This window comes from Corylus avellana, chromosome ca3 (assembly GCF_901000735.1).
Source record: "Corylus avellana chromosome ca3, CavTom2PMs-1.0".
NCBI classification, from domain to species: Eukaryota; Viridiplantae; Streptophyta; class Magnoliopsida; order Fagales; family Betulaceae; genus Corylus; species Corylus avellana.
The window spans coordinates 23,861,816-23,929,301 of NC_081543.1; the positions used below are offsets into that span (position 1 = coordinate 23,861,816).

The following is a 67,486-nucleotide window of genomic DNA, read 5'->3' on the forward strand; positions in this document are numbered from 1 at the left end:
AAGGGCATAATCTTATGGCTAAGGAGCATCTGAGAATCACAAGCACTAACAACATATGTCAATTTAATAGAATGGGTTGAAAGAATGGCTTTTTTTTTTTTTTTTTTCCTCCCAACTCAACTTTGTTTCAGCCATTCTCTTCTTGAAATTGTAAGAAAATGGAGAGAGGAAGGAGTTGGTCTGTAGAGGCGAAGGAATTTGAATTGGTAATGAAGGCAAGGGCTTCGAGGGTGAGGATCTTCGAGAAAAGCAAAGGGAAGCAAAGGTCCATTTTCATTCAGAAGGATGAGCTAGAGTGGTTAATTCGCGAAGTAGAGGTTATAGTGGCAGTGGAGGATTCAGAGCTGTTCTGGGATCAATCAAGAGCAGGTTATCTGCGGTTTATTGCGCAGCGACGATCCAATAGGCATGGGTGCTTCTTGACGCTTGAGGAATTTGATGGGAGGAGAAGGTGTGGTTCGGTCCTCATCCCAGAAGGGTGCTTTAGGCAAGGATGGAAGCGCTTCATCTCAGAAGTGCGTTTAGCCAACTCGTCTCTTTGTGGTGCCAAGGAAGAGAAGAAAGTATAGGAGGGGAAGGTTAGGAGGAGTTATGCCGATGTCTTGGCTCAGTCAATTAATCCGGTAGAGGAGCGTTTTGGTCCATATTCAAGGCGTATGGCTCAGTGCCCAGATGGTTAAAGGATTCTTCTACAAATTTGGACACACAGGTACTACGCACAGATAAACTAGGATTGAAGCCAAGGTTGGTAAACCAGAATCTGGCGAGGCCACCCAGCGGTTAGGAGGGCGAGAGACTGCGACAACTGGAGGTGAAGAAAATCACGGGGAAAGAAGTGCAAGCAGCTAGGATTCTGACGAGTTACCTTCAAACGCGGGTGAGAGCACCTGCAACGAGTGATGGTACTGGGCAAGAACTGATGGGACGGAAGATATCTGAGTGTCAGACATAGACCTATACTGGAGTAGGTATGGAGCTTCGTCACTGTAGGGAGACGTTAAGATGGTTGACAGGGAAGATTGGCGTGGGTCTTCAGAGATTGGAAATGGCTCTAATAAGGGTGGAGGAGAGTGGGCTTAGGCAGGAAATCCAGCCTAGTCCAATTTGTCAGGCCAGAACATGAGTTGGTGGGGAAGGATGGGGCGGCTGAGTAAGGTCCACGGCCCACAGAAGGCCTTGAGTTAGATCCAGGTGCTAAGGAGAGAAGTGGTCAAAAGGGTATGGAGTGGGCTGGGAGGATAGACCCACGGTCCATAAGAGGCTTTAAGGCAAAGAGGAAGTTGGCGATTCATAAGTTGAAATCTGTGATGGGCTCCGGTATGGGCCAGGGCTACCGTGGTTCTTCGGGACCCAATGGGTTGAGCATGCATCTTTCTCACCCGAAACATACATGGGAGTCTTCGATGGAATGGCGGGTGGGTTGGACTGGAGATCCAAGGGCATCGCCTTCGAAAGGTGGCGTCGGTGATCCAGGGGCATCCCCGACAGTCATGGAAGCCCTCGTCACCATCCCTGTATCTCTCGTCGACTCACCTGGAGCTATTCCTGGTAGTGGGGTCTCATTAGGTGGTGCCGGAGATCCTTAGAGTTCACCGGGGTTTACGCTGTTGGCAAGGGGTACTCAGACTTCGACGGAAAAGCCATCGCTAGTAGCTACTATGGTCGATCTAGTTGTAGCCGTGACTAGGAAAGATTTTCACGGGATGGGATCGCGATTGAAGGCCGACGAGTCCCTTTTTTCGTCGGAGGTTGTGTCACCGTGCAGTGGGGAGGAGGTCGTGCATCAGACAAATTCGAAATTTCCATCTCCAGTGATTGAGGTCAGTGATTTGGTGCCTTGGTCTCCTGTTGTTGGGTTTCAGGGAGACATTCAGGGTAGTGAGGGCCTGGGCATTCCTCAGGAACAAAGGTTTTTTGTTGGGTATCCTAGTTACTCTCACCCATTAGATGGGGACCATATGAGTTTAGGACTCGGGTGTTCAGAAGTGGTGAAGTTGGCCAGTCTGGTGGAGAGCATGACAGGGTGGCTAGACTCGGGTGTTCAAGAGTGGTGAAGCTGGCCAGTCTGGTGGTGAGAATGACAGGGCGGCTGAGACACGAGATGATGCCCAGGTACTTTGCGAGGTCGATGTGCCTCCTTCTTTGAATATGTACAGTCTTACTGCATGCAGGGGGTGCGTCGGGTTATTTAGATTGGGTTATTCAATGTGCTAATGAGATTTATCCGATTGTGGGAATTTCATACACGGGTCACAATTTGCAATTGTTAGCTCTTTTAACTTTTTTAGAAGAGGAATGAAGGAATAATACGATGGTGATGAATACGAGTAGCGGCGCTAAGGGCAAGAGGGAGGTTAGGAATTTGGAGTGCTCAGTAAATTATGACGCTAGATGTTTGAGTTCTAGCCATGGCAAGAGGAAGGGGAGGGGGCATGTAGTTGCCTTATGAAGCTAAGCATTTTGTCTTGGAATGTGAGAGGGTTGAACAAGAGGGATAAACGTTTGAGGGTGAGGAATTTGCTCAGACATTGGAAGGTAGATATTGTTTGTCTTCAAGAAACCAAGATCCAAGGTATGTCTCGCAATATTGTTCATAGCTTATGGGGGCGGAGTCATGTGTATTGGTGTTGTTTGGATTCTAGCGGGGCTTCGGGAGGGATTTTGATTATGTGGGATAACAGGGTGGTGGAGAAGGTTGATGTTTGCGTGGGGACCTTCACCCTAGAGATGTCTTTCAGGAACATTGGTGATCGCTTTGTTTGGGCTTTTGCGGGGGTTTATGATTCGAACCTCAATAGGGATAAAAGGCTCCTTTGGAAGGAGTTAGTTGGTGTTATTAACTGGTGGGACATGCCGTGGTGTATTGGGGGTGATTTTAATGTCACTCGGTTCCCTAGTGAAAGATCAGGTGAAGCCCATTTGGATTCGGCCATGATGGAATTTTCAGACTTTATTTCTGAACAAGGGTTAATGGATCTTCCCCTAATTGGGGGTTTGTTTATATGGTCAATTTCTAATGACCCCCCTTTGTGGTCAAAGATTGATCGGTTTCTTATCTCCCCAGAGTTGGAGGCTCGGTTTCTAGGGGTTAGGCAGAAGAGGCTGTCCCGCCTGTGCTTGGATCATTTCCCTATCATTCTTGAGCTGGGCGAGGTGGCAAAGGGGAAGAGGCCGTTTAAATTTGAAAATATGTGGCTTAAAGCGGAAGGTTTTGTGGCCCTGGTGAAACAATGGTGGGACTCCTATGTGTTTCATGGTACGCCGAGTTTTGTTCTTGCTTGCAAGCTCAAGGCCCTAAAGTTGAATTTGAAGACCTAAAACGAGGAGGTGTTCTGCAACATTGATAGGAATAAGAGTATGCTTCTTGAAGAGCTTCGGTTGTTGGATGTGAATGAAGAAAGTAGGGCTTTGGATGCAGGGGAGGTTATGAGGAAGGCAGAAGTGGTTCGAGAGTTAGAGAAGTGCACGCTTATGGAGGAGGTGAGTTGGAGGCAAACATCTAGGGTGATGTGGTTGAAGGAAGGCGATAAGTGTACTAAATTTTTTCACTCCATAGCCAACTCTAATAGAAGGTATAACTCTATGGATACTCTCATGATTAGGGATAATATCTCCTCAAATCCGACTGAGATTAGTGAGTATGTTGTTGAGTACTATCAAAATCTTTTCTCGGAGCAATGCCGTTGAAGGCCTATGGTAGATGGTATTTCCTTTGATTCCATTTCGAAGGTGGAGGCTAGTTGGTTGGAGAGAGACTTCGAAGAGGAAGAGGTTGGAAATGTAGTGTTTAAATTGAATGGTAATAAGGCGTCAGGCCTCGATGGGTTTTCTATGGCCTTCTTCCAAGTTTGCTAGGAGGTTGTGAGGGAGGACGTTATGAAGGTGTTTAGTGCTTTTCATATTGGAGGGATGTTTGAGAAGAGCCTCAATGCTTCGTTCATTTCGCTTATTCCGAAGGTTCCCGGCACTATCAATCTCAAAGATTTTCGATCTATAAGCCTTGTGGAAGGTATCTACAAAATCATAGCTAAGGTTTTAACAAATAGATTGAAGGTAGTTCTGAATAAGGTTATTTCTCAGTCCCAAAGTGCTTTCATCAAGGGGAGGTAGATTCTAGATCCTATCTTGATTTCTAATGAAGACCTTGATGGTTGGTTGAGATCTGGGGAGCTAGGGGTTATTTGCAAAATGGATCTGGAAAAAGCATATGATCATGTGAATTGGGATTTCTTGTTATATATGCTTAAGAGATGTGGTTTTGGCGGGATTTGGTGCTCTTGGATAGAACATTGCATTTTGTCGGTGAGGTTCTCGATTCTGATTAATGGTTCTCCTAATGGCTTCTTTAGCAGTTCCAGGGGTTTGAGACAAGGGGGCCCCTTGTCTCCTCTACTGTTTGTTTTTGTGATGGAAACTCTAAGTAGGATGATTTTGGCGGCAGTTAATGGGGGGCTAATAGAAGGGTTCCAGGTCGGTAATATTACTCTCTCTCATCTTCTGTTTGCCGACGATACCTTGATTTTTTGCAATGTTATGCCCACCCAGCTTCGTTATTTGCGGAGTTTATTTTTGCTGTTTGCAGCTGCTTCCAGTTTGAAGGTTAATTTGGCCAAGTCGGTGTTAATTCCAATGGGGAATGTGGAGCAAGTGGACAGGTTAGCCGGTATTCTAGGGTGTGGGGTTGCTTATTTGCCAGTAAAGTATCTTGGCCTGCCGCTGGGGGCCGCTTGCAAGGCTAAGCATATTTGGGATGGAGTTATCGAGAAGATAGAACGTAGGTTGGCCAGTTGGAAAAGGGTGTATTTGTCAAAGGGTGGAAGAGTCACGCTTATCAAGAGTACTCTCGCCAACTTGCCTACTTACTATTTGTCTCTCTTCCCTACTCTGGTTAGTGTTGCTAAGCGGATTGAGAAGTTGCAGCGGGATTTTTTATGGGGTGGTCTAGGCGAAGAATTGAAGTATCACTTGGTGAAGTGGTCGAAGGTTTGCACTCCGATTAAGGAGGGCAGTTTGGGTATTAGAAATCTTATGGTGTTCAACCGCTCCTTGCTAGGGAAAAGGTTGTGGCGCTATGGATCAGAGAAAGATACTTGGTGGAGGGCTGTGGTGGATGCGAAATTTGGAAGTTGTTGGGGAGGGTGGTGCTCTTTGGAGCCGGGTGGATCTTTTGGGGTGGGATTATGGAAGAACATTAGGAAAGGGTGGGGTACTTTCAAAGGGTTTACACAAATTGAGGTAGGGGATGGGACTAGGGTTCGCTTCTGGCATGATTTGTGGTGTGGTGATATGGCTCTCAAGATAGCTTTCCCAGGCTTATTCAGTATTGATTGTGCAAAGGACGCCTCAGTTGCGGCACATTTGGAGGTGTTGGGTGGCTCTAACCAGTGGAATGTTAGTTTTTCTAGATAGGCTCATGACTAGGAGGTGAATGTCTTGGCCTCTTTTTTTCAAGTGTTACATTCTGCTCGAGTGTACCGAGGGTGTGAAGATAGGTTGCGGTGGAACTCTTCCAAAAGAGGTCGTTTCAAGGTCAAGCTCTTTTACGCTTCCTTGGCGTGTTCTGAAGGGAGGGTATTCCCTTGGAAGAGTGTGTGGAGAACATAAGCTCCTTCGAGGGTGAGTTTCTTTGTGTGGTCAGCGGCTTTGGGCAAAATTCTGACTTTAGATAACCTTAGGAAGCGACGGATGATTGTGACGAATAGATGTTGTATGTATAAGAGGAATGAGGAAATGGTGGATCATCTTCTCCTTCATTGTGAGGTTGCTTATGCATTGTGGAGTGCCTTTTTTGGTCGGTTTAGGGTGTCTTGGGTGATGCCGAGACGGGTTTCGGATTTACTCGCCAGTTAGTAGTCTTCGGGGAGGAGGGGGTGTGCCGCGGTTTGGAAGATGGTGCCTATTTGTTTTTTTTTTTGTGCTTACGGAGGGAAAGAAATAATATGTGCTTTGAGGATTTGGAGGGGACGTTGTGTCAATTGTATTGAATACCTCTCAATGTGAGGGTTCCTCGTATTATATAGAAATTGTCTAGGTATTTACAGGCTGTATCTCAGCGATTACAGCAATCTAGGGAAATAAATAAGGTAACTAAAATCTACCTATTAATTACAATATACTATAGCTATAATACAAGAACATGCCATAACTAAAAAGACTAATTATGGCTAAATATATAATGATATATATAGACCGTATCTGACTGACATCCCCCCTCAAATTGATGCTGGTCGATCAAGAAGCATCTATTTGCCCACAAGGAACTGATGACGCTGTCGTGTCATAGCCTTCGTGAAGACATCAGCTATCTGGAGATCAGTGGAAACATGAGGAAGAGAGATAACACGAGTGTCCAAGGCTTCCCGAATAGAATGACAGTCTACCTCAATATGCTTCGTACATTCATGGTAAACAGGATTAGCAGCTATTTGAATGGCACTAGTATTATCAGCATAACGAGGAGTAGAATCAGTTTGAGAAAAACCAAGCTCAGCCAGAAGCCCACGAAGCCAGACAATCTCAGAACAAGCAGCAGACATTGCCCGGTATTCGGATTCAGTAGATGATTTAGAAACGCGAGCTTGCTTCTTACTCTTCCAAGAAATCACAGAATCACCAAGAAACATGCACCAACCCGTGACAGACCGCCGAGTGTCAGGACATCCTGCCCAATCCGCATCACTATAAGCAACAAGACGAAGAGGAGAGCCGGTTGGAAAGAACAACCCACGGCCAGGGGACCCTCGAAGATATCGAATGATACGTCGAACAGCAGCTAAATGAAGATGGCGTGGAGTTTGCATAAACTGGCTAACCTGCTGGACAGCGAAGGAAATATCAGGCTGAGTAATAGTCAAATAGTTCAAGCTGCCTACCAACTGTCGGAACACAGTAGGATCAGAGAGAAGATCACCCTCCTCACGTCGATATTTCACATTAACCTCCATAGGAGTATCCACCAAAGAAGAATCCTGAAGACCAGCCAGGCTAATCAAGTCCTGGGTATATTTGTGTTGATTCAAGAATATACCGGAAGAATCAGTGTGCACCTCCAACCCCAGAAAATACGTAAGAGGACCAAGGTCTTTCATATGAAAAGAGTCTTGAAGATTCCGCTTGAGATGTGCAATCAAACTGGAGTCGGTGCCCGTAATGACAATATCATCCACATACACAAGTAAAAGAACGAGACCAGTCGGAGTCTTGCAAAGGAACAAAGAAGAATCATATTGGCTTTGGACAAAGGACAAGCGAAGCAGAGTAGACCTGAATTTTTCAAACCATGCCCGGGGAGCCTGTTTTAAGCCATAGAGAGACCGCTTTAACTTACACACAGCGGCAGATGGAGAAGAAAACAAACCCGGAAAAGGAGTCATGTAAATATCCTCTTTGAGATCACCATGAAGAAAAGCATTTTTGACATCCATCTGGTGAAGTGGCCAGCCTTGGGAGGCGGCAATAGAAATAATTGTACGCACTGTGGTCATCTTCGCGACCGGAGCAAATGTCTCCTTGTAGTCCACCCCATATTCTTGCCTATTCCCAAGAGCAACTAATCGGGCTTTATACCGATCCAGAGTCCCGTCAGAGCGAAGCTTAATCGAGTAAACCCATTTACAACCAATGGCTTTAACATGAGAGGGGCAAGGAACCACATCCCATGTATGATTGTCTTGGAGAGCCCGAAGTTCCTCATCCATCGCTTTCCGCCAACATTCATATTTTACAGCCTCGGAAAAACATGTAGGGATGGAAATAGAAGATAAAGTAGCATTATAAGAAGTGTGGGAAAAACCATACCTATCAGGAGGACGTGATACCCTAGTAGAGCGTCGAGGACCAGACTCATGAACTGTCTTAGATGGCGGGTCAATCGGAGGAGTTGTCGGAACAGTTTCAGATGAAGGGTCAGTCCCGGTAAGGGGCAAAGTTGGTAGACATCGAGTATACACAATTCCAGGTTTGAACCGCTCAGGCAAAAGAGGCAAGTCATCAAAACAAGGTAGAATACTAATCTCAGGCAATGATTCAACATGTGTAGAAAAGAAACATTGATTCTCAAAGAAAACAACATTACGAGATATACGAATTTTGTTAGAACAAGGATCATAGCAAACATAACCTTTGTGAGAAATACTATAACCCATAAAGGCACATTTAACAGACTGAGCAGAAAGTTTGTGACGTTCATGAGGAGGTAAATGAACAAAGCAAACACATCCAAAAGTATGCAAATCAAGATAGCTAGGATGCTGATGATGCAATCGATAATAAGGAGAATCAAAATTCAAGACCTGAGAGGGCAGTCTATTAATTAAGTAAATTGCGGTAGATAATGCCTCAACCCAGAATTTAGAAGGAACAAATGACTCAAGCAATAAGGTGCGAACAACGTCCAAGAGATGTCGGTTCTTTCGTTCTGCCACCCCATTTTGTTGCGGAGTATAAGGACAAGAGCGCTGAGAGACAATTCCTTTGTGGTGTAAGAAATCATGAAACTCGCGAGACATGTATTCTACACCAGAATCAAACCTCAAAATCTTAATACTTGTAGAAAATTGGTTATCAATATACGCTACAAAGGTCTGAAAAACAGACAGGACCTCAGATTTGGCCCGAAGAAAATAGACCCAAGTATACCGACTGAAATCATCTATGAATGTCACAAAATATTTATATCGAGCATGAGAAATTATAGGAGAAATGCCCCATACATCACTATGCACAATATCAAAGCATTTTGCAGCACGACTACCATGAGAAGAAAACGAAAGAGTTTTACTCTTACCAAGCTTGCATACAGAACAGTCAAATGACAAATTTTTAGAAACACGTTCTTTATTGCTTAACAAACCAGAATTTAACATATGAGACAGAATAACAGAGTTTGGATGACCCAAACGTTTGTGCCATACTTCGTTCGGAGTGTTAACTGTCATACAAGCCAAAGATAAACAACTAGGAATTGAAAAGTGCAGTGGAAATAGTCTGCCAACTTTAGGCCCCTTCGCGAGTATCTTCCCCGACACCTGATCCTGCACAAGACAACCATTACGAGAGAAATGGACATCACAGTTTTTTTCAACTAACTGGCCAACTGAAATAAGACTACTAGAAAGTCCAGGAGATACATAAATATCTCTGAATGAAGGATTGATATCTCCTACTTCAGTAATAGCTAAATGACTCCCATTAGCTACTTGAATATGGGATGAACCATGATATGGACGAACATTGCAAAGAGTATCGGACGATCTGGTCATATGATTGGATACAGCAGAATCAATAAGCCAAGACTTAGAAGAAATAGTACCATTACCTTGGAGCCCTAAGGCTGAAAAGGCTGACATAATCATCTGCTGGACCATTTCAGGAGTAAGAATAGCTGATCCGGCCGCAGAAGAAGCTGAGGACATCACTGGAGCAGAAGAGGTGTTCACTGCAGCCTGATAGGCAGTAGCTGGACGATTCTGAGGTCGAATGGGACATTCTTTGATAAAGTGGCCCTGTTTCTTACAGTAGTTGCAAGATTTCTTTGCACAGTTGGTAGCAATATGACCATACTCCTTGCAGCTGAAACACTGGACCTTGCGCATATCCTTACCCTTCCCTTTCCCATGGGCTGCATAGGCTACTGGATTCGGGTTGGAATCTTGCTGGAACGTAGCCTGTGTGAGAAGACGCTGCTCCTTGCGAAGTAACTCTCCAAAACAAACATCCAAAGATGGAGATGGATCCCGATTCATTAAATTTGAGCGAATAACCTCAAATTCAGGGCGCAATTTCATCAGGAATTGATCTCTCTTGCTTTGCTCATGAACTGCCTGAACAGCAGAGAGAGATGCAGCAGGTACCTTCGCATAAACCATATCAGAAAATTCTCCCCACAAATTTTGAAAACCAGAAAAATACTCCGGAATGGAGAGATTGCCTTGAGTGTAACTAGCAATCTCATATTCCAGCTGAAAACGGCGTGCGGTATTGTCCTGATGATAAACTTTCAACAAATACTCCTACATAGTCTTCGCAGTCTTATAGGGCCTCAGATTGAGCACAGTAAGAGGATCAACAGACCCTAAGATGCAAGACATCACACGTGCATCCTTGACCTTCCACTTAGCCAACTCCTTAGTTTCCGTAGGTGCTGGATCACTCTTTTCCCGTAACAAATAATTGAAACTGAAATTCCTAAGTAGAATAATTTTTTCCAGTAAAACGAACCCCAAAAGCCTCGCTAGAAGACATGATGAAATAAGAAAATTAGAAATTAAAACACCTGATAAAGGAGTAATAGGCCCACCAGATCTGTTGGACAGCAAGCCCAAGTCCACACAAGTCAAACACCAATCAGCAACCCCAAACAGCAACTAAGCCCAAGCCCAGCAAGCCCAAAGTTACCAACAACTAAAAATATGAGCCCACAGCTACCAGTCAAGCCCAAGCCCACCAAACAGCACCCAAATTGCACCTCACGTCTTCACCAAATAGAAACAGCAACCAAAACGATCATGCAACCATGCTGCCGTCAGCCCAAATCCTCCAGAATCGCCGACAGCCCAAAACGACCACGCTGCCGTTAGCCCCTAATACACCAGAATCGCCGACAGCCCAAAACCGACCACGCCGCCGTCAGCCCCAAATACACTAGAATTGCCGACAGCCCAAAAACGACCGACAGCCCAGATCGCCGACAGCCACCAAGGAGATCGCCGAAAGCCCAAGTCTGCCGACAACCACCACAAATCGCCGGAAACGCTCCACACCACACCAAAATAGAATCCGCCACACCTGAACCTGCCGACAGCACCAAATCTCCGACAACCCAGATCGCCGACAGCCACCAAGGATTCTCCACAACCTCCAAAGGCTCTCCCGACAGCCACTAATCAATGTAGACTGCCTCGACCCTCAACAAAAAACTACCAAATAGCAGTTCAGAACCCACCAGAATGATCGAAGTTATCGACCGCCACAAAAAAAAAAAACAACAGGTAACTGAAAACCTAGAACAACCCTAATTTAGATGATGGCTTTGATACCATGTCAATTGTATTGAATACCTCTCAATGTGAGGGTTCCTCGTATTATATAGAAATTGTCTAGGTATTTACAGGCTGTATCTCAGCAATTACAGCAATCTATGGAAATAAATAAGGTAACTAAAATCTACCTATTAATTACAATATACTATAGCTATAATACAAGAACATGCCATAACTAGAAAGACTAATTATGGCTAAATATATAATGATATATATAGACCGTATCTGACTGACACGTTGGAAGATATCTTAGCCTCTTGCTTTCATACTTTGTATCTCTGGACCGTTGCGCATGTCTTTCCAGTGTCGATTAGTTATGATGATTTTCTTGCTTGCTTTTCCCCTTCTAGTTAAGTGATCTTCTTGTATACTCCCAATGTACTTCAGGGCACCTTTACGCTTTTAATAAAACAGTTTATTACTTATAAAAAAAAAAAAGAATTTTTTCTAACACAATTTGAAAGAAACTTTGTCCATGCTAAACTGGCACTACAATTCATATTACAAAATGAAAACAACTTGGATGACTGCATAGTGGAAATCCAGTGAATCTAATATGAGCTTTTAACTTGCCCTGACTGGGTATTTGGATCATAAAGAAAACTAAGGCTCCGTTTACTTCGATGTAAAATAGTTTCCGTCGGAAAATATTTTCAGGGAAGTCATTTTCCAGTCAAATCCCGACGAGGTTTTGGGCGAGACTTGGCAAGGTCCGTCAATTTGAAAATGAGATGCTCAAAGTCGGAAAATAGTTTACAGTTACTGTAAACCATTGTCCAAAAATTAAAGAAGAATTTTCGGTCAAAAGGAAAATATTTTTCATTGCCCACTATTTTACGTCGAAGTAAACACCTTAAAATGCAGCACTCATTTTCCGAAAACCATTTTACGTCGAAGTAAACGGAGCCCAAGTCCACAGTGTTTTCTAAAAGGATATGAAATGATTCAATGGAGCCTTCCATGGTCTTAAAACGAGTAGGTTCGATTACATCAAGATTTCAACAAAGAATTCAAGTATTATGGGATCAAAAATAAATCGAGTTTGATGTACAGTTCAAATCCTATTACAGAGAGGAACTTCGTACCAATACTGAATGAGACCCATCATAACAATGGGCTTTCCCCATAACGTTGAAATGGTCATTAATTAACTTTGATAAAATAGGGCCTCGCCAAGGAAATTGTATTCAACAAGCCAAAAACATGATGTACAACACAATTGCGACACTAGCAATGCATGAAGGGTTGAACTGATGTCAAACCTGAAACAAAACTATCACTCACTTCCCCATTTTTTCAAAACTCTCTCTTTGGCAGAAATATCGCTGTAGCCATCCTTCTTCGACATATGAAAATCAACATGACTATCTGGAGTTGTCTTTCCTAAGATTCTTGATGTTATGATAGCAAGTGCATTTCTTGTTCCTCGTAAGGCATACAGCAATGGGTTGAAGATGACAGCAAGCATCACTTCACCTTTTGCAACTATGAGATACTGCAAAACATTATGTATGAGAATGGTATTTTTGACACTGGCATTATGCAAAAACTTTTAAATGGTAAAAGAAGGAAACTGCTTACCATGACTATGATTCCTAATACAGCGAGAATTGCTTGTTGTGCTTCTTGCCAGAAATGGTCACCATTGGACCAACCAAACCGTCGACCCCATCCAAACCAACCACCTCCACCAGCATCACCACCTCCACCCACCTCCTCTCTCCTCTTAATTTCCTTGTTCCATTTCTCAAATTCATTTTTCTTTTCACCAAGTGCACTTTCTAATGCTTTCCTAGCTTGTTCCTGCAACCATAGATACAGCAAAGCTAAATTGATCCTGGAGGAGATAAACCAGCATTATAGAAAATTATATTTCACAATGAAGTGCTCAGGCTTTATTGTCCTCCCCACACAAGATGGAGCAGACTAGGTCAACATATCGTAAACAACTCAGATTGGGGGAAAGAGATGCCCGTGAGTTCAATGCAGCAGAACTATCAGGAACAAATTCCAATTAAATCTACAATGTGCAGTTTTTTGACAACCCCATATCCTTATAATGTGCAGTTTTTTTTTTTTTTGACAAACCCAAGGAAACCTTGTTCCAACTACATTGGGTTGGCAGCATGTTGGCCATCAATCATATCTAAAACCATATCCTATGTCTAATTCTGCTGCTCATGCCTCATTGCTATTCATGTTGGCCGTGAATTAGCACACTGTTATTCATGAATAACCCAAACATAAATTAAATTTCAGGATAGAATTAATGGGGCAAGTTAAATTTCAGGATATAGAATTATGGGACTTGATTAATTAAGAATTATGCAATGCTGCTTTACACTTGGCATAACCTATATTTTTCTCAAGGCTGGGGCAATCCAAGTCGTAACACTCTAGACACAACAAGAGCAGATCATACCATCATGTGCACCTTGTTCTCTGATGAACCTTTCCTACTTATAAGTTATACCCACCTTTTTTTCTCAAGGCAGGGCCAATCCAAATCATGACACTCCAGACACAACAAGGGCAGATCATAACACCATGTGCACCTTGTTCTCTGGTGAACCTTTCCCACAATCCCCGTTATAAGGAAACAGAATCTGGCTTTACAAACCTGGCTGCCATTGGAAACTAAACTTGTTCATCTACTATATGCACCAAGGACTGCAACATCAAAATTGTTGGATTGGTAGAAGTTAACAAAAATTATGGCAATAGGGGCCCAAGATAAATGTTGAGGAATCAAGAGATTACAAATGGAGATTACTTTTTTTTTTGATAAATAATTACAAATGGAGATTACTCTGGAGTTGGTGAGGGTTATTCATCATTTTAGTGGCAGACTGCACCTTTGTATGTTAAATGATTTGCATGTATCATGTTTAGAACCTTATCCACTTCCTTTAAACCTTATCCAAACCCTTACAAATACGAGGAATAATATCCAAGGAATAAAGCAGTTAATGTATAAGGGAACCACTAAATGGGGCTCGATCAAATTCCTAACTAGTTCACGTACAAGGCAAGACCAGGACAGATATTACAAAGAAAGTCCAAAAATCTCTTCAAAAGTTTGATTTTTCAGACTTCTTGGCTTAAAATACCCAGTTGGGTTTACAAAACTGAATTTGTCTCAAGATGCCCAAAACGGGACCAGGGTATCGCTGGAATAATATCCAACTTAATCCAAGGAATATAGCAGTTCATGTACAAGGGAAACACTAAATGGGGCTCGATCAAATTTCTAACCAGTTCATGTACAAGGCAAGTCCACCATAGACATTACAAATAAAGTAAAAAAAAAAAAAAAAAATCCTCATCAAAAGTTTGATTTTTAAGAACACAATTCAAGAAGCCCAAAACGGGACCAGGGTTCTCATTTCCAAGCGAAATGAAAAACTTCAGGAAACCCCATTGAACTCAAAACAGCATCTTTCAAGCTTTCGCACTATCAAATTTCCGCTATAACCATAAACTTTAGCAGTATACCCAGAAACGTTCCTCAGTAACCAAACACGTAAAAAGAATACACATAAAAAATACAAAGTTTAAGTACCTCTCTCCGGTTGTCAGAGAAAAGGCAAGAAAATCTGCCGTTACAATTGAGTTTCTGCTGCAGAGAACTCCATGTCTGGTTCACAATCTCATGGCGAGTCAACGAGGTGTATTGGGTACGAGGTGATTCAGAACGAGTCGAGAACGATTTAGAGATGGTTCGATTTGGTGCGCTTAGGTTCAGAACCTGAGCCATGGTTTTTTCGCACTCCACTCCCCGCTGGTATTAGAACTTTGGAGTAAATGAAATACAGTGTGAGATGAAGGGGTTTTGTTTTTTGTTTTTGTTTTTTTGTGTTTTTTTTGTGTTTTTTTTTTTTGGTTAAAGTCACTTTGCCTCTTCAACTTTTAGGTTTTTCAATTCGAACTCTAATGTTTAAAAATTGGCAATATACCCCTTAATGTTTCAAAAATTTTCAATTTAGACAATCTGTTACTAATTTCCGTCTAATTGGACGAAAATTTAAAAATAAAGAAAAAAAAGCCTTAAGAGTATTTACATAATTTCATAGATTTCTGTCTAATTAGACGGAAATTAGTAAAGGAAGGTTTGAATTGAAATTTTTTGAAACATTAGGGAGGTACATTACCAATTTTTAAACATTGGGGTTCGAATTAAAAAACTCATGAAACTTCAAAGGGTAAAGTAAATTTAACCCTTTTTTCGGTTGATTTTTGGGGAAAATATTTTTCAAAAATATTTTTTTAAAATTTTTTTTTTTAATGTTTGATATAAACGAAAATTTTGATAGGAAAATATTCTTTAAGTTGCCTAAAATAGTTTTTTTTTATTGTTTTTTTTTTTCTTAAACCATTTTTTGAGTTTGAACTTCTCATTTTCGTATATACTTTCTTATATGCTATCGGTCACTGTCGGAATATGCCATCTAAGTTCCTCAAAAGTCATCGGATGATTTTTTGCATGAGTTAAATACTAAAAAAATATTTTTAGCTGAAATTGTTTTCTTGAAAATTGAAATTTAGTTGAGAAAATATTTCATAAAGTCATCCTAAAGGGACTAAAGATCCTAGGTATCATAACATGGCATCTTTGATGTGTTTATAGACGTTTTTTCTCCCCTTTTTGTGCATGTGTTTATAGTCACTTTTCGTTTTCATTGAATATTTAAAAGAATAATTATACATACTACACTCATCTCATTCCAATTTTATTGGGTTATGTGGCGGTATCCATAAGCTCTTTGATTTTTTTATTTTATTTTTTATGATGATTCCAACTTTGACATTGGGTTTGTTAGTTTATGTTATTATGGAGGTCCATTAAGCCAAAACAGGAAAAACTGAGAAACAAAGATGGAAGAAGCCTACTCAAGGGGTAAACAAAGTTAATTGGGATGTTGCTATTGGTGCTACTTCCTTCCAAGATGATGGGAGTGAGAGTGATAGTGAGGGATGCGGAAGGAACTGTGCGGGCAGCTATGTGCACCATTGTGCCTTTTATAACTGACCCATCAATAGTAAAGGCAATAGTAGCATGGAAGGCGGTGGGTTTTTGCCAAAATCTAGGTCTTCAACGGATCTTTTTGGATGACGATGCGCTTGAAGTTGTGAATAATTTGAAACAAGAATATTGTTGGAATCGATATGGCCAATTAATAGAAGATACTCGAGTTATTCTCAACCGCTTGTAGTTTTGGGCTGTTGGGCATGTAGGAAGGGAGGCAAATGAAGTAGCTCATTGTTTAGCAAAAGTAGCTCTTGAACAATCTATGGTGTGTATCCAGAATATTGTACTTACAAAACAAGAATTTTCGGTTTGATTTTATAAGACATACTCTATTCAAAATAATTACAGAGTATTACAATAGAATTAAACAATACTTCTTATCTCCTTAAATTTCTCATCTTCTAGTATTTCAACTCATAAGCCCAATTTCCGCAAGTATTGGCGTATGAGAATAACTTCCAAGACCTTTGTGCCCTCCAGTAACGACTTGACAAATCAACGAAGAACACTTTAAGGAAAATAAGCAAAAACACTAAATTTTTATTCTCATATAAAAACCCTTCCTTCACTTTTCCTATTCATCTACCCAGCCATGCACCACAATGCTGCCGCCGGACATGCCGCCGGCGGCGACCATGGATCCGGCCAACACAGACAACGTCGTCTAAGATGCCGGCCAGCCCACTCACTTCTTCTGCCGCTCATCCCCCGCCACTTTCCTCCACAATGTTTATAAATTATAAGAGTATAGTATCAATCAAAAAATTCAAAGGAAAATTTTATTTAGGATTAGGGGCTGATTGAGTCTCTAAATTTCTCAGTGAATGAAGAAATTATTGATTGTGCATTAGTCAGTTAAGTAAGCGTGGGTTAATTGTGGGTTGTTTCATAGGTAAAGGAGACGTTATAGCGAGAGAGGAGCTGCTGAATTAGCAAAGATCATTGTAGGGTTGTTGAGGATTGCCACTTGATTGGGGTAGATGAATAACAAAGATAATTGTGGGTAGATGGATCTCTGAGACGGTAGCTTCTATCTTGGCAGCACCTTGAGGTTCAAGAGTAAGCTTCCCTGCAACGCAATATCGTCAACTTCTATAGTGGGTTGGCCGAGTGTCATATGTGCTGGCCAGATCTGTGGCTGCGGCATGTCCAGTGGCAGCGTCTTGGTGGCTGGGTAGATGAATAGAAAAGGTTTACTTTCAAGGATATGAGAATAAAAATTCAGTGTTTTTACTTATTTGTCTTACAATATTCTACGCTGAGTTGTCAAGTCCTTATTGGAGAGCACAAAGGTCTTGGTTTGTGCCAAGACCTTATAGAAGTTATTCTCTTGGAGTATACATTGAAAGTTAATAAGTTATGTATAAGATGAAAATAAAGAAGATAAATTTTGGGGAAAAAACATTTTCCCCCCTGAACTATCTACCCATTTCCACTTTGACCTCCAATGTTTAAAAAGTGACACTTGACCCCCTCCTCCCCCAAAACCTTCCAAATTGTTGCAATTCGACCATTCTAACTTTTTTTTTTTCCAAAATGCCTCCATCCAAAGTTAAAAAAATAAGCAAATAAATAAAAATTAAGGGGTGGCCGGCCAACCCAGTTAGGCCAAAGCCACCCCAGACCAAACACCCCTTAATTTTTATTTATTTTTTTTTTTTTCAACTTGGGATGGGGGCATTTTGGGAAAAAAAAAAAAGTCAGAATGGTCAAATTGCAACAATTTGGAAGTTTGGGGGGTCAAGTTTCACTTTTTAAATATTGGAAGTCAAAGTGCAAATGTGTGGATAGTTCAGGGGGGTAAAATGTATTTTTCCCATAAATTTTTATTTTTTTTGAAGCAGGATAAATCTTTTTATTATTATTATTATTTTTTTAAGCAAGAACATAAAGTTAAGAATCAAAGTCTGAATAGATCATGAGCCAATTAAATGCATGACCAAATCAAATTCTCATATTGATAACATTGTAGATAATATTTGTTTATAACAATTAAAATAGAACATAAATTTCCTCCAAACCAGTTTGAAGGAAATTTTCTCCAACCAACTTCAATAAGTGTCAAGTGTCATCTCTATGTTTTTTTTTTTTAATATTCTTAACAGTCATTTATTGTCATTCTACTAACCTATGAATCCAAACATTAATTTTTGAGAAACTCAAAGATGTTGAATAACATTTGTGTCAAACTAAGGAAATTTGTGTCCATTAAAATAACAATTTCATACAATTTTATTTTATTTTTTAAAAAATTCTTAATTTTATCTTCTCCATCTCCATTTAAGGCATATTTTTCAAGAACACAAAGTCAATTTAATTTATAGTTTCAGTCATTCAATCATTCTACACTTTGTGATCCAAAGCAGGTTTAGCACTTGGAGAGAAGCCCAAGAATCTCCGAGGCTGATTTGAGAATAGCTAATCTCCAAGAAATCTTATACTAAATAATCATTTCCATGCCTTATATCTTATATAGAACTAACCCATCAACTCAAGTAGGGTTGGCAATTTTGACACGACCCGCGAACCCGACACAAAGTTAGTAGGTATTGGGTTTAGGCTTATCGGGTTCAGGTCTACCCAATTAAGACCCGACTAAATTCGTGTCTGGCGGGTTAACCCGCAAGACCTATTTAATTTTTTTTTTTTTTTTTTTTTAAAAAAAAACTAAGTTAACCTAACCGGCTAACCCTAACCTTTCATCTCTTCACTCTTCTCTTCGTCTCTTCTTAGTTCACTCACTCACACGGTCACACCCAGTGTTGCCATTGACCCAAGCGGGCAAAGCGTCGCCACTCCCTCTCCCTCCTGCGACTCCCATCTCCCTCTCATCCCAAAATCTCACTCCACACGGTCACACCCGTGACCCCATAGGCCCCACCCAAGCCGGTGGCTGTCTCTCCCTCGGCTCACATCTCCCTCTCTCATCTAAAAAAAAATCTCACTCACCTGATCCACCCACAGCCCAAACCGGCGACTATCTTTCCCTCTCCCTCTCCCTCTCGGCTCTATCTCCCTCTCTCAGCTAAAAATCTCTGTGTTGCGCCTCTTCTCCCTGTGGTGGATGGTGTCACGGACTCACAGTGGTCATCTGACTCATCTCTGCGCCTCTTTCTCCATTAACCCAACTCAGCCGCGCCTCTCTCTCTCCACTCTGTATTCAGTATGGCGGTATGTCTCTGACTCTCTCTATCTCTTGCTTTGATTATTATTATTATTATTGTTATTATTATTATTTTAGATTTTACTGGTTGTCTTTTTTTTTTTTTGCATTTTTTGTGTGTACACTGTAAATACTGATAATGTATGATTTGTATAATGTATAATGCATTTTTTGGTTGTCTTTAGATGGTTTGTTGGCTGGGTAGAGACTAGAGAGTTATAGGCATGATTTGGTATGCTTGTTTTTAGACGGTTTGTTGGCTAGGTAGAGACTAGTAAGTATTAATCTATCTTCTACTTTGTTGATTATATAGGGCTCAGAATAAGCTTTGATGTGGCTAGAATTTGATAAACATTTTATGTAGATAATCAAAGTGAAATATTCCTAAAGTTGAAACTTGAAAGCCTTAGAAATTTGGAATAACAGAGAGGAAGTGTTTGAAATTAGTATTTATCTATTTGGATATTGTCTTTAAAATATAGTACACAAATTAAAAGAAGATGATCTATGGAGGAAGTGTTTGAATGATGTAAAGTGCATCAATGGCAAAATAAAGCATGTATTTAATACGCACCAAATTTTTGACATGTAATTGTTATATAGTCATTGAATCTTATTAAACTAGTTGATAGCATATACTTTAACTAATTATTATGGGTGTAGATGACTAATGAAGAAATTGTTCAAGATCCATTCGAGTCATTCGAAATTGACAATGATGTTGTTGAAATAAATTCACTAGAAGATGACTCTGTTTCTATGGGAAGTAAGAAAAAGGGAAAGAATCATAGGAATACCTCAGTTGTTTGGCAATATTATGATATCATTCCTAATGCTGATCCAAATGACCCGGAGGTATGGGCAAAATGCAAGATGTGTGGTAATAAATATAGGGCTCGAAGTTCATATGGAACTGAAAATTTAAGAAAGCATAGTAAAAATTGCGAGGGGAGAAACACTCATGATGTTGGGCAAATGCTTTTAGCTGGAAAAGCAAGATCTCTGGGGATAAATGACTCTAAATTTGATCCTAAAAGATATAGAAAATTGTTGGTTGCTTCGGTTATTAAGCATGATTTGCCTTTTTCATATGTTGAATATGATGGTGTAAGAGAAGTACATCAGTACTTGCGTGGTGATGTACCATTTATCTCTAGAAATACTGCTAAGGCTGATTTGGTTAAGATGCATTTGAGGGAGAAACAAAGGGTTAAATCTATGTTGAATGCTTGTCCTGTGAGGATTTGTTTAACATCAGATTTGTGAACTTCTTTGGCAACTGATGGGTATATGTGTCTTACTGCACATTTTATTCACAAAGATTGGGTCTTAACTAAGAGGGTGTTAAACTTTTCATTTATTCCCCCACCACATAATGGTATATCTTTGTCTGATGTTATATATAATTTGCTACAAGAGTGGGGGATTGAGAACAAGATTTTCAGTATAACATTGGATAATGCTTCTTCCAATGATATTTGTATTGGGTTCTTAAAAGATAAATTGAACAGGAAAAAAGTCCTTCCTTGTGATGGTGAGTTCTTTCATATGTGTTGTTGTGCTCACATTCTTAATTTGATAGTTCAAGATGGATTGAAAGAGATCAATAATGCTATCCAAAAGGTTCAAGATAGCGTGAAGTATGTTAGGGGATCACAAGTGCGAAAACAAAGTTTTTTTCAAGCAATGAATCAAATGTCATTGGACAGTCATAAAGGGTTAAAACAAGATGTGCTAAACAGATGGAATTCTACATATCTGATGCTTGAGAGTGCCATTTACTATAGGCGTGCTTTTAGTTATTTGGAGATGACTGATAAAAACTATAAACATTGTCTTACTGCACTTGAGTGGGAAAGGTGGATAATATCAAAAGTTTTTTAGCTTACTTTTACCAAGCTACATGTGCTTTTTTTGGTACTAAGTATCCCACTGCCAGCTTATACTTTCCTGTGATTGCCATGATTTATGTGAGCTTGAAGGAAGACCTTGTGAGTGAAGATGAGCATAAGAGTTTAATGGCAACTCAAATGCTCTCTAAATTTGAGAAATATTGGTTGGAATTCAATGAAGTGTTGGCCGTTGCAGTTATCTTAGATCCTCGTTACAAGCTTCATCTTGTAAATTATTACTATACGAAGATCTATGAAGTTATGAATTATACACAGTATGTGAATGTTCATAATAAATTAAAGAACCTTTTTATGGAGTATAGTGCTTATTCTATACCTAGTTCAAGCTCCATAACTATTCAGCAGCCCCAAGTAACTCGAGCAACACTACCTTGGGAACAGGTGAATAATATCATTGATTTCTTATCTTTTTAGTAACTTAGTATATAATATTTTTAGTAACTTAGTAACTTAGTATATAATCTTTTTAATACTTTTAATTATTTATGTTTATATTCTTTCTTTTTCATGTAAGAATATTCGGCATTTGGTGGAGTCGATGTTAATTCACAAAAGAATCAATTGAAAATTTATTTGGAGAAACCTAGGTCTGTGGCTGTGAATGATTCATTTGACATCCTTTCATTTTGGAAAGGAAATGAATTTCGTTATCCTGAAGTAACTGCAATGGCTTGTGATGTTTTGAGTATTCATGTTTCTATGATTGCTTCAAAATCCACTTTAGTATTGTGGACGTGTGATTGATCAATATAGGAGCTCACTCAAGCCTGATATTGTTGAGACATTAATTTGCACTAGAGATTGGTTATATGGAGATCAAGGTAATATTATTTATTTGCATATTTAATTTTTTCATTTACTTGTATTATTTTTTAACTACACTATAATAATACTAATTCCTCTTTATTTTTTTGATATAGCACAAATGAAGTTGGATAGCATAGAAGATGAAGTTTTGACAACTGATGTTAATTCTTGTGACATTCCAAATTCATCTGGAGCACAATCTGCTAATATTTCTTGAAATATTAACTTTATTTAGTTCATATTTTGTAATGACTAATGATGATGGCTCATGAAAACCTTATTTAGTTATTTTGTTTAGAATCTAATGATGATGGATTATGTTAACTATTGTCTATATGCAAAGGAACTTGTAAAAGTTCAGTAGGATGATATGTAGTGTGCTTAAATATGCTGATATGTTAACTATTGTCTATATGCAAAGGAACTTGTAAAAGTTCGGTAGGATGATATGTAGTGTGCTTAATATGTTGATATGTTAACTATTGTCTATATGCAAAGGAACTTGTAAAAGTTTAGTAGGATGATATAAATTGTGCTTAATATGTTGATACAAAGTTTCCAATGGAATATTCTCAAAGCTCATGTTACAGCTATTAATGCAAATATGAAGTCGGTTTTAGTCCAAAGTCCAACCATATCTTAAAATTTTAATACAAAGTCCAAAACATTATCCTATGTGAATTATTTTTCGAATTTTGATTAAGGGATTTTTTTAAACTGGTCGTGTCGTGTCGGGTCGTGTTACTTGTTTAGTGCATGGGTCATGTCGGGTTACCCGAATATTTTCCGTGTCATAATCGTGTTAGACCCGCTAACCCATTTAGCTAAACAGGTCGTGTTCATGTCTTGGGTAATCGGGTCACAGGTCTTAGCGGGTCATAATCGTGTCTACTCGATTACCCATTTTGCCAACCCTAAACTCAAGCCTAACTATTAGGGCATTACTCACCAAAGGCTTTGACCCACTAACCTAATATGTTCATTACACTTAAGGAGCCCCTACTATTATATTTAGGGCTCGTAAAACAGGTACCTGACATGACCCGTTTACGACATGTTTATCCTATACATGTATTTTTATAATAAGGTTCTTCTAGGGGTCATAAAGAATAGTTACATACATAGGATAAATGAGTACCTGTTTATTTGCCAAGTACCTGCTTTGCCAACCCTAAAATTTATTTATATCCCTTTGGACCCTTACACCCCTGTCCAAACTATAATTAGCATACACAACTTCAGCCAAAACAAGACATTGGAGTTAAATTCCTTCATATACACTAGTAGTAAGAGACGTTGGAATTGGACTATTGCTATTCAAATGGATAGTTTATTAGCGTGGATAAGAATCTCGCCACTGCCCGAACAAATCCATATTCATCTTTCTCTAACCTTAAAAGGACCAGGTTATAATCATGGAATTATTTGCCTCCCACCGATTTCACATATTCTCTGCTGGGATGAAGAAATATACCGTGAAAACATGTGGTGGGGATAGTTTAATGAAATATGGAGAGTTATCTTACCCATCACTATTTTAATTAGTGGTTATTTTTGTTTTTATCTCCAAGTCGCAGAATTAGTGTTTCTTTAGTTATCTTTATTTTAGTAGGAGTTATCTCCTAGTAGTTTATTTGTAGGGTAAAGTCCACATACTCTCCTCAAACTACTATCCAATTGATAATGTCCCCTCCAAACTATCAAAACATTGTCAATGTCTCCCCCAAGACTAGCAATAAGACAAAAATGTCCCTATAAATTTCTTAATAAGACAAAAATACCCCTATAAATTAAAAAAAAATATATGATTTTCTTTAAAAAAAGGAAAAAATTTTAATTTAAAAATAATATTAAAAAGAACAATTTTTTTAAAACAAAAATTTTTATTTTTTATTTTTTTAAAACGGAAAATTTTATTTAAAAAAAAAAACTTTTTTTTTTTATTTAGTTTAAAAAAAAATCATTTTATTAAACGAAAATTTTATTTTTTTTTTAAACATAAATTTTTATTTAAATAAAATTATAAAACAAAAATAAAAAAAAAATAAAAAAGTTTTTCCTAGAAGTTTTAGTTTTTTTTTTAAAAAAAAAAATTTACTAAGGGTAATTTCATCATTGGGGGGAATATTGACAATTTTTAGTTGTTTGGGGGGGGGGACATTGTCACAATTGAAAGTTTGGGAAAGACATTATCAATTGGGTGGTAGTTTGAGGGGGTTATGTGGACTTTCCCCTTATTTGTATTAAGAGAGTACTTTATCTTCAAGTAGAGGTAGGAATTTATCTCATGTGTCCCCTAAGAGGTAGCTCAATCAGCTGGAATCACGCCTAATAAAGCGGAGGTTACTAGTTCGAATCTTCATCCCCCTCTTATGCGGACATATCAAAAAAAAAAAAAGAAAAAAAAAAGGAATTTATCTCATGTCTTTGTAATTATCTTATTTATAAGCCTAATTGATTAATACAAAGTTTAATCACTATTTGAAAAGGTTTTGATTTCCTTTAACGAATTTAAAAAGCTTTAAATTCCCTCATAGCTTAGCAATTATATCGTAACATTTTCCCTTTTAATTTGTGTTGGTGGGGTTGTTAAAACCCTACGCTTTAAAAGCTAACTGTATTGCATGATCGATATGAATTAGGGTCCTCTCAATTTTATTTGAATTAGATAATATTCAATTAGTTAAATTGTAGGTGCATTTTTGTCCTCTTAAAAAGTGAAAAGACAAAAATACTCCTATAATATAATTAACTAGATAAAATCCAGTTCAAATGAACTGGAAAGAATCCTATTTCCATATGAATTTGTTTATTCATTAAACAAAAAGGCATACTTTATTTGTCATTTATGGTTGCTTGTCGGCTACATCCCAAGTTATTATGATACTTTAAATACTTATAATTACGGGGAATAATATCCAAGGAATAAAGCAGTTCATGTAAAAGGCAATTCCATTGCATTTTTTTTTATAAAAAAAAAAAAAGGTAATTTCACTTTAGATTCTTGAATTATCATGCAATTTGACAAGTTCCTTAAACTTTAAAATCTCTCAATTTGAACCCTTCCGTCAGATTTTAAACGTTAAAAGTGAGACAATAACGTTTATACCCCTGACTTTTTTATAAAATTTTAAATTTACCCTTAATTTCAAATTAAAAATTATAAAAAATAATAAATAAAAAATCACAAGGTGATCCACGGTTGGGCCATCTTGTGACCCTTTCTTTTCTTTTTTCTTTTTTCTTTTTTCTTTTTTTTTTTAATAAAAAGAAAATTGAAAGGTAATTTTATCATTTTAGGGGTTTTAACCTCAAAAATTGATGGAGGGGTCAATTGACTACAATTGAAAGTTCAATGGGTTCAAATTGAGAAGTTTTAAAGTTCCGAAGGTATGTCAAATCGTGTGATAATTCAAGGTCTAAAGTGAAGTTACCTGAAAAAAAAAAAAATAAAATAAAATAAAATAAAATAAGCCCAAAACGGGACCATGGGGTCTCATTTCCAGACGAAATGAACAACTTCAGGAAACCCATCTAACTCGTAGAGCTTGTTTGGGATTACATTTGACAAATAAAGCTTTTAAGTCAAAAAGTGTTTTTTTGGCAAAAGCTTTATTTTTAAGCTTTTGTCAAAATGTGTTTTGGTCATTTTTAAGCTTTTTAGATTCTTAAAAGTGCTTTTAATTTTTTTACCAAACGAATACTTTTTTCTTCAAACGGACTTTTTGAGTGTTAAAAGCATTTTTAGGCACCTCAAACACAATCTCAAATAGGCCGGCATCTTTTGGGAAACTTTTATGAACTTTTAGCATTTTCGTAATCATTCTTTAAACTTAAAAAATTCTTAATTTAGTTTATTCAGCTTAAAAAAATTGTTATGTCATCTTTCTTTTAGGATTTTTTGTTAAATACTAATGGGGGTGCCAAAATATCCATTTAAAAAAAAAAAAAAAAATTGTTGTCGGGTTGACCAGTGACCACGGTCAAGTTGTGGGTTTCATATTTTTTTTTTTTAGAATTTTTAATTATTTATAAGGGGAAAATACACTTTACCCCTCTGAACTATCCACAAATTTGCACTTTAACGTCCAATGTTTTAAAAGTGACACTTGACCCCCTCAAAGTTTAACATCGTGACAAAAAAAACTCATCTGTTTATTTTGGCCGTCACTTTGGACTGAAACTTAGTCACGTGCGTGGCACACAACACTTTTCAACAAAAAAGTTCGAAAATGCCCTCGGGGCGTAAAGTGTAAACATAAAAAAAATAAAAAATAAAAAATAAAAACTTATATATATATATATATATATATATATATATATATATATATATATATAAACTAAAACAAAAAAACTCGGGTTAACTAAGGTTCTCACTTTTTTTTTTTTTCTCTCACCTAGATTACAAATTGTATTACAGATGGTACTTGAGTTATGGGAAAAGACCAACTTGATACTTCCATCACATTCTGTTAGCCCAAACTAACGGACCACCACGTGTCACCCCCAAAAAATGCCACATTTCCTAAAAATATTTGGCGCCACATGTCCAAAAAAAAAATAAAAATAATTAAAAAAAAAATCAAAAAAGATAATCCCTAAAAAAATTGAAAAAATTATAGGGTGGCCAAGCCACCCCATTTTGTCCTCTGGGGATAGTTTCGGCCACCGCCAAACCGTCCCTAGGGGTGGCTCAGCCAGTTATTAAACCAGAATTTTTAGGGACATGTGGCATTTTTAGGGTAACATGACGAACGCTAATTTGGGCTAACAAAATATGACGGAGGTACTAAGTTGGTCTTTTCCCATAATTCAGGTACCATTTGTGATACGATTTGTAACCTAGGTGAGAAAATAAAAAAAGTGTGAATCTTAGTACTAAAAATGTAATTAACCCCAGTTTTTTGTTTTATTTTAGTTTTTCTTTTCTTTTTTGAAATAAGCTTTTAAAAATAATAATAATAATAATAAATAAATAAAAATAATTTTTTTTTTATTTTTTTATTATTTTTTTTTTTTATGTTTACACTTTACCCTCTCGAAGTAATTTATGTTTATATTTTACCCCTCGAGGGCATTTTTGAACTTTTTGGTTGAAAAGTGTCACGTGCCACGCATGTGACTAGGTTTTCGTCCAAAGTGACGGCCAAAATAAACAGATGAGTTTTTTTTTGTCACTGTGCTAAACTTTGAGGAGGTCAAGTGTAATTTTTTAAACATTTGACGTCAAAGTGCCAATGAGTGGATAATTCAGGGGTAAAGTGTATTTTTCCCTATTTATAAATATAGAGGTATAACTGACATTTCACATATACCCCATCTTATTTAATCCCAAACCTTAATGGTACGAGTGACATTACAAACTTTTTAAAATTGAGAGCTATTAAAGTTTAGGGGATCGTTTCAAAATCAATGAAAGTTTAGGAGAGTTTTTTTTTTTTTTGACATGTCCACACAAGAGGGGGGAGGGGGATTCAAACTAATGACTTCTGCTTCATTAGGCGTGGTCCTAGCCGATTGAGCTACCTCTTGGGGACGAAAGTTTAGGAAAGTTAAGTAAAGTTTTTACAAACTTTTTTCTTTTTTAGATTCTTTAAATATTAAAATGTATTTAATCAATTTTTTAATTTGATAATGAATAATTTATCATTTTAATTATAGTTTATTACATATAAAATTAAATATTATCTTAGAAATGTTAAATGATTAACATATATTATAAAATCATAGATCTTAAAGAAAGTAAAAATCCTTATATTAAGTCCGCACATGCCTCTTTTGCTTCGATAACCATTTTATGCAACTCTCAGAGAGGTTAATTGTTTTCATTTTGGTTGAATAGCCCACAACGTTTTTAGTGTTTTGATCCAATGTAACCATTCCCAATTTGAATTAAAAATAAAAAAATAAAAAAACTACAAGAGGTCCCACGGTAAAGGTAGTAGTCAAGCACCTACACGAATATTGCAAGACAAGATAAGTTAACCCATTTATCTATATATCTCAACAGGCCTTCAATCCATCCAAATTCAATTAAACGACCGAGAAAGATAAGGAGAAAGCCAGTGCTCGGCTCAACCCATCCAGGTCTCTCTCTCTCTTTTTCTCTTCTTTTTCTCGTGTTTATTTTTCTCTGTATGTCGTATTTTTCTCTTCGAAAAACACACGACTGCTTCTCTCTCCGATTTGGGAAACATCCATGGGAGGTCCTTTTCCTCGCACCGTAGTAGTACGGAGAGATCAAACTGACACAACAAAATCTCCGAAAGACCGAAAGAAAGAGAGGGAGCATAAAGTTTTGTTTGGTTGTACGTTTAGTTTTGTGTTTTAATCTTTTTTTAAGAGTTAAACACTAAATACCTTATAAGGTTTCATTATTATTATTTTTTTTTTCCTTTAGGGTTTGGTTTTTATCACAAGAGGTCTCTGTGATTTTGATAATAGACCAAGTTAATCCTCTGTTAGTTAACTTAATGGAATTCCACGTGAACCAATCAAATATTGATATGTGGCACCTATTTAAAATTTTTTATTTTTTTAAAATTAAAAATAAAATGTATTTTTTTTTAAAAAAAAAAAAGGAAAAGAAAAAAAAATTGGAGGTGGCTCTTGGCCAAGGGGGTGGCCTGGCGACCCCATTTGGCCGGATGGGGGTGGCCAAAACCCACCCCCAGTCCGAAACCACCCCCCAATGGTGGGTGGTTAGGGGTGGTTTCGGCCACCCCCTAGGCTCCATGAGGGTGGCCAAGCCACCCCCAGTACCCAATGGGGGTGGTTTCGACCACCCCCTTGGGGCCAAGGCTGGCTCCGCCACCCCCAAATTTTATTTTTTTTTTATTTTTTTTTATTTTTTTTTTAATTTAAAAAAAAAAAATTTAAGTAGGTGCCACGTGTCAATATTTGATTGGTCCACGTGAAATTTCGTTATGTCAACTAATGATCAACTGACGAAGGACTAACTTATTCTATTATCAAAATCACAGGGACCTCCTGTGATAAAAAATCAAACCCTAAGTAAGAAAAAATAAAATAATGAAACTCTAGGAATATCTATCTAGGAGTATTTAGTATTTAACCCTCTTTTTAAATCATAAAAGAATGTCTCTTTTTCTGGCTCTCGGTTTGGGTTTGTGGGTGTTTTCCTTGAAAATTCCAAATTTATTTATTTAACTTTTTTTTTTTTTTGTGGTAAAGAATATTCTATCTGAACTAGGCCTTGAATTCGTCTAAAATAAAACTGGGCCTTGACAAACGCTCTACAGTTCCCATGGAATCGAACTGGGCATGCCTTCCGGAGGACCTTCTTCTTTTTATTCTAGACAGCTACACAGTAACACTCTTAGACTATGTTCGGTTTAGCACCGTTTGCACGTCATGGCATGCCTTTGCCCTAGACAAGTACAATGAGGAGAGGCGTCTCAAACTTTATCAACCTCCACTGCTGTTTTTACCTCACAATCCTATGTCCAATGAAGGAGGAGAAACTACAATCAGCATACACAACCTCAGTCAAAACAAGACATGCGAAGTAAAATCATTCATACCCAGTTGTAGTCAAAGATGGTGTGGTTCTTCACATGGATGGTTGATTAGCGTGGATAGGGATTCTGCCATTACCCTATCCTATCCATTTTGCTCTAATAAGGTCAAAGAAGGTGACGGAATTATTCGCCTCCCACCTCTTTTACCTAGATACAACCATCATATTGATAAGGTTATATTGTCGGCGGACCCTATAGTGGCTCCTGATGCTTACATGGTCATCGTCATCAAAAGAGTAGGTGATTTGGGTTTCATTAGGGCAGGTGATAAAGAATGGACTTGCATAGAGCATAGTGAAAATGTTTCCGATGTTATTTATTCCAAAGGTCTGTTTTATGCCCTCGATAAATTTGGTAGAGTTGGTAGAGTTCAAACTTGTGATATTAGTGAATATTCTCCAGAGTTGAACATGGTTTCAAGTGACTACATTTCTTATAACTCTATGGAGATGAAGAATTATATTGTGGAATCAGCTGGTGGAGAGCTATTACAGATTGTAAGGAGTTTGAGTTTTATAGATAAGATTGTTGGTGATAAGAAGATGCAAATAACTGTGGCCGATACAACAGGTTTCGAGATTTTCAAGCTACTATTTCTGAATGAGAAGCCCAAGTGGGTTAAAGTTCAAATGACGGACCCTGTTCTTGGTGACGGTGCTTGGTTCTTAGATGACAATTCTTCAACCTATGTGCCGGCTTCTGACTTGCATGGATGCCATTCGAATTCTATATACTTCGTGGATTATTTTAGATCTGGTTGTCCTCACCCATGTTTCCAGTACCCTTTTAGTTCTTTTGACATGGGCATCTTTAACTTTCAATATGGAAGCTTTCGGCAGCATCAGCTATCAAAGTTTCCATCTTCTCAATCTCCAACATCAATGTGGCTCCCAATTTGGATCCAACCAACTTTTCAAGGAACAAAGAGTACGGTAAGCTGGAATCCTTTCCCTCTAGTGTGTGTTGGTGGGGGTTGTTAAAAATCCTACTCTTTTAAAGCTAACTTTAATGCTTGGTGGAATGTTTATTCATAAACATAAAACCTTACCATATTTGTCATTTATGGTTGCTTGTGGGTAATTACATGCAAATTATTACGATGTTTTATAAGCTTTTTTTTTTTTTCCTAAGCCAATTGGAGTTCCTTCCCATTCTTGATTCGGATGAAAAAGAGAATGAGTAATCAATTGAAAATGCTTTAAAACACGAGGTTAGAAACTCTAATGCCTCAAAATTGAACCGATTAATTCAATTCATCTTGATAGGGTTATTGGCAATACCTTTAGACCGGCCTATTAATTGGTAACTGCTGGATGGTATCACTCATATAACCTAATAGAATAGAAAAAGGGTTATCAATAAAGCCTAATAAGTTACAAGTGTATATAAATACAAGGGTATTCGTCTGATAGCTTTATGCCTTTTATCTTCTTTATCTTTATTGTAATCTGAAAGTTTTGATGCATAACTTTCAATATTGAGGACTTGATTTTGTAGTTTCAGTCATTCCACACTTGGTGGCCCAATGTTAAGAAAGTTCTTCAAAAATAAGAAAATATAACCCATTATTCTATCTCTCTCTTTTTTTCTTCTTGTGTGAAGAATATTCTATCTCAACTACGCCTTGACAAATCTTTTAGGATTTTTTTTTTTTTTTTATTCTCTTTGATCATCTCTCTTTCAACCATGTAGGGCATAGCAGTACACACGCGCGCTTCAACATTATTTCATCAAGACAAGACGGCGCTCATTGAACACAAACAGTTAGAGAAGAAAAACTCTACAGTTTCCACGGACTCTGACTGGGCGTGCCTTCCGAAGGGCCTTCTTGTTTTGATTATAGACAACTTAGTAACACTCTCCGACTATGTTCGCTTTAGTGTTGTTTGCAAGTCATGGCACGCCTTTGCCCTAGAGAAGTACAATGAGGAGAGGCGTCTCAAACTTTCTATGCATCAACCTCCACTACTGTTTTTATCTCACAGTCCTTTGTCCAATGAGGGAGAAACTACAATCGGTATACTCAGTTTCGACCAAAACAAAACATACAAGATAAAATCATTCATGCCCAGTGGTAGTCGAAGATGGTGTGGTTCTTCACATGGATGGTTGATTTGCGTGGATGGGGATTCTGTCATCACCCTATCATATCCATTTTGCTCCAAAGTCAAAGGGGGTGATGAAATTATTCGCCTTCCACCGTTTTTACGTAGATTCTACCTTCATATTGATAAGGTTATATTGTCAGTTGACCCTATAGTGACTCCTGATGATTACACGGTCATGGTTATCTCTAGAGCTTGTGATTTGTGTTTCATTAGGGGAGGTGATAAAGAATGGACTTGCATAGAGCATAGTCAAAATGTTACAGATGTTATTTATTCCAAAGGTTTGTTTTATGCCCTCGATAAATTTGGTGGTGTCCAAACTTGTGATATTAGTGAACATCGATCTCCCAAGCTAAACATTGTTTCAAGTGACTGCTTTTCTTATGACGCCTCCACAAAGATGAAGAAGTACTATATTGTGGAATCAGCTGGTGGAGATCTACTATTGTTTGTAAGGACTACTTTTAGTTTTATCGATGAGATTTTTGGTGGTATGAAGATGCAAATAGCTCCTTTGGTGACACAAGGGTTCAAGATTTTCAAGCTACTATTTCTGAATGGGAAGCCCAAGTGGGTTGAAGTTGAAACGAATGACCTTGTTCTTGGTGACGGTGCTTGGTTCTTGGATGACAATTCTTCAACCTATGTGCCGGCTTCTGGCTTGCTTGGATGCCATCCAAATTGTATATACTTTGTGGATTATTTTAGGCCTGGTTGTCCTCAGCTATGTGTCCATCCTATTACTCATTTTAACTTGGGAGATGAAAGCTTTCAGCATCGTCTTCTATCACAGTTTCCGTCTTCTCCAACATCAACGTTTATAACCCCAATTTGGATCCAGCCAACTTTTCAAGGAAGAAAGAGTGTAAGCTTGCTCGAATCCTTTCCCCTTTAGTGTGTGTTGGTGGGGGTTGTTAAAAATCCTACTCTTTTAAAGCTAACCTTAATGCTTAGTGGATTGTTTATTCATAAAACAAAAAAAATCTTACTCTATTTGTCATTAATTTATGGTTGCTTGTGGGCTACATGCAAATTATTATGATGTTTTATACGCTTGTTGTATTGTAATGATGCTTGTTGTCGGTCTTTTTTTCTTCTTCCTCTTTTTTTTTTTTTTTTTTTTTTTTTTAATTGTATCATTATTTTGAGAATGTATTTTTGTTTTTTAAAATAAAGTATTAATTATGATGTAACGTAAAGGTAAAACGTCCCTAACTTTTCACATTCAATCAATTTTAGCCCGTTGTAGGTTCTGAGATGAAGAGGAACCCAATGAAGCTCTCAAATCCACCATTTCTTTCTTTCTCAAGGTGAACATCTTTGACCATTCGAATTTAATTAAGTGCGTTTAATAATTTAAGGCACCCTCTTGTTCAATCTCTTTGTGCTCGAATTTATATATATATATATATATATATATATATATATGTGTGTGTGTTCACATTTGATGGATTTTCTCTGAATTGCCTCCTAGATTATGTGATTATAGAGGGATTCTGATTTCGGTGGCTGGGTTCTTTGCAATTTTCAGCGTTTGCTCATGTTATTCTCAAGGTAAATATGCACATTGTTTTGCAAAACTTTGCAACCTAACTTTGTGTATTTCTGTTGGTGTAAATATTTAAACTATATTTCTAAATATTCATTGCTTTGTGTTGATTTCATAGGGGGACTACGGCGACAATAAAGAAGATGTACGTTGGATTTGTGTTGTTTCCCAAAAGATGTAATCAAATCACACAGAGATCATCCACAAATCATTTCTAATTAATTCATTGATTTTGTGTTGCATTTCTCAGCTTGGCATGCAGCATCATAGAGAAGCCAATCTTCGCTATATATCTTAGATCGATATTTGTTTATAAATTTGACAACATAATCTTCCACAACATCTAACTAAAATAAACAACTTCTTTCTATTACAATTGTTCAAATATAATTCGTCTATTATATAAAAAATACAACTCAATATAATTTTCCACACAAAAAGGTCCTCCGCCCAACTCCAACCCATCAAAACAACAAAAAAACCACAATCAACACTACTGTTCAAACTTGCACCACCGCAACGACCTTTGAAATTTTTCCAAGCGACAACAGAAGAATCAATGTCCTAAACCTATTTTAAAATGAAGTGGTATTTTGGGGTTAAATAACGGAATTGTGAAATTGTATACTTTTTTTAAATTATAACCACTAATAAATTGAGAGTTTTTGAACTTTATGTAAATGATTGCAAAAGTGATGAAAGTTTTGGGAAGTTAATTAAGTGAAATTTTCCCTCGTGTAAAAATTAAATTTATTTTATAAAAAATAACAATCAACTATCTTAAAAGCAATTGATTAATGCCAACAAAAAGTAAAGCATTATCTAGCCTTTTTTTTTTTGAAATTTCAAAATTGACTTCCATGATCTCATTATGATAGCATTGATCATCACATTAAAAAAATAAAATAAAATAAAATAAAAAAATAAAAAAATAAAAAAGAAGAAAAAATATTAACCTATTGGCCGGGGAAAAGGATCCTCTCCATTTCAAATCCCCTCCAATATTTTCTCCAGTTAATGCATTTAGAAGGGTAGTGTTGTCCAAAAATTTTAACCTAAAAAAAATTTGAACAATTTTGCCTTTCTAAATGTACTAACCGAAGGAAATTGAGAGAATTTGAAATGGAAATGATCCTTTTCTATTGGGTAGTCAGTTTTTTATGTCTTTTTTTGTCGTTTTGTAGTGGTGGCCTCGCGACACTTTGTACTGCTCCCCTAGTATTTTTATTTTTTTATTTTTTATGGCCAGCAAGTATGGAGGGTTGGGCCTGAAATGTGAGAGTCCATACAAATCCTAGGTTGAAGTTAGGTTTTTTTTTTTTTTTTTTTTTTTTTTAAGAAGCAAAAAAAGAAGAGTAGAATGAAAATCCTTACAATTGGGTGTTCCAATTTCACTTAAATTCAAACAATCTACATAGAGTGGGTTGCATGACCTATTTGATTCGGACAACTTAAAGTATGTGACCCACCTATTTAGTCCAGGTAGGTAAATTCAGTAGCCCCTTTTTTATAGGCCGCTTGAATTTCAGTAAAATTTGATCACCCAATTATAGAGGATCCTGATCCAAAAGAGTAAAAGCAGAACAACTAGAGATTGAATTTTTATATTTGAGCTTTATTATAAGAAAAATAAAAATGATTGGTGTAAAAATCCATGTAGTTTACTTAATTTGCAATAAGTTTCATGTGGTATTAAAATGTTACAAGAGTTCCTTAGAATATGCATAAATAACAAATTATTCTCGGCCGTCAAATTCCGTCAAAAAACTTGACGGATTCTATCGGTATATCACGTTGGTGCCAATAAAATCATGACACGTGTCACTCATATTAAAAATAAAAAATTATAAATTATAAATATATAAAATATATAAGAATTTAAAAACTAAAAATAATTATTTCATTTTTAATAATAATTATTTTTTGTATCAATCCTGCCCTTAATACTAAATTGTGTTGGGAATATATACATTTGAGAGGATGTGGTCAAAGATAAACAGTCCCTATCATGGCATCCATAAGTGGCAAAGACATTATAAATACTATAATCAAATTAAATGAAGAAAATTGACAATCTATAATTCCACGACACAAATTTAGTTTCCTTTGGCTTTGGTGTTGGAATAATTCCTCTCCCAGCAACCTGGAAAACAACAGCCTCAATTTTTCTCTTTAAAATTCCTTGCTTCATTGTAAAGAGAATAATTCAACGGTAATTATCAAGGAATAGTATTTGCGTAGAAAAAAAAAAACAGATTATAAAGGAATATTAGTACGTAACATCAAATGGCATCGAAAACTGCCACGTATTACTCTCTTGTGCAAATGTGGCTAGGATTTATTGTCCTTTTAGCACGATCAAATGCTGAAATTGATAGCTATTTCTTTCAACAACCCCATCACTTTCATTGAGGTTTTGGATATTGACAACCAAACCAAAAGCATCGATTCCATTAAATTATCCACGGTTTTGGCTTCCAATGAAATAGTGACATTTATGGATAAGCTTTGAATACTATCACTTCTAGATAGATGGTTTCTGGTTCATTTTAAATTGGAGAATATCCAGTTAAAGGTCAGAATCTTTTTAAAGAGATCCTGAGACATAGAACATTAGTTCCATTAATAAAAAATAATAATAAAATATTATATATATATTTTTTAAAAAAATTACAAAATAAAATTATAAAAAATTATAAAAAATTAAGGAGTGACCAGACCACCTCAATTGGGGCTAGGGGAGGGCTTCAGCCACCCCATGACCCTTGGGGGTGGTCGCCAAATCTACCAAAAAAAAAAAAAAAAGCGTTTTGCCCTTGGGGGTGGTCCACGGGGCCAAACAAGATATATATATATATATATATATATATATATAGTTTGGGTTTAGGGGTGGCCGGACTACCCCCAGGCCACTATGGCCAAGATGGAGTAGCCAATCACTCCTTATTTTTTTATTAATTAATTTCTTCTTTTTTTTTAATCTTTTTTTTTTTATGGTAGTGGGACATGTGTCATATTTATGGCTGTAGGATTTCAAAAAAGAAATCAACTGCATATTCTCCAATCCATAATGGATTGGAGAGAATCATATTCCATCACTTCTTGCATCTACATTGTCAATCCTATTTTCATCAATTCCTTATAATTTTTTTAAAAAAAATTATGTAAATTTAGGGGTTTTTTTTTTAAAATAAATAAAATTGAACGGTTTAAAAATGATAAAAACGTGGCATGTTACTCTAAAATATGGTTTTTGGTTCAAAACTTTTATAGGACATAAAACACAAGAATGTGATGAAAATATATTCAATTAGCATTGGTAATATGCATTATTTTTTATGCAGTTTCATATAAGAAACAATCTAAATTCGCATAATTTAATAATCTACAATTTCTTTACAGGAGATCTCCGGAATATAAATCAATGATGCCCAACACACGAGTTTGCCCGAGAAAAAAATGAAACTGAGTGATTTTATTATCAATAAATTTATAAATTTAATAATATATACATATATGATGTTCTGTAATTTAAAAGTTATTAAATACAACAAAATAAAATTTTAGTAATTTATATTATACTTTCACCAAACTCGCAGCTATGCGAGATTTAATAAATACTTACGCAACCGTATATACAATCGATAAAGTGTCACGATTTTCCATAAAATTATCTTTAAAAATCTATATAGATTCTATTCTTTACGTCCTACATACTTCAATAAAATCCTAAAATTTTTTTAAAAAAAAAGAAAAAAAAAAGTATATTTTCATGTTTGAAAATAGATGTTTGGTAGAATATTTTAAGTATTTTAAAAAATTACAATTAAATAAATAAAGTTATGGGACTCAATTCGTATATCATGTTATTAGGGTATTTGAATTTTGACATCTAAGAGAGAGGTTACGTAACTTATCTACTCTAATAAATTTCAATAGTTCATTTTTTTGGATCATTTCCAATTCAAATAAATGGGAGAGTAAAACTAAAATATCGGGCGATTATTAACAGTCCGGTTAGTTGCTAATTGCCCTAATCATCCTAACAGCTAACCTCGTAACCGCTTTTGAAGGCGGTTAAAAAAACCACTAACCTCATATATATACATAAAATGACGTGGTTTTAGTTTTTTTTTTTCTAATTTTTTTTCTCTTTTTTCCTTATTAAATAACCGCTAACTATTATAAAGAATTGGCTAAATGCCTGTTAATCGCCTAAGCGGATAACAGAGGCAGTTAACTAATTGTACTAACTACCTAGGCGATTGCCATTAACGGTTTTATCGTAACCACATTTTCACCAATGTGAGGAGAGTATCATATTGTTTATAATTGAGGGACAATTTTATTAAAAAATAAATAAATAAATAACAAAAATACTTCTCAACTCTAAAGACCAAGAAGTGTTATAATTGCGACACGTCATATTCCCAAATGGGTGAAAAAAATGTAGGGAGACGTATAAGTTGGTCAAGATTTATAATTAGGTAAATGAATGGTGAGGAAAAGCTCAATCCACTTCATTGAATATAAATATTCATTTTTCATTTTTTTTTTTATTTTGCCCTTCACATTTTCTTTTTCTGTTTTTTTTTTTTTTCTTTTTTGGTCTTTCTAAAACCGAACCAAACGTACACGCGGTCATCTCTAGCAAAGCGTGCTCGTACGGACATGCGAACTCGCTCTCACTGCTAAACGACGTCGCTAAGTGGCCGGAGAACCGGTCGAGCGGGGCGTTTTGACCGCGAAACCCTAGGGTTTTTTAGCGATGGCGTCGGAAGATGTTGTGGGGAAAACGACGAGCGAGTCCGCGGTGTCGACGATCGTGAACCTCGCGGAGGAGGCGAAGCTCGCGAGGGAAGGGGTGAAGGCGCCGGGCCACGCCGTCCTAAGCATCTGCAAGTCGCTCGTCGCCGGAGGAGTCGCTGGCGGAGTGTGAGTTCTCTGATTTTGGCTCTGTTTGGTTTCCGTGATTTTGCTGGATCCTCTTTTTTTGGGAGAAAAAGTTTTGATTTTGTCTGGACCATTCCTCTTTGTTGTTTGATTTTGCTCGTGTTTTTTTTTTTTTTTTTATCTTATTTTCGTTAATTTTAGTAATTTCTCCTTTAATTATTGGAATTTTCAAATTTTCATTTCTAAGCTTTTGGTTTTTGCGATTTCATTTAGTTTTTATACACGCGCACACACAAACACACATACATATTTACATGTAAATGTATGTGTGAATGAACTGTAAGAATATATTTTATGAATTTGTCGTATACATATAGTGGTTGAGGTGATTATTCAAATACTGTGATGATTTTTTTTTTTTTTTTCTTTCTTTTTGGGTATTATTTGCCTCTTGAGCGTCATGGCAGATACCTAAGTTTACTATGTAAGAAATGAAAAATTTGGTCTCTATTTTTCATTTCAATTTGGTTCAATTAACAATTTTGGTTATTTTTGAGATTGCCCTTCTTAGAGTTGCATGAATCATTGGAGAACTAAGTTTACCCTCTGAGTCTTGTAAATTCGGCGTGTATTTCTTGTTTCATTTGGTTGAATTACCGAATTTGGATGGTTTTAGGAATTGTCACTTCAGAGATGCATGAATTATTTTTCTCTATTTGGTTCTTGGTGTTCATCGGAAGTGTCTCTTGAGGAAATTGGTTATATCCTTGGGTCAGATTGTTGGGGAGGTTTAGATGGGTGTGAGATCAGATACTCATTGACAGTGCTTTGAAACAAATTCGAGTAGGGCATTCTGTTATTGGTACCACTTTATTGTTTTTGGTCATCTTAGGGGCGGGGGTTATTTAATATCATTTAGATTTTCTTATCCTGGCTGTTAAGGGACTGGATTCAAGGCAAATTAGGATGTTATGCATCTTTACTGTTACATGGCTCCATGAATGGTACCAAATTTATGATATTTTTACCTCCTTTTTTCTCTCTCTCTTTTTTTTTTTTTTTTTTTTTTAATTTTTAATTTTTTTTTTTAATTTTTTTAATTTTTAATTTTTTAATTTTTTAATTTTTTCAGTTTTTGGTTTTGTTAAGTTACTCACCCAGTAGGTTTTGAGTTCATGACTTCACCCTTCACTCCGACTACAGGGAGTATGGCCGTCTTAGTGATTAACATGTGATATTGGCATGTTTTACAGACCAGAGGTATTGAGCCTGAAGGTTTTTTAAGCATTTTGTTTGAAAAAAGTTGTCTAGATCAATATGCCTTAAGTGTATTGATTCTTTCCTATATAAATCATGATTTTGCTATGTATCCGAATGCTGTCTTTAGTTGAGGTGCTTGAACCGGAAGAAAAAAAAAATATTGACCTGCCTCATTACTACGCCTAACTTTTATTTTTTATAAGTAAAATCGAGTTCATTAAAAAGCACTACGGGCGCAACCCAAGTACACTAAGTTTACAAGAGAAAATGCCCAGAGCACATAAATCTACAAAGTTAGAGACATTGAGAAAGACGTTAGTAGAAATCCACTCAAAGAGGGATTTAAGAAAACATAGATGTAGATCTGATTTGTCTTCTCGCAATCATCGAAACTTCGAGCATTCCTTTCTCTCCAAAGGCACATAAAACATGTAGGGATTACATTCTAACAGTTTTCATATTGTTTCGATTGACTCTTCCTTTCCAACAAGTTAGAACCATACATCTAGGTATAACCCATTGTACTCCAAACATCTAAAAAACTATATTCCACAAATCTCTCTCAACATAACAATGAAAACGGAGATGATAAGAAGTTTTCCCACTCTTTTTACACATACATCACCAATCCATTACTATGATGCGACACTTGTGAAGGTTATTCAGAATGAGAATTCTCCCTAAAGATGTTGTCCAAGTGAAGAAAGCTAACCTCAAAGGCGCCTTAGTCTTCCAAATGCTCTTTCAAGGGAAGGGAGTCAAACATTGGGAAGGAGAGCTTTGTAAAAAGTTTGGACCTCAAAAATCTTCTTTTCAAAGAAAGCCAACTGTGGGTCGAATGGAACAACTAGCGATTGAGGAGCCACCGGAGAATAGCCGGAGTAGGACGCCTGCTATGGGACAAGAAGACAATGAAGGTCCGATGAACGCAGCAATTTTGGTAGGCGGATTAGAGGGGGCTTTGGCAACAAAGTTGGGTGGGTTCGGCATAGAAATGGGTGAAACAGAGGCAGAAGAAGTTGCACAGGCTGGAGAGGTGGCTTTGCCAGGCCGCCAATAGTGGAGATGACCAGCCGTGATGCGGTATACACAGAATGTGCCGGAGAGGAGGTTGTGACCGTGGAGAAATCAACTGAGCAACTCGTGGGTGATATACATGCAGCCGATAAACAAAATGGGTCACTGAACAAGGACGGGGAGGCAGGTACGAGTGTGGCAGGTGTGGCAAAGGAGACCCATGGGTTTGGCGACATTGGGGATTCGGATACAGTGCTCTACAGACTTGAAAATGAGAAAGATGAAGCAGCGGGAGAGAATAGGGAGGAAGAGGAGAGTATAGGAGATGGAGATGGGGAATTTGCACTGATAGAGAGGGTCGGGACAGTAGATGAGATTTTGGGTTTGGGGGGGGGACAGAGATGTTGCATATTCAACCATTGGCCATAATGGGAGAAGTTGGAGGAGCTCAACCAGTGTCTCCAGATTGGGTGCTAGAGAGGGTATTAGAATACTGTCATGCATTGGGCCTAGCATGTGATGGGCATGAGGAGGAGTTGTTGGCTCTGTTTACTGCCATCGAGGCCTGTAGACCTTACAGGGGAGTGGGTAATGGTCAATAGGCGAGTGACAAATCGGGGAATCGAGGAAATCGCAACTAAAGCGGTTGGAATGCATGGTGAACTATGATGTGAAGGGATCATCTAAATCGACTGGAAAGGGGAGGGCTGGTAAATATTGTTAATGAAGCCAAAACTAATTTTGTGGAATGTGAGAGGTATGAATGAGCCTGAGAAAAGAATGAAGATTAGGAGGAGGTTATGAGAGTGGAAGGCTGATATTGTGTGTTTGCAGGAGACAAAAATGGAAGTCATTAATATAGAGGTGATTCAGAGTGTGTGAGGGTGTACTTATGTTGATTGGTTGTACTTGGGATCTACTGGTGCGTCCGGGGGTATTTTATTAATGTGGGATAGGCGAGTGGTGGAGAAGATTGAGGAATGTGTAGGGCGATTTGTAGTAGCTTGTGTATTTAAAAGTGTTACAGAAAATTTCAAATGGGCTTTTGCTGGTGTTTATGGGCCAAATGATGATGGCGTTAGAAGCAATTTATGGGATGAACTGGGTGGATTAATGAATCTGTGGGAAAGGCCTTGGTGTATGGGAGAGGATTTTAATGTAGTTCGAAATCCAGGAGAATGATTACGTGTATCTAGACCCACGCAAGCAATGATCGATTTTTCCAGATTTTATTTTTGAGCAGGGGCTTATCGATATTCCCATGGTAGGGGGGAGGGTCACATGGTCTAATCGGCGTGTGGGGTCCAGACTTGATAGATTCTTGATATCTACATAATGGGAGGAATATTTTCCAGATGTATGTCAGAAAAGGCTTCCTAGGGTACTATCAGACCATTTTTCGTTGGTATTAGAGTGTGGAACGGGAAGAAGGGGTCGAAAACCTTTTAGGTTTGAGAATATGTGGTTACAAGAGGAGGGTTTCATGGAGCAGGTAAAGCGGTGGTGGGACTCTTATTACTTTGAAGGTAATCCGAGTTATGTGTTGGCTCGAAAGTTGAAAGCTCTGAAAGGTGATCTCAAAAAATGGAATGTGGAGGTGTGTGGAGACATAAGGATACGGAAAAAGGAGATGGAGGAGGGATTGAGTGAGCTGGATCGCATTAAAGAAAGTAGAGCTTTAACGAAGGAGGAGATAATTAAGTGAGAAGAGTGTTCTAACAACCTAGAGAAGACTCTTTATCAAGAAGTGAGTTGGAGGTAGAAATCTAGGGCATTGTGGTTGAAAGAGAGAGATCGGAATATGAAGTTCTTCCATAGGTTGGCCAATTCGCATAGGCAAAATAACACGGTTGCTGCCATGATGGTGGGTGGGAGCAGGACAGAGGATCCAGCAATTATACAGGATCATATTGTGCATTTTCATAAAACACTGTATTCTGAACAGTATTAGGGGAGACCAACCAGGCTTTTAGCTCTATTGATGGTAAATCAGGATTTTAGTTCCATTGATGAAGGGGAGAGAATTTGGATGGAGCGAGAATTTGAGGAAGACGAAGTATGGGAGGTGGTGAGGAAGTTGAAGGGCGACAAAGCACCCGGCCCTGATGGATTTACTATGGCTTTCTTTCAGAAATGTTAGGGGGTGGTAAAGGAGGACATGATGGCGGTGTTCAAGGAATTTCATGAGAGTGAAAAAATTGAGAAGAGCATTAACGCTACATTTGTGGCGCTTATTCCAAAAAAGTTGGAGTGGTGGAGATCAAGTATTTTCGCCCTATTAGTCTTGTAAGTGGGGTGTATAAAATAATTTCGAAGGTACTGGTTAGTCGGTTGAACTCAGTGTTGGGGAAGCTTGTGTCACATACACAAAATGCGTTTATTCTAGGTAGGCAAATACTAGACTCTATTTTAAAGGCGAATGAATGTGTGGATAGCCAAATTCGATCTGGGGAATCAGGTCTTATTTGCAAGCTGAATTTGGAGAAGGCTTCTGATCATGTCAACTGGGACGTTATACTATATATGTTAGAGAGGTGTGGTTTTGGGGAAAGATGGCGAGGTTGGATTCATCATTGTGTCTCTATAGTATGTTTCTCCGTCCTCATCAATGGAACGTTTGCAGGCTTTTTCAATAGCTCTCGAGGAGTGAGACAAGGGGACCCTTTGTCCCCTCTATTATTTGTGTTGGTGATAGAGGCGTTTAGCAGGATGATGAATGCAACGGTGAAGAGAGATCTTATGTCTGGATTTTCGGTGGGTTTGTGACATTCTGAGGTAATGATAATGTCACACTTATTATTCATAGATGACACACTTATCTTTTGCGAGCCAAAGGTGGAATAGCTTTGTCATTTGAGATGTTTGCTGCTATGTTTTGAAGCGGTTTCGGGGTTGAAAATAAATTTGTCAAAGTCTGTTATTGTCCCTATAGGTGATGTGGGAGATGTGGAAGGTTTGTCGAGAATACTTGGGTGTGGGTGGAGTCAGTGCCATTTACATACTTGGGATTACCTTTGGGTGCTCATTATAGGGATCCATCTATATGGAACAATGTCATTAAGAAGATGGAGACTAAGTTGGTAGGGTGGAAGTGGATGTATTTATCCAAGGGTGGTAGGCTGACGATGATTAAAAGCAGTCTCTCTAACATACCCACGCACTCTTTATCTCTGTTTCAGATTCCAATGAGAGTGGCAAAGTGTATAGAAAAAATACAAAGGGACTTTTTGTAGGGAGGTAGAGGGGACGAATTCAAGTTTCATTTGGTAAACTAGTCAAAGGTTTGCTTGCCGATGCAGGTGGGGAGATTAAGGGTAAGGAATTTGATTAAGTTCAATCAAGCTTTGTTAGGTAAATGATTGTGGAGGTTTGCCAATGAGGAAGATAATTAGTGGAGGTTAAATATGATACGATGAGGGGTGGTTGGTGCTCCAAGGAAGTAGGAGGATCCTATGGGGTGGGAGTGCGGAAATGTATTCGAAGGGGGTGTGATAATTTTAAGCAGCATGAAGTAGGAGACGGTTCTAGAGTGTTGTTTTGGCAAGATGTGTGGTGTGGGGAGTCACCATTGAAGATTCTGTTTCCAGCCTTGTTCAATATAGCATGCGCAAAGGAGGCATGGGTGGAGGAGAATATGGATATAGCTAATGGTGATATTCATTGGATTGTAATGTTTATTCAACCTGTTCATGATTGGGAAATGGAAGAGGTTTCGAGATTTTCCGAGGTACTGTATTCCCAACAGATTAGGCATGGTGGGGTAGATAAAATTTGTTGAATTCCCTCAAAGAGAGAATTTTGAGGTGAAGTCATACTATTAGGTAAGGGTAAATTTGACACCGGTTGTTGGTCCTTGGAAGAGTATTTGGAAGAGTAAAGCTCCTCTGAGAATGGCTTTTTTTGTGTGGACGGCGGTGTTAGGGAAAGTATTAACTTTGGACAATTTACATAAGAACATTATAGTGACAGAGTGGTGTTGTATGTGCAAGCATAGTGGTGAATCAATTGATCATTTATTATTGCATTGTGAGGTTGTTATGGAGGTATGGAACATGGTTTTTCAGTTGTTTGGTGTTACGTGGGTGATGCCGGGTGGGATGAAGGAATGTTTGGGAAGTTGGAGAGGACAAAGGGGTAATCGTACAGTTTTGCAAATTTGGAGAATGGCTCATTTGTGTGTAATGTGATGCTTATGGAGAGAAAGGAATGCATGGAGTTTTGAGGACCGTGAACTTGGACTCGTAGAGTTGAAGAAAAGGGTTCTCCAAACACTATTCTCATGGAGAGTAATGTGGCATTCATCGCAAGCTTCAACGCTGGCGGATTTTTTAGACTTATGTGCTTTATTTTCAGCTTAAAAGCTATTGTATACATGGGCTCTATTGTATACTTCCTGTGTACATAGGTTGCGCTCCTTTGCGTTTTTATATAAATTAATATTACCTATCAAAAAAGGAGGCTTGGTCCTACAAATGCTCTTCCAAGGGAAGGGAGTCAAACATTGGGAAAGAGAGCTTTGTAAAAAGTTTTGGGAAAGAGAGCTTTGTAAAAAGTTTTGACCTCAAAAGATCGTCTTTCCGAAGGAATCCAACATAACTTATCTTTGCTGCCCCAACCCATCCTGGTGGAATACAAAACATTGAAGAAAGAAGATGCGGAATACACTTCCCAATCATGCACTAATCTAATAAAATTTATGTCCCAATGCACCACATCATTGTGAGCAAATATATGGTCAGCCACCAGAGTGTCCTTATCCCTTGTAAGGCAAAATAACTACGAAAACGTTTCCTTGAAAGAGCGATCCCAACACCAAACGTCATGCCAAAACCTGGTTTGAGAGCTATCGCTCACATCCATACTAACAAAACTAGAGAAGGCATCCCAACCCCCTCCTAATATGTTTTCATAAACTCACCCTATAAGGCCCCATGACAACATTAGTGCACCAACCACCCATCAAACTACCGTATTTTTAATCCACTACCTATCGCCAAAAAGCCTCTCTCCAAAGCGTATCTCTATAACCACCCAAAAGAATCCGAGTGAAAGTAAGCAAACTTTTAATCCCCAAACTTCCTAGGAGTACAAATCTTCTTCCAATTAACAAGATGGAATTTAGACCCATTATCCAAACCATCCCACAAAAAAATCCCTCTTTCAATTTTCTAACCAATTGGCAACACTAACAGAGATAGGGAAGAGAGAAAAGAATTAGGTAGAAAGGCTGGAAAGCGCTCTTAATCAACGTGAAATGACCACCCTTAGATAACCAGAGCCTTTCCCACCCATCTAATCTTCTTTCCATTTTCTCAGTAATTCTATCCCAGTTGGATTTAATATATACATACCTAACTATAGTTATTGGGTAGGGTTAGCAACAAAATTTTCTGTCTTGGTACTTGCATTGTGGTAGGCTTTTTTTACTTTGTAGTTTAATACGCTTAACATGTCTCATGTACTTTCTGCTGCAGCTCACGTACTGCTGTTGCTCCGCTAGAAAGATTAAAAATTTTACTCCAGGTAGTTTCGTCTTCATCATCTGGAATGCTTTTGTCTTTCCCTCTCCCTTTAGGAAGCAGATATAATTTCATGATTATTTATATTACTTTGAGAGAGAGAAATATGTTCATGATTCTCATGATGACATTGGGGAGAATATTTTACTTTTGGATGTACTATATATTGTTGTCACTATAGTTGAATGAATAGTTTTTGCTTTTGGATTATGCAGGTTCAAAACCCTCATAGTATCAAATACAATGGAACGATTCAAGGCTTGAAATATATATGGAAAACTGAGGGTTTCAGAGGATTGTTTAAAGGCAATGGAACTAACTGTGCTCGTATCATCCCAAACTCGGCAGTCAAGTTCTTCAGCTATGAGCAAGCATCTTTGTACGTTTCTGCACTTTAAACCCCCCCACTTTGATATGTCTTTGATTCCCATTAATGTTTATTTCTCTACCCTAATAATTAATTTCTTCCATTTTCTCACCTGTTGTAAACAGGGGTATTTTATTTCTTTATCGACAACAAACTGGAAATGGTACGACCATCCATTTCTTTTTGTTTTGTTATAATTTGAGCCAGAATTTTTAAAATGATACTTTTCTTTTCTTCTGGTATATTTTGCCTAGTGGCATTGTGAATTCCTGCTGTTGTCGCATTTAATCTCTCTTTGCCCCTCTCTCTATTTTTGGGGTTGCCCAGGGGGAAGGGGGTTTGTATATAGAGAGATGATAATGATGATCATGGATGATTAAAGTTACTTTTCTTCATGATGTCATGCAGAAGAGGCTCAGCTTACTCCACTTTTACGACTCGGAGCTGGTGCATGTGCTGGAATTATTGCCATGTCAGCAACTTACCCAATGGATATGGTACGAGGTCGGCTGACTGTCCAGGTATTCTTTGGAGTTGTGTCCAGGTGCGAGGGCCAGATTTTCATGTATTCACTTTAATAGCCTAACTTTGTTTCTTTGCTGTATTTTTACAGACAGAAAAATCTCCTCGCCAGTATAGGGGAATCTTCCATGCCCTTTCTACAGTCCTCCGGGAAGAAGGCCCTCGGGCTCTGTACAGAGGCTGGCTACCTTCTGTTATAGGAGTCGTAAGTAAATACTTGATTTATGAAGCTCCTTTGCTGCTACCTATTGAATTTGTTCATCAAAGATTCACTGCATATTTGCATAGTAGAGTCTTGCACTTGAATGCATGTAGCTTTTTTTGCTTTGGTGATAAATTTCTGTTTCTGGTCTTACTCTAAAAATAAAGCCCATTTCAGATGGGACATAAACTTAGGGTGTACCTAATAGAATTATGCCGTGCATTTACATTTTTTTCGTATTCACAGAAGGTTTAGAATTCTCGTTTCTGTATGAAGAGGCATATATATATATATAGTAAAAATTTTATTTGAAAGAAAGGAAATAATTACTATGGTCTGTGCAGATTCCATACGTGGGTCTCAACTTTTCTGTGTATGAATCTTTGAAAGACTGGTTGATTAAAACTAAACCTTATGGACTGGTTGAGGACGCTGAGCTGAGTTTGACAACAAAATTGGCATGTGGTGCTGCTGCTGGAACTGTTGGCCAGACAGTTGCTTACCCTCTCGATGTCATTCGACGAAGAATGCAGATGGTGGGTTGGAAAGATGCTGCAACAGTCGTGGCTGGTGAGGGGAGGAGCAAGGCAGCCCTTGAATATACTGGTATGGTTGATGCATTCAGGAAAACAGTTCGGCACGAGGGATTTCGAGCATTGTACAAGGGTTTGGTCCCCAATTCGGTGAAGGTAGTGTAATTTATTATTCCATGTTCATTTGACTATCTATCACTAGCTTCAGTATTTCCTTTTTTCATAGCAAACATCTTTTTGTACATGTCTTTGATGGAGAGTTGCACAATCTATTTTCTGGATTAAATCCTTTTAATTGGTTAATCGAGTGAATGGTGGCTTATCTTTAGCTTCATTTTCTCGTTTTCAAATGAATTTGAAGATCCATATGAGATATCAATTTACGTCTGGGCTATTAATGGAAATATTTGGTATATATTACATTTTAATGGCACTGCTTTTCTCTTTAGGTGGTCCCATCCATAGCAATTTCCTTCGTGACATACGAGATGGTCAAGGACATTCTTGGAGTTGAGATGAGGATATCTGACTGAAGCAAGAGGAACTTCAAGCTATTTGTTCAACCTTTGTGCAAATTTTGCGAGCAAACGAGATGATTGCTAGGAGAAGGTATATTGTAAGAAATTATGTTCTTTCCCGTTAGGAGGAATCTTAGAAACCAACTTTTAGCTGCTTGTTGATATTCCTTCCAATCTAGACCCATTTGTCTCTATCCAAAGCCCCACCTTAGTTTTTTGTAGCATTCATATTCTTATGCTATGGCAATAAGTATAATGCACTAGATGCATTCTGATGTCTTCCCAGAGAAGTTTTAAGTAATTTATTACCCAGTTGTATCTGTGTTGACTGTATTATAAAATAGTTTCTTTTTTAGGGGTTTTGCTTTCTGTTCCTTCCCTTTCCTATATTTGGAATTATAATTTGCTAGCACTTTATGTTTTTGTATGTGCTTCCAGTTGGCTATGTGAATTCTGGGATTCTGTGTAATATGATGGATGTGTTGTAACTACTGTTTGGGAGTGCCAAATTAATGTCACACATTAAGTAAAACTTTGGAACTTCATGTTGAAAATTCAATCATCATTGACCTAGTTGACCATTACAACATAAGTTCCACTTTATTCTCTTCAATATGTTATCTACAGTTGGGGATGCTCATTGGGTCGACCCAAACCGACTGGTCCGATGATTTCGACCGAACTAATGGGGTTCGATTGGGCTTTTGTCTCCCCCCATCGGTCGGTTATATTTTATATTTTATGTAAATTTTTAAAATATTTTTACCCTAACCTAATCAATAGATCCCCCTCTTACCATTTCTTTTGACCTAACCCCTCCGTCTCCTCGCCACCTATCCTTTGCACTAACTCTAAGTTTGTCGGCCATTACTTCTCTCTCTCTCTCTCTTTCTTAATTTCTGTGATCGCTGAACAGTTAGGCCACAGAGGGTTTTGGGTGTCTTTTGAGTTGACTCGACAGTGTGAGGGTGAGATCTGTCTGAGAAGGAGAGTTGCATTTCTCTGTCGATGATGGCAATGTATTGTCATTCAAATCCCACAAGTTCATACACGAACCCTTAGTTGAGTTTCTTCTCCATTTTATCATAATTTTTTTTTTTTTTTTTTTCAGTTCAATGTTTCTTTGTCAGCAGGCCTATGTCTGCTCGCTGAGAAAACAAAGAAAACAAGAAGAAAATGGGTTTTCAGTGTTTTCTGAACATGATTAGTCTTTATTAAATCAGTGGAACATCACCATTTATCAAATCATGATTGAGGCGGAGTCAATTACCTCGATTTTAATCTTAGCTTTGAAGATTGAGAGGATTGAGATTGCAAGAGGATTGTGATAGAGTTAAAAGCTATTATGTTCAAATCTCTTTATGTTTGGAGGATTGCTTACAACAATTCTTACTTTTTCTAATTTCATGGAATTTTTGAATTTGTGCACTTATTCTTCTTACTTTTCTCTTATATACTTGTCATAGCGCCTTTTTATAAAATTAAATTATTTATTAAAAAAAAAAAAAATTGGCCCAAATGATTTAGGCTTAAGCCCAATAGCGTCCAGTTAGTTGGTGAACAAATTGTCTACCGACCTGAAGAGAGTTGGTTCAGCTTAGTAGCCGACCCGCTTGCTCGGTCGATATTAAAACTATCTGGAGTGTCATCAGTTTGCGTTGCTTTAATGCTATTTGAAGTTCAGACTAGTGAGCAATTGTGTAGGAAGAAGTTGTGAGGAAGAAAATTATATATATATATATATATATTTGGAGAAAAAGAATCTGAAGACGCTAGCAATGGCATGGAGTAACGAGCAAGGAAAGATAAGCTGGCACCCAAATTTTGTATAATGTGCTGATCAATGATATTCAAGCATCACCTAAAATGTGCATATCAACATAGTGGCCTCCCCCTCCGGCCAACCAAAAAAGAAAAAGAAAAAAATAAAAAAAAGGATGACAAGAAAATGAAAAAGAATCAATAAAAGCGATCACGATGAATCGTGAGAAACCAAAATGGACATACACAGCAATATAGAAGAATGATTAGGCACTTACTTAGCTTGCCCTCTGTCTGCCTCCTCTAACACTCCCCTTTGAGACCATTTCGATGAGATAATCGTAGCGGCTGCGGTGATAATCAATCCACAAACACAGCTGCCTTATGACTTCCCTCTTCTCCTCCCCAAGACCCAATATAAAATCCTCCTTTTCTTTCATCATCTTTTCCAACTCTCCCACTGTCTTCTCAAGTTGCTCTACCGCTCTACTCAGAATAACCTTCTCTGCTTCTTCCTTCCTTGCCTTCGCCTCCACCTTCTCAACCCACTCTCTTAATGCTAATTCCTTCTCTTTCTTGTCTTGCAGCTTCTCCGCCAGATGATTTACCTCCTTACTTAGCTCTTTTTTCTCCTTGTTCGTCTCTGCGACCCAGTTCTTCGCGGCGTGAAGCTCAGCCGACACACCCAACATGCAGTTCTCGTAATTTCTACAGTCTTGTTCAAATTTCTGGATCACTTCTGCCAGTCCTGTCAATGTTCTGTTCACGCTCTCCGAGATATCTCTTATCATCCTTTGATGAGCTTCATTGTTACTAGCAATTATCCCGGACAATGTAGCGATTCTGTCTTCAAGGGCTCTGCGTTCTTGCTGGAATCTCAACTCTCTACTCCTGAATTTTTCTTCCTTCTCGGTTAGTAATTGATCAGTGACCCGGAGCTTCTGGTTTGACAGGCGGAGCTGAACTTCAATTGTGCTGACATTCTCGACCAGCATGCTGTGTTCATCTCCTTTTGCTTCTAGATCTCTTCTTAGGTCTTCAGCCAGTTCTTTCAATTCAGCTACCACCTGATCTTTGGATTCAATGTTGTTACGGAATTCCTCTGCTGTTTCTTCAATCTTCTTCTCTGCAACCTCGAGACTTAACTTGCATTCCTGCAGCTGACCTTCGAGCTGTTTATATTCCTCATTTAGCTGCATGTTTGCATCTTCCTGCTCTTTCAGAATGCTCTCATATTCAGTAATCTTGCTTGTCAACTCAACTTTTTGATTCTCCATTTGTGTCAGCCTTTCTGAAAGTTCCTGTTTCTCTCTCTCAAACTGCAACTCCAGCTCATTTTTCTGGGTCTGCAAGGAATCCAACTCTTGTTCTAGACTGTTAATCTTTGCCTCTAAGGCCATTATTTGGGCAGAAGCTTCACTCTCTCCACTTTTAAGTTTCTCATGGATGGCAGAGAACTCAAACCCTCTATCTGTTAATGTTTTCTCCAGTTCAACAACTTTATCCTGCAGCCCCGCCTTCTCCTCTGTTAACTGACCATTCTCGAGAACTTTATCGCCAATCCGCTCTTCAAGTTCACTTTTCTGGTTGTGGACAGAATCCAAGTCTGCTAGCAGATTGTTGATCTGTGCTGTGAAGTCTGCGACTCTAGACAATGACTCACTCTCATTATCATCGAGTTTCTTCATGAGAACAGAATTTGCTTGTTCTCCCTCCTTTAAAATATTTTGAAGTTCTGAAATTCTAGCTTGCAATTCTATATTCTCCTCTCTCAGTTGTTTTGCTTCAGTTTCTTTACGCTCTATCTGCACACCCATGTCTCTTTTCAGATTACGCAACAAGTCCAGCTCCACTTCCAGGCCTTTAAAATTTTTGATAAGTACTTCCATGTGTGCAACCTGTCCCTCCAATTCCTTCATTTGAGCTGATAATCCATTATCATCCACCCCATGCCTCTCAGCAAGAGCCGATAATTCATCACTTTTACGCACAATCTGTTCTTCCATTTCACCTTTTTGAGTGCATAAAGAACCCAAGTCCTCTAGCAGATTGTTGATCTGTGCTGTGAAGTCTGCGACTCTAGACAATGATTCACTCTCTTTATCATTAAGTTTCTTCATGAGAACAGAATTTGCTTGTTCCCTCTCCTTCAAAATATTTTGAAGTTCTGAAATTTGAGCTTGCATTTCTATATTCTCCTCTCTCAGTTGTTTTGCTTCAGTTGCTTTGTTCTCTATCTGCACATCCGCATCTCTTTTCTGATTTTGCACCGAGTCCAGCTCCACTTCCAGGCCTGCAACTTGTAGGGCTAATTCCTTAATTTGAGCCGATAGTTCGTTCTCATTCACCCCATGCCTGTCAGCAAGAGTTGAAAATTCCCTTTCCCTCTCAATTATATTCTCCTTTAACTGGCTTGATTCAGCCTTAAGTTCCTGTATCACGCTATGTGCCTGCTGAACCTCATTTGAAATCTCCGAGACTTTCAAGGTTAGAGATTTATTCTCTTCCTCGGTGGCTTTCAGAGTGTGGCTTAAATCCAAAAGTTTCTCTTCAGCAAATTGGAGTTGCTGCTGTATAGAACAAAATTCTTTTTCTCTAATATCAATCTGCCTTTCCATATCTATTTTCTGCGTTCGCAACAACTCCAACTCCAGTTCCAGCTCTCCTACTTGTGCCCGTAATCCATTTATTTGAGCAGATGATTCATTGTCATGCACCTCAAGTGTATCCTTGAGATTTGAAAGTTCTCTTTCCCTCTCAACCAATTTCTCCTTGAACTGACTCGAATCAGCCATGAGTTCCTGTATTGTGTTATGTGCCCGCTGAATATCATTTGAGACTTCTGAAATTTGAAAGCTTAAAGATTTATTCTCATCCTTGGAATCTTTCAGATTTTGGCTTAAATCTGACACTTGCTGCTCTGCAGATTCCAGCTGCTGCTTCATATTGGAAACTTCACCTCTAACCGCTTCTAGTTCTTTCTCTAGGTTTACTTTTTCATCTTTCAGCTGATCAACAAGAGTCCTCAAGCCTTCTGTAATTTTTTCTCCCTCTTCAATCCTTCTGATAGCAGTTTCTTTCTCTGTGATCAAATTATCTTTCTCTCCAGTCAGTTCTGCTTCTATGTTACCAGCAGTCTCCAGTTTCTTACTCAGTTCACTATTCTCGGCCGTAAGTTTCAATTTTTCAATGTTTAACCTTTCACCTTCAGTCTTCATATCTGCGATGGCTTTGTCTGCTTCTTGTATCTTGCTCAAAGCTGCAACATATTCCAAATTTAAAGCTTCCTTCTCTTCACTGGTAGCTGTCAATTTCCTCTTCAGGTCCACAACTTCTAGATGTGCTGTTTCGAGTTCTTGCTTAATGCCATCACTGATTTTCTGAAATTCACTTTCCAATTGTCCATTTTTACTGTCTCTTTCCTTCGACAAATGCTCTGAATCCGAGTCTGAGCTAGATGAAGAACTGTCATTTCCATGTTTGCCATGAGCTTTTTTCCTCAGCTCTCCCGTTAGATGATCATATCGTGCATAAAGTGATTGGTACTGTTTGTGGAAATCCTTAATTAGTTTAGTAAGTGGTTCTTTTTTGGAATTTTCTCTTTCTTCCTGATCTTCATCCTTGATAAGCTTCAAGATCTCTTCCACTTTGTCATCAATTTCTGCAAAATCAGGAAACTTCTTAATGTTCTATTCGAACACCAAATAATGTTATAAGGAAAAGACCAGCAGTTTAAGATGGCAAAACATGTAAATCATATAACTCAAAATTGATATTAAGCTAACTTTTACAACAAATTTCATTGTTTCCAAAATACCCTTCACCACCTCTAATCTACGAATTGATATTATCTTGATATAGAAAATACCTATTTTAGCTCCTTTCAGCTGTTCATTGTTCTCTGAATCAATGTGACTCCCAAATAAGGACTTTATAGAATCCCTCAAGCGACGCTTTGTCATCTCTTCTTCTGAATTGAAATTCCTTTAGCAAGCACACATCAGGAAAAGGTAGTCTCCATCTTGATTTCAGAAACTCAAAATCTGAGAAAATGGAAAAATAAATAAATAAATAACATTGTAAAGCATAATGCTTTCAAAATTTTAATATATCCTAGCTGCTAACTTAGAATTAAAAATTTGAACATGCATAAAGAGTCATGAGTAAGATGGAGGACAGCTTATGAGTAAGATGCATAAATCGATTCCAGGAGAAGCCTTTTATATGATATCCTATTCAAATAAGATCTAATTATCATACTCTTACGAGCAGAAGAAACTGGGTAGCAAGATGTTTTTTTGGGCAGCATAAGACTACATAAAAAGGTTCAATAGTGTATATAAAGATTTGATCCTAGAGGAAGCGTTTTATATGATATCCTATTTAATTTTTAAAACAATAATATCTAATACTGTTACCATACCCTGGTATAAAACTCATTGGGGAACTTATTCCTACAACTGCACAAACCCTCAGGCCACAAAAAATTCATTTATTCAATTGTAAGTTGTCCATAGAGGCTCCTCACTATGGTACAAGCAAATCATTAATTGATAGCATGGCTCCCCATCATTAGAATTTTTTCATTATTTTTATTTTTTATTATCTGAATTGATAATTGATAGCATGGCTCCACATTATTCCCATATCTGGCTTTCTCTAGGGGTGTGGCCCCAAGGAGGTTGTTTGCACCCAAGAGGATTCAAACATTAAATTTGATGATTATGCCACCAAAGTCCAAGGCCTTCATCACTTGAGCCAACCACTAAAAATTAATGTTCAATGAATACATTAGTTTTTTTCATGAATCTAGTAACCTACTACGTAGATGGGAACCATAGCCGTTAAGCTAGACATAGCCTTTTGTAGCATCACACCCATTTATATTGCATCAAGCACCAGCTCAACCTGAAGTAGCACTGTGATTTCCGAATCAAAACCAAGCAAATATAAACACCATCTTCAATTTACAACACTACCCCCTTCCTAATCCATCCAAAACCAAACATGCATCCCACCAATAGGTTCTCTCTTCTTCTTCTTTTTTTTTTTTCCTAAAGAATATAATCATAATTATTACTAGTTAAATAAAATAATATACCATTCCAAAACTGCTTAAACAGGGCACGTAACTAAAGTACTAGCGCCATTTTACTAATCTGGCGCCACCTCAGTATATTCCAGGGGAATCGAATCCCTCAGAAGCCAAATTTGGATTCAGAAAAGACAGCTATTCTTTCAGAAAAAGTGAGCTGTGCTTTTTGTTAGCTCTCTCCTACTCACATATAAGCAGATAATTATCACTAACCTAAAACCAAAAAAACTATTTAAAAAAAAAATAAAAACAAAAAATAAAAATAAAAACAAAAAACAAAAAACAAAAATAGTTTCTTTCGTAACGAAGAACAGCAACAGTTTCCAATTTCAGCCACGCGGTAACAACAGTAAAACCATAGAGCAGTTCAATCTCAACAAATAGTCAAAACGGCAAGAAAATTACTCACCTGCCACAATTTTCTTTCACTTTCCCTTCGCCCTTCCTCTGCCAACTCCAAATTTTCACCCAAGCTGCAAAGATTAAGTAAATAATTAATATTGAATAAAAAAATAAATCATAAGAAAACCATGTAAGATTCAGCAAAATTACAAACTATAAAGAACCTAATAAAATTTTGAGTTTAACTTCGAAAATTGCTTTGAATTTCAGATTTATAGCACAAGAAATAAATATAAAATTCAAAGAATCTGAAAAAAATAGAGGAAAAGATTCAGGACTAGGACCAGAACTTAGACAAACCATGATCTCAACACAGTTCTGTAATAATAAAAGTCTTAAAATCCGGATTCGATGTGCGATTATTTCAACGACACGAACTTGAAAACCGAGCCAAATGAAAAGACGAACCAAACATTCAAGAAAAACGCAAGGCAGTGTAAATTCAAGCATGAAAAATAAAAATTCACCGTTCATGAACTTGATCTAAGCAAATTTGAAAACCAGACAAAGCAAAAGGAAAATTTGAACAAATAAGAAATCCACAAAATCCACTAGAAATGAAGTCCAAAGGCTCCAGTTCTTGACTTCTTGTTGTTCTTCGCCGAGAGTTCAAGCCGTAGATCGAAATTTCACTCGAAAATATTTGAATTAAGAACAAAACAAAGGTGATTAAATTAAAGAACTTAAGATTACCTGAAAGTCAGAGAGAATCCTCAAGCCGAAGATCAACGTCAGAGAAAACCAACAAAGAAGAACGAAGCTCTCCAATTACAGAGAGAGAGAGAGAGAGAGAGAGGGAGATTAATGGAAATGGATATTAATAATATAAATAAAGAAAAAAAAGTGAGTTGTAAAAAGTTGTTTTGTTTGGATTTGAGCGCACAAAGAGACCGCCACAGCATTTGTGAGCTTCAAATTTCAGGAGCTGGAATCTTTTGGAGCTTCTTTTGTGTATTTGCCCTTTGATTTTGAATTTTATTACGATTGCGCCATTTATTTTTCATATCCTGGTCCCCTTCCTACTGTCAAGTGAACAGCCCCAGATTTAGGCCTCTTTATTACAAAATAAAAGGCACACTTTTTCAAAGATATTTAAAGAGAAATATTACTGTTTTTGGTGTTTTCTCCTTAGATATTATTTTTTAAATGTATTATTGTTTTTATATTTTTAGAAAACAATATTCACGTAAAATGAAAAAACACCGGAAAGAACGGTAACATTTTTCTTTTTTAAATTATAGAACACTTTTCTAAACTGAATTCATCTAAAAATGCATTTTTTACATTTATATCATGTTTTTTTAAAAAAACTAAAATCAAAAGTTACATTTAACTTGTTAGAGCAAATTATTCTATTGGTTGAAATTATCACTACATTTTTAATAAATTTATTTCCAAATTTTAAACCATTGCAATTGTTCTTCAATTTAAAGTTTGAGTCTCAATGTCCTCTTTATCAAAATTAAGCGTTAATTTGGATTAAAAAAAAAAATCCATCAATGCATTGCACTATTTATGGGATAGATGAAATAATAACATAATAATACCTTTCAATAATTCCTTAAAAGACCAAAAAAAAAAAAAAAAACCCATTTCCAAACAATTTTCTCCATATGCACGGTCCTAAATAACGTTGTCTCTTTCTGCTTTATTTATTTATTTATTTGAATAAACATCGGAACTTCTCATTAATAATCAATCAAAAAATGGAGTCAACAAAACTCCATCAACCATCTATGGATGAAGCTAAACGCTCCATCAAAACAACATCACAAATACAATTTGGAGTTTGATCCCTCCATATCCTATTTATGACATCTTTTGTTGCCACCTTCGCTAATCAGTGAGCCACATGGTTGGCTTCTCGGTTAACAAATCTACATTGTCATTGTGAGAACGTGTGTAGAATCTTACGTGTGTCATCCACAAGGTGTCAAAATCGGCTCCAAGTACAGGTGCTTGAGTTCATAGCGTTCACAACATGCTTTGCATCACCTTTCAGGACAAGGTAACGTACTCTAATTTCTTTGCATAGACATGCCGCATAATAGGATGCTAGTGCTTCTCCCGTTGTAGGTTCAAGACTCCCCATACGCGTGAGGCTTCTTGCGGCAATTACCTTCCCCTAGTTATCTCTCACTACCACTCCCCCCACCCCTAGCCTTCCAAGACTTTTGTCAACCGCAATATCCCAGTTTGCCTTAACCCACCCCTCGGCTGGAGCAATCCATCGGTGGCTATGTCGTCTTTCTGTGTCGGTCTATGCATGGGAGTTGTGCTCATGTACCAATTGGTATTCCACCATCGATCGTTTCATCTCCTACACTAGGACAGTTGGATGTGTGAATCGCCCCTCGTGAGCCCATAGGTTCATTCGGTACCACAGCTTGTGAGCAAGTCTCCTGAAGATGGCAAAATCATCCTTTCAGCATCTTACCCGCATAGTCTCAACAAACTGTAAGAAATCCATGCTCACGGCAACACATTTGTGGAAAGTTCGTTCGCTGCATCCCCACACGCCCATTGCTGCTGGACAATCCCATAAGGCATGGAGCACAAATTCTGGTTCCCTCTCACAAATGGGGCAATAAGGCTCACTAACAACCTTCCTTCGGAGGAGGTTGTCTTTGGTGGGCAATAAGTTGTGGCATGCCCTCCAAAAAAATAAAATAAAATAAAGAAATTTCTGCATTAGGAATAGATAGGCTCCAAACCGTCTTCCACATTACACTCTCTGGCACCTTCCTGGAGCATTCCGGTTCACGTCGTTGTTCAATTTCTTTTTCCAAGTGATAGGTGTTGTTAGTTCTTGTGTTGGCTTAATTCAGTTCCAAAATGCAGATGCTACTGTTTATGGGCTCAAACACTGATATAGAATGCTCAGAATCCAATCTCCACCGTTCATAATGTAGATTCATGTGTTATGAACATCCCTGCAAAATTTCTACTCAATCGGACCACAAACGCCCATCGATCGAAGCTGTTGATCAAGATTGGACAAGCTGGGTCCGGACCGCAATTCCCCAGGTCCGGACCGCATTTCCAAAAACTAAATTTCTGCTCCGTAAAGCCCTGTCTAGACAGCCCATTAACCTGTCCGGACACCCCGAAAGTTTTAGGCTAAAAAAACATGATTTTAAGTGGGTTAGGTCTAGGGTTTTGTTGGGGGTATATATACATCATTATAGAAGATAGAGGTACGAATTTTCACCCCCAGAGAGTTCGTGTAAGGCTGTGCTTGAGTGATTATTTTGTTGTGAGCCAAATTGATTCCTCTTAGAGGATTTTTGTTAGTATTGATTGTGTGCTTAATTGAAGTCTATCGGAAAGGTCCGAAAAAAGGAGAATCATGTTGAAGAAGATTGTGAGCGAGGAGACAAGTTGGAGGCTTGTCGATCTTACAGAGTCAAGGTCTTGCAAAGGGTTGTAAGTGTTCCTAGTGTCTGTAATCTCTAGTAATCATTTGATAGTGATTTCCTGGGTTTGGCTGCCCCGGAGAGGTTTTACTTTTAGAACGTTTTCTAAAAGGTTTTCTCTTTGTCACCAAAATCTTTGGGTGTGATTGTTCATATTTTGGTGAATGTTTGTTTTGATAAATATCTGTTAATTCCACATAAAATTGTGATATTTATCTGTTTAGAGTTTTTCAGGTGCTTTTGATCGTAAAATTCCCTGAACAAGTACCCCGCCAAATTTGCACATCGGGTTGATTTGTGCTGCTTATTGGGACAGTGTTGATGGCAACCCTCTCCTCTGCCGTAAACAAATTTTTCAACAAGCTTTGGTTCCACCAGCCAACCCCCCAGTTGATTAGCTCACTCACCTTGTTGTCCGAGTCCAAAACTTTCGAAGCAGAATGGGCCATATAAGTAAAAGGTTTAGGGATTCATTTGTCTCCCCAAATTCTCACACTTTTCCCATTGCCGATTCTCCATATCAACCCTTCTTCAATTAGAGCTCGAGCGCCATAAATACTTCTCCATGCAAAGAAGGGTTTTGTATCCAACTTTGCCATCATGAAAGACCCACTTGGATAATACTTCGCCTTTACTATTCTAGCCATAATACTTTCCAGGGATTTAAGCAACCTCCAACATTATTCCGCCAACAAAGCCTTGTTAAAACTCACAAGATCTCGGAAGCCCATTCCCCCTCTATCTTTCGATATCCTCATCTGATTCCAACTCACCCAATGAATGTGAGACTCATTTTCTTGATGACTCCACCAAAATTTTTGCATCACGGAAGTAATCTTAGAACATAAACCCTTCGGTAGTAGAAAGATGCTCATACTATATGTTGGAATTGCTTGTATCTCCACTTTAAAGAGAACCTCTTTACTGGCTTGTGACAAAAAGTTTAGCTTCCAATCACTCAATCTCCTCCATACCCTATCCTTGATGCTCTTAAACGCTTCAGTTCTAGATTTTCTCACCAGGGCCGACAAACCCAAGTATTTGTCATAACGCTGCGTTGCCGGGATCCCGGACACTGTCATCATTATTTCATCCTTCCTTTCCTGCGGGGTGTTGCGGCTAAAGAAAATCGATGACTTCTCTTGGTTCAAGCGCTTACCCGATGCCATCTCATGAGCCTGCAAGATGGCTATCATTTGTTAGCAATGTTAACGTGGCACTCCCTACTAATCTTTGAATGAACCATTGTTAAACAAATAATAATTAAAAAAGATCTAATGATTGATTTGAAGTGTATCAACGTTGTTGAATAATTGCAGGATAAAAATATAGTATCTAACATTATTCAAGTGAATATATTCCCTTCATTGTTAGTAAGGATTTAAATGACAATTTAATAACATAGAAAAATCTATATTTCCAAATTGCAGGTTAATGAGAGCATTTTAAAAATCGCACAATTTTAAAGTCAAATTGCGATTTCACAATTTTAAAAATCATGTTTTCAAATTATAAACAGATTCTTAGTGATCAAATGTGGTACAATGTACTCACCAAAAAAAAAAAAAAAATGAGGTACAATGTAAATATTCAAAATTTATTAGTGTATTAAAATAATATAATTTTATTGAGTTTGAATTGCCGCCATCGAGTCAAGAGGCAAGGGACTCTGCTATTTATTCAATTTATCGTCATCGAGATCAAAATATCTTAAACTGTTTACTCTTAATTAAAATGGGGGGAGAAAAAAGCGCGAGATGTCAATTATTAGGAAAAAAAAAAAACAATGGTGACGTAATCATGGCCCAGTAACTGGTGCGACGAAATCGGTTCCCGCCTTCGTGGTTGTCTTGTTGTCAATGGGATAGATTTGGATTTGCTGCAGGAAATGTCAAAAAAGCATTCCTGCTTCCAAGGTTGTACGTTTGGAATTTGGATAATTACTTATGAAAATGAAATTGTCTTCAACAACAAAATATGAGAGAACCAGTAATTTAGGATATTATATTAATATGTGTTAAGGAAAAGGATAAAATAATATTATTTATTAAATTATTATATAATTACCATACAATTTGATAATATGACAATAAAATCAATTATTAGATTAGAATTTGTAAAAAAAATTAATAGCTAATTTTCACGGCCACATCATCTCACTTGCATGACAGTTGTATAATAATATACTAAATAGATAATATTCATAATAAAATAATCCTTTATAAAATGAACTTGCATCTCAAATTTTTATTTTTATTTTTGAATATTTAGGACTATTATAAAAATGTTACATCCACGTCATATTTAAGCTAATATTAATCGGGAAAATACTTTTTTAGTCGGGACATGTTTAGCACCCCGAATTATAAAATAATATAGTGCACACTTGGTTAAAAAGAAAAGTGTCAATGGAGTCTGCTGCAAGAATTTTATTTTATTTTATTTTTTATTTATTTTTTTTAATATTCTAAGTAAATACCTTTCAATAAAAATAATTTGATAGAAAAAGGTGCAACAGAAAGTACACGAGACATTATCATTTATTTTAAAAGCTTAAGTCAATAAAAATTGTGGTTTGATAATTTAATCATTATATTCATCAATTTGTTTTAATTAATACATCAAGAATTTTGTAATGAAATACAAAATTAAAGAGAAAAGCGGAAGAAATAGAAAAAATGGGGACATATGATTTTTGTGTGGTTTGGTATTATATCACCTACATCAACCATTATGTAAGTAATTACCTAAAGGCTACATTTTTGTTCTTATTACACATTACTTTTTTTTTTTTTTTTTTTAATGGATACATATGACTTTTATTTATAGGAGAATTGGGGTTAAGACAATATACATAAAATTGATAAAATCAACTAACTATGAAAGGTATTAGGTAAGTACTATGGTATGTGTTTCAATTTCCGCAATGAAGAATCTTCATGTCTGATTAGTATAAACCACGTTGGTTCCTATTGATGCCCTGGTAGGGTGGGCGATTAAGCTATGACTCGGCTGGTTTTGAGGGTGCACCTGTGGTTTTCCCCGTCTATGTCCCTCCTGAGCCCGACTTTATAGTTGTATTTATGCTTCTAAACTTTAAAAAGTGATATTAGAGCCTCTCATACTACCACCACGTATCAAATTAGAAACTTTTATATTTTTCTCCTAAAAATACCCTTAAATTTATTAAAAAATAACCGATTGAAAAAAAAAAAAAAAAAAAAAAATTATTAAAAAAAAAAAAACTAAAACACCGAAAAGGGGCAGCCCTGTTGATATTAACCCCCTTAATTTATTTATTTTTCAAATGGTTATTTTTATATATTTTAAAATTTTATTTATTAATAACTTAAAGGGTATTTTGGGAATAAAAATGGGTGGCCTTTTTTCATTTATTACTAATTTATTAATTACTAAAACACCCAAAAAGAGTGGCCCTTTTTTGAATTTTTTCTTCATCTTCTTTCTTTTTGGTCTAAATCTTTGTTAATAAATAAGCACCGTTACAAAGACTAAGGAGAGGCCATTTCAATGGATGCATTTATGTATTAGAAACCATGTGTCCTTCCCAGGGACCAGTTACATGTACCTATCAATTGGTCACGTTTTCATGCGGCCTTTCAGAGATCTAAACAAGTTAGCAATGAATCATGCTGCACTTATAAGCACTTTGAAGAAATATTAATTAAACAATAATGTGATGACTTCAATCCCAGTATAGAATCCACCTAAAAGACAGCAAACCCAAGCAAAAATAATTGAAAATCTGGTTATAATCAAGTTAAATGTGCCCCCAAAAGATGTGATTAAATCAATGAGCTGGACAGCTAAGTTTTATTTGGTGAGACAGCTAAACTTCATTGAAAATAATACAATTAGAAAAGCTAGGATGGAGATTCACTAGTATTAATTTGGTCCGTCCATTTAGGTTTACGATTTTAAAAACGTAATTTTTAAAAACACAGTTGAGTGTTTGGCAAAATCGTGATTTGACCTTTAAAATCACAGTTTAGCCTTCAAAAATTGTGCATTTTCCAAAAAGTATCTCATTACTTGCAATTTAAAAACGTAAAAAAATTTGCGATTCCAAACAATTCATTTTTTTGCGATTTGATTTAAAATTTCATTTTTTATCTATGAAATCGCAATGCCAAGTGCACGGTAAGAGAGGGGGCTGTAAGGCCCACCTATCTGAAATGGTCAACCCCAAACCCCACTTTTCTTTCATATTAATGCTAAATGCCCTCATATATATATTGCCCGCAACCCCCTTCCAAAGGTCATCTTTGGATTGCCTCCCTGAGATGATCATAGCAGATGCCGTGATCATCAAGACAAAGAGTTGGTCTATGGCTTTAATCAAGTTGATCATACTCTTCCCCTCCTTCCTTGCTCATTTTTTAATGGAGATCCGGTGCAATGCACCGGATGCAATACATTTTATCTCAGCCATTCATTTAAAATGAAATGAACAGTTCAGATCGTGATAGCAAATAAAAAAATTTAAAAAAAAAATAGCTTGAGTCCCATGAATTTTATGCACCTTTATAAGAAGAGACAAAAGTTCCCTTTCTTTCTTATTCGCTTCAATTCTCAAATCTTTGTTGATAGTTTGATACAGATCTTGTTGATATTCTTATAGAGGCCAATTATAAAAATGTCATATCTTGAAATTCCAATATTGAATATAAAGACTTGATGGAGTTGGAAAGATTGTTCAAAAGGTTACAAATTCATATTTCATAACAATTTTACAATTCTAATCTTATATTGGGTCAAAATGGACGGTCAAGATAAATACAAAAATTGTTCCCAAGAGCTGCGGTTGGTCCCCGTCCGAATGAAGTGATTGACACATTTTCAATACTTATTTTTGAGGCGAACAACTGTATATGAATTTTAGAATTTCATCTCATTCTCCATCTGAACGAGAAATAATAACTTGTCCAAACGAGGTCGCGACATATGTTTTAATTATGTTTTTTTCATTAGGTTTAGGAGTACTTTATATATTTTCGATATCAACTCAATTTAAATTGTATTTTCATGGGCTTTCAATAAAGAAAAAAACCTTTAAGGTTGAGTGTCCTCTTATTTTATCTCAATTCCTTATTGGTTTTTTTTTTTTTTTTAATTTTTAATTTTTTTTTTTTTAAAAGAATTGTGGTGAGTCTTGTCTCAGCCTGCCTTGACATATCTACACGTAATTGCACTGCATGATAGTCTCAGCTTCTTGAATTTTGCTCAAGGCCACTCAAGGGAGGCTGCAATATAATCTGAATTTAAAGCCTCGTTTTTAACTTCGAACTTAGCAGTCTAAGGTTCTTGTTTAATGCTGTCTGCCTGACTCTGCCACCTCCTGATGCTCATTTTTCACTTTCCCATTGTTATTTCCAGTGTCTTCAACCATGCATGCACGAGCTAGCTACTTCACCTGACCTTCTTCTAAGACGACAAAACATGGCATAGACTGTTTGGTACGGTCTGTAGAAATCCTCAATGAGTCCAAAAAGCTGTGACTGTTTATTTTTTTTTCTGGTCTTTATAGATCACATCTATTATCCCTTAGTTATCTTCATTATATTCTTGATAAGATTCAAGATCCTAATTGCCACATGATTTTCCATTTCTGGGCAAATACAAATTCCAACTGTTTTTTTTTCTGGTCTCTATATGATCCCATCTTTTCTCCCTTATCTTCGATTCATTCTTGATAAGCTTCAAGATCCTTGTCTCATGATTTTCCATTTCTGCAAATTAGAGGAAAATTATGGCAACCAGAAATTGAAATATGTATGTGGTGATGCTTAGATTCAAATTTATGAGGCAAAAACATGATCAACTCAACTGTCTATGGATAAAATCACATGTTCAAATACTTCACATAATTACATATATAGTTGACCAAATGATGAAATGAAGTTGGACAAAGAGACAACTCCTTTACGTTTATGATAAAAATCAGAGGTTATACTGCTCACTAAAATAGTTATGGTTACCGAGTGCGACCAACCAGGATGCTAGAGTAAGTGGAACTTAAGCATAAATTCATGTGACAGACTATAGTTTGCAGGAAGCATTTTTTTTTTTTTTTTTTTTCTAATGAAATTGGAAAATGATTACAAAAGGATCAAAAAAGGGGTAAACTCCTAAAAAAAACAGAAATAACAATGCAAAAGTACAACCAAAAAGTAGAAAATGGGCAAAATAAATAACCCGATCATTTTTGAAGGGCCGCTTAAAATGGTTACTAAGGCAAAAGGGTCATAGATAGGGGCAAACCTATTTGAACTTCCGCTAGCTATGGAACTGCAACAACTACTGGAATGAAGTGGAAGTGGGAAAGGCATTTTCAAAATTCAAAACAGAAACCAATGAAGATGGAGTACTATCCCTAGTAGTACAAGTCTCCATTGCAAGAATAAACCACAATGGCACAAGCCGAATAATACCCGCAAAACCCAAGGAACATAACAGCAAATACATAATGTTAGAATATATTCTAATATTCACCGTATTTGCTGATTGATTTATATATATATATATATATATATATATATATATAACTCTTGATTGTATTTCCTGTTTTATCTGGCTTTATTCAACTATAAATAGGCCTATTTGTATACAGTTCAATACGCACATAAATAAAGTATTCAATTCATACATATATTCTCTAGTTATTTTAATGCATAAAATTAAAGTGATAAACGAAAATACAAATACAACAAAACAAGTTTAATAGAAAAATAACAAAAGTTCCAACAAACAACAGCAACGGCAATGGAAGAAACAGGGGCAAGGCAATTGAGAGGCTCTGACTGGTGCGTGATATTCATGCGCAGGCAGCAGCTCAGGATGATTAAAGGTTCACTTATTTTGGAGTGAAAACTGGATTAATACTTACCCTTTTTCTTACATTATTAATTTTTACCAATATAATAAATTGTTCTAGCCCTTTTTTTTTTTTTGAAAGGATAAATTGTTCTACCTCAAAAGACTGGAAAAGGATCCATATGATTAATTATGTCTTAAACATAGGAAAAGGTTAATCTAGCTCAAAGACTCTAGGGTTAATGTTCTTATTATCTAATTGATTACCTAAATCATTGCTGAGCTGTTTGGGATATCAAGCAAACTAGGTAATTTTAATGTGGCCGATTTTCTCTTTATTGCAATCAATTTCTCCCCTTAGCAGCGTCTGCTGCTGCTCTAACTAAATGTTCACTTTTTTCTAAGTGAGATTTCTATGTTATTTATGGTCATGCCAAAAGACATATTGGTTGAGGTAGATTCTTCTATTTTATTAATCAAAACTTCTTCCCAAACTGTATTAGTTGAGCAAGTCAAAATCCCATCACTAACCCCCCCCCCCCCCCCCCCCCCCAAAAGAAAAAAAAAAAAGAATTAGTTGAGCAAGTCAAAATCCCATCCCTACAACCGCCCCCCCCTAAAAAAAAAAGGGGGGGAGGGGAATTAGTGACGTTTGAGATAGTGACATTTTGAAAAACGTTACTAAAATGCAGTGTTTTACTGTTCAAACGTCATTAATTCATAAAGTAGTGACATTTGAATAGTATTACTATTCACGTACTACTATTCATGCTTTGAAATGGTTTGAATTAATTTTACTATTTACACATGAAAGGCAACATTTGAATAGTGTTACCACGTGTGAATAGTAACACTATTCAAACATCGTATTTCACGCGTTGAAATGTGTCATTTGAACATGGTGTTATTGTTCAAATGACACCAAGTAATTTTTTAAAAAATTGGTGCTTAAAATTTGCGTTTATAACAACCATACACACACCAAAAAATTTCAAAATTTCTCCATCTCTCACCCACACACACATAAAAAAAAAATATTTAAAAAATAAATAAAAAATAAAAAAATAGAAGGGTTGGTGTAACGACCCAGGAAAAAGCGCTAGCCACTTCTGCGCTATTACTCCAAAATGATTAGTCAATTTGGAGCTTTCCTAGAATTTATTATAAAGTCCAACTTCACCTAATAACTAGGCAATGTGAGACTTAGCACCCATGACTATCTTTATAAACCATCCACTCTATGTGGGCTTCTTCTCATCTCTCAATATGGGACTGGAGTATTACAAACTCCCCTCTCTTAAATTCGTAACGTCCTCGTAAGAGCCACGTCATGCAGTGCTCCAGTATCACATGACCTGGCGTTACTAAATGGCTCTGATACCACTTGTAACGATCCAAGGAAAAGCGCTAGCCACATATGCACTATTGACACACAATATTGTCCGCTTTTGGCTCCCCTGAACCAGACTTCCGTGGAGTTTTGATAAGATCATGATCATCACGGATTTAAAATGCGTTTTTGTCATAAAGGGTGTAAGTATATATATAAGCACATTCTATCTCCATACTCAAGCGATGTGGGACGTCATAATCACCCCCTCTCAAGACCCAACATCCTTGCTGGTGACCCTCATAGGATTAGCCCATTCTTGGCGTCCCAACGAGTGCCTACTAGCAACCCTTATGGGCTTGTGCATGCTCCCTCATCTTAGGCTGAGTAATGGCTCTAATACTACTTGTAACAACATAGGGAAAGCACTAATCACATATGCGCTATTACTCTGAAAGGACTAGTCAATTTGGAGCTTTCCTAGAATTCATTATAAAGCTCAATTTCACCTAATAACAAGGTCATGTGGGACATAGCACCCATGACTATTTTTATAAACCATCTACTCTATGTAAGCTTCTTTTCGTCTTCCTAATATGGGACTGGAATGTTACATATAGGGTGGCTCGTGAGCCACCCGTGAGGTGGGAGTGCCCCCCCCCCCCCCC

General features: G+C 37.2%; 4 protein-coding genes across 5 annotated transcripts; 2 read left to right on the top strand and 2 right to left on the bottom strand.

Annotated features, from left to right (window-relative positions):
* Window positions 1–12,130: 12,130 nt before the first annotated feature.
* LOC132175277 (uncharacterized) lies at window positions 12,131–14,831 on the bottom strand. Its single transcript, XM_059587163.1, has 3 exons — window positions 14,602–14,831; window positions 12,621–12,842; window positions 12,131–12,534 (listed from the first exon to the last, which is right to left on the bottom strand). Exons 1-3 carry the CDS (start codon window positions 14,794–14,796, stop codon window positions 12,316–12,318), a joined length of 636 nt encoding a protein of 211 aa, XP_059443146.1. The 5' UTR covers window positions 14,797–14,831; the 3' UTR covers window positions 12,131–12,315.
* A 16,998-nt stretch (window positions 14,832–31,829) lies between these two features.
* LOC132173298 (uncharacterized) lies at window positions 31,830–33,398 on the top strand. The gene is made up of 4 exons (XM_059584754.1): window positions 31,830–32,465; window positions 32,840–32,910; window positions 33,075–33,154; window positions 33,268–33,398. Exons 1-4 carry the CDS (start codon window positions 32,001–32,003, stop codon window positions 33,285–33,287), a joined length of 636 nt encoding a protein of 211 aa, XP_059440737.1. The 5' UTR covers window positions 31,830–32,000; the 3' UTR covers window positions 33,288–33,398.
* A 4,359-nt stretch (window positions 33,399–37,757) lies between these two features.
* Window positions 37,758–48,335, top strand: LOC132176145 (mitochondrial adenine nucleotide transporter ADNT1). Its single transcript, XM_059588274.1, has 8 exons — window positions 37,758–38,084; window positions 45,794–45,842; window positions 46,054–46,217; window positions 46,331–46,368; window positions 46,614–46,726; window positions 46,819–46,932; window positions 47,274–47,618; window positions 47,912–48,335. Exons 1-8 carry the CDS (start codon window positions 37,918–37,920, stop codon window positions 47,993–47,995), a joined length of 1,074 nt encoding a protein of 357 aa, XP_059444257.1. The 5' UTR covers window positions 37,758–37,917; the 3' UTR covers window positions 47,996–48,335.
* A 1,413-nt stretch (window positions 48,336–49,748) lies between these two features.
* Window positions 49,749–56,046, bottom strand: LOC132174967 (COP1-interactive protein 1-like). Of its 2 annotated transcripts, XM_059586746.1 has the most exons (5): window positions 55,932–56,046; window positions 55,246–55,309; window positions 53,610–53,784; window positions 50,020–53,402; window positions 49,749–49,874 (listed from the first exon to the last, which is right to left on the bottom strand). In XM_059586746.1, the coding sequence occupies exons 3-4, from the start codon at window positions 53,701–53,703 to the stop codon at window positions 50,020–50,022; spliced, it is 3,477 nt and encodes a 1,158-aa protein (XP_059442729.1). In that variant the 5' UTR covers window positions 53,704–53,784; window positions 55,246–55,309; window positions 55,932–56,046; the 3' UTR covers window positions 49,749–49,874. The 2 variants fall into 2 exon arrangements, with proteins under 2 accessions (XP_059442729.1, XP_059442728.1); XM_059586745.1 differs by having other exon boundaries at window positions 49,749–53,402.
* Between the last annotated feature and the right edge of the window lie 11,440 nt (window positions 56,047–67,486).

Bases quoted from the DNA above. Each gene is read 5' to 3' on its own strand.
- LOC132176145 (XM_059588274.1), top strand. From the start codon at position 37,918: ATGGCGTCGGAAGATGTTGTGGGGAAAACGACGAGCGAGTCCGCGGTG. The intron at 46,727-46,818 runs GTATTCTTTGGA...GTATTTTTACAG, and splicing joins GAGGTCGGCTGACTGTCCAG to ACAGAAAAATCTCCTCGCCA. The intron at 47,619-47,911 runs GTAGTGTAATTT...TTTTCTCTTTAG, and splicing joins TGGTCCCCAATTCGGTGAAG to GTGGTCCCATCCATAGCAAT.
- LOC132175277 (XM_059587163.1), bottom strand. From the start codon at position 14,796: ATGGCTCAGGTTCTGAACCTAAGCGCACCAAATCGAACCATCTCTAAA. The intron at 12,843-14,601 runs GTACTTAAACTT...CTATGGTTGCAG, and splicing joins TCTCTGACAACCGGAGAGAG to GAACAAGCTAGGAAAGCATT. The intron at 12,535-12,620 runs GTAAGCAGTTTC...AATGTTTTGCAG, and splicing joins TATTAGGAATCATAGTCATG to TATCTCATAGTTGCAAAAGG.
- LOC132174967 (XM_059586746.1), bottom strand. From the start codon at position 53,703: ATGACAAAGCGTCGCTTGAGGGATTCTATAAAGTCCTTATTTGGGAGT. The intron at 53,403-53,609 runs GTATTTTCTATA...CTGATTTTGCAG, and splicing joins GCTGAAAGGAGCTAAAATAG to AAATTGATGACAAAGTGGAA.
- LOC132173298 (XM_059584754.1), top strand. From the start codon at position 32,001: ATGAAGAAGTACTATATTGTGGAATCAGCTGGTGGAGATCTACTATTG. The intron at 32,466-32,839 runs GTAAGCTTGCTC...AATCAATTTTAG, and splicing joins CTTTTCAAGGAAGAAAGAGT to CCCGTTGTAGGTTCTGAGAT. The intron at 33,155-33,267 runs GTAAATATGCAC...TTGATTTCATAG, and splicing joins TTGCTCATGTTATTCTCAAG to GGGGACTACGGCGACAATAA.